Here is a 71,628-nt window from a genome sequence, read left to right as displayed (position 1 = left end):
CAGTGTGATGGGCAGATGGTGATCCATAAGGTTACGACTGTGGGAGAGGTCAGATAACCACTGCTTTATAGGTCAACTCACTAATATATTAATGAAACAGTACCACAGTCATTCAGAGTAACTTCCATGCTCTCTTTGCAAGAGTTAGTCCAGTATTTACAAAATCCTTACTTACTGTTGCGCATTCACTGCATGTTGTCATTTGTGTGTGTGTGTGTGTGTGTGTGTGTGTGTGTGTGTGTGTGTGTGTGTGTGTGTGTGTGTGTGTGTGTGTGTGTGTGTGTGTGTGTGTGCTTGTGTCAAAATTGGGGACTTCTATCAGCTCACACACCAGTCAATTTAGGACACCTCTCCCTTTGGGGACCAAAACCACCGTCCCCAATTAGATTTACCTCTAACAACGTTCAGCATGCTCTAAAACGTATTTTAATCCAAAAATCTCACCAGTCCCCAAAAGTGACATTTTTTAGATTTTTTGTGTATGTGTATGACATTGCCCCCCAAAATTTTCGCAATCTGCGTATAACTCTATGTTTCCCCTAGTGGAAGTGTGTGAAATTGCAAGAATTTCCACTGTCCCCAAAAGTGACATTTCTTGGATTTTTTTGTGTGTGTATTACCTCTCCCTAACCCTTATATTATTATAGTGTAAGATTTCTTTTAATTAAGTATGTAAAATACTGCCTAAAAAGCATAAAAAGTCACAAGCATATGGCATAAAACTTAATTCTCACCAAAGTCTCTTTAAGAGCTGATCAAAAACTGTGTAAGACAATGGTCATTACATATGGATCATGACAGAAAAAAATGATATCCTGGATACAAGCGGGAAAGATTAGCTCCTGTAGCATGGTTGACTGGGCCTTAGAGATATGTGCAGAGCTTGACTCAAGTCAAATTCAAAGTCAGCTTTATTCTGAAAACCCACATGTACAGATGATACACAGGGATTTTAAATAGTAATGCTCCCACGGTCTCCAGTGTACAGTGAACAACTTAAAGATAAAAACAAAACAAAAGTCCTATGTACAACATAATACAATGAACACTAGTGTCATACAATCAGAGTGCTTTCGGGAAAGAGTTCGTGTGCAAGTGGGGGTGGGGCAGTCAGTCAAAGGGCGATGTTTAGAGTTTTGTATGTCTGTCGGGTGGGGGGGATCAGAGGAAAGAGATGAATGCAGGTCTGGAGTTCGTGTGTGTGAGAGTGAAGAGGGACAGAGCAGGGACAGCCTAAAGGTAGGGGAGGTGAGGTAAGACTTCTATGTCACCATAGGCCTTGATCGCAGCCATGGAGGTGTGTGCAAGCAGCAGCATGTAGAGCAGCTTTAAAAGTATGAAGAGTGATTAAAACTTTTTTAGTTTCTTATACCTATATCTTAAGTGTCTGCTGACAAGTTTCAGAATTTTCTGTTTGAATGTAAGAAAGTTATTTAGTAATAACTGCTAATACTGGTTTGCTAGATGTGCCCTTGATTTGGAATAAAAAGACTTGAGCTAATTAACCCGAAAAAGCTAGCCACATATAAGTTACACATTCAGAGCTGTCTTGGATTAAACATCAAGGGATGTTTGAATGAACCAAACTTTCAATATTTTAAGGGATTTCATTTTTTTATGCTTTTATGATTCTAAAATAATAAAATATGTTTATTAGCATCCTCAAGTTTTTCATGTGCAAGCTAACAATGAGGATTATCTTTTTAATTAAGAGAGGCTAATGAAACGGAAAAAATAAATAAGCTTTATGAAGGGGAATATTATGTTATTTGTTTAATTTATTTATTATTCTGAAACAAAGAAACATAAATAAGCTGCAGGATTGTGAATGTCCCCATTTAGGTTGAAGTGGAGTGTATTCCCCAAAAGTCATAAGCATATGGCATACTAATGACTATAGTTGGATATGTTGCGGGATTTTTTTTTCTAAAAATAGTATCATGTCCCTTTTTCAGTATAAATCTACCCATGAAGTCTGTAAACAATTTATCAATGATCCCCACACTCAAGTAAGGGTCTTCTGTTGTGTGACGGCTGTATGCGGACAGGAATAGGACCCAAAGGTGCAGACTCCAGAGACAAACTTAAACCGAAACAGCTTTAATGCTGAACTCAAACATAACATAACTGGAAAAACTCAAAATAAAATAACACCAGTGGACTGACAAAACACACAGCAAAATAAACGGTAGATCGCGACACAGACACAGAGAAACACAGAGCTAAAATACACAGAAGGAGCAATCAGGGAATGGGTAACAGGAGGGAAACACAGCTGGGGCAAATCAGGCCTAACGAGACAAGGGGAAGCAAAACCAGATACATTAACATCAGACATGGACTTTCAAAGTAAAACAGGAAACCCATAACACAGACTGAACAAAGGACACAGACTCACATGCAGGCACTACAACAGAGGGAACAGAGACGTGGGACCAGGGCAGACACAGACACTGATTGGATGTGGGGATACAGCAGACGGGGGAGACAGCAACTATGGAACACAGACAGAAAACCAGAACACTAAAACTCTAACCAAACCCCACCCAGAGAACCTAAACTAAGAATCCTTCATTATGTCTAAGATTTGAAAATATGGAACAAATACCAATCAGAATGAGGACTAAGATAAAGCAATCCATCCCCCAAATCATTACACATACCTCAACATATGCATATGTTTAATAATCAGAGTTCATTGTATTTACCAGTTCCCTAAGGAAAGTTTCTCATTGAATGTCCCCATCTAGGTTAAAGCAGAGTGTATTTGTGTTAGAAACGTCCTCAAAAGTCATAAGCATATGGCATACTAATGACTATAGTTGGATACACTTTTGTATTGTATTTTTAAAAATAGTGTCATGTCCCTTTTTCAGTATAACTCCATACATGAAGTTCGAGAACAATTTATCAATGATCACCACACTCAAGTAAGGGTTATGTTGTAAAATCCTTCATTATGTCTAAGATTTGAAAATATGGAACAAATACCAATCAGAATGAGGACTAAGATACAGCAATCCATCCCCCAAATCATTACACATATCTTAATATATGCAGATGTTTAATAATCAGAGTTCATTGTATTTACCAGTTCCCTAAGGTAAGTTTCCCATTGAATGTCCCCATTTAGGTTAAAGAGGAGTGTATTTGTGTTAGAAACGTCCCCAAAAGTCATAAGCATATGGCATTCTAATGACTATAGTTGGATATAGTTTTGTATTTTTATTTTTATTTTAAAAATGGTATCATGTCCCTTTTTCTGTATAAACCTACCCATGAAGTCAGAGAACAATTTATCAATGATTCCCACACTCAAGTAAGGGTCTTCTGGTGTGTGACGGCTGTGTGCGGACAGGAATAGGACCCAAAGGTGCAGACCCCAGAGACAAACTTAAACCGAAACAGCTTTAATGCTGAACTCAAACATAACATAACTGGAAAAACTCAAAATAAAATAACACCGGTGGACTGACAAAACACACAGCAAAATAAACGGTAGATCGTGACACAGACACAGAGAAACACAGAGCTAAAATACACAGAAGGAGCAATCAGGGAATGGGTAACAGGAGGGAAACACAGCTGGGGCAAATCAGGCCTAACGAGACAAGGGGAAGCAAAACCAGACACATTAACATCAGACATGGACTTTCAAAGTAAAACAGGAAACCCATAACACAGACTGAACAAAAGACACAGACTCACATGCAGGCACTATAACAGAGTAGGGATGGCACGATACCACTTTTTTATTACCGATATCATAAATTTGGATATCTGCCGATACTGATATAAATCCGATATATCTATTTTTTAAACTGTTTTTGTATAAGTTCAAAGTCAAATTTAAAAAGAACACTAAAGCTATTCTCTTATACTTGCATGCAAGAAAAAGACTGCACCCAAAATATTGCTCAGTTCAACAATGCATATCTCTTTATTTAAACTTTAGCACTGTTTAGCTGTCACCACTATCAAAATATCCATCCTGAAAGTGCGCAACATAATGCAGAACTTTAAATGTCGAAGTATTTAAAGTAACATTCATCAAAATAAAAGTGCAACATTATGCAGAACTTTAAATCTCAAAGTATAAAGTAACATTAATCAAAATAAAAGTGCAACATTATGCAGAATTTTAAATCTTGAAGTATTTAAAGTAAAATTCAAGTAAATAAAAGAGCAACTTTATGCAAATTTCAAAACCCCTTTGGTACTGAAAAAAGTTGCAATTTTAGCAGAGCAAACAACATTCTTGTAATAATACAGTTGTAACTTTTTTTTTCACTTTAACATGAGAGGTAGGTTCTTCTTCAGAAAGATCAACATTTCAACCTTCTCAGCTGTCAGCCTGCTTCTCCTTTCATTAATGATAATGGAGGCTGTACTGAAGAGTCTCTCACTCTCAATACTTGTGGTAGGTGCACAGAGAAATTTAGCTGCTGTAGAAACCAGAGTGGGAAATCTAAGTTTGTTGACTTGCCAGTACAGCAGTGGATTATCTGAGCGTTGAATGGTTGGCTCACTAAGGTAAGTTTGCACTTCAATGCGTGCACTTGTCGTGGCTAACTGAGGAACAGGATCTTGAGTGTTTTTCTTCAGGATTTCATCAAAAACACTTTCAAGTCTGCTTTGGCTGGAAGATTCCACCCGTGGAGTCTTCTTTGCTGGCTCCAAGACTGCTGATGTCCCCTCTGCTGGCTCTGAGGAGTTTAATGTAGTTCTCAAAAACTCCATCTTCCTCATCTCTGCCAACAAAGCATCTTTAGCTTGTTTTGAGGTTTCTACACTCAGACAATACATGTTATAATGTGCAATGGTGGTGTCCTGACTGAATGACAAGTCTATCACAACTAATTTAGAATGTCCTCACCATTTTCTGACACACTCTCTCTAATGCACTATCACTTACACACACACAGACACACACAAAACAAGTTGATCTGTTAAAATAACATGAGTGAAGCCTTACATACCTGTCTTTATATCTTGGATCCAGCAGTGTTGCAACTGTGTATAGTGGCTCGGATTCCACGTCTCTGAAGCGTCTGTTAACCGCTTTGAGAAGAGTGCCTTTCATTTTCTTTATTCCATCGTCGGCCTCATTTTCTCGGGAGAGCAGGCGCTTAAGGACGCAGACAATAGGGATGACATCAGATGCAGATGAGGATGATGCGCTTACCTCCTTTGTTAACTCCTCAAAGGGAGCTAGAGCTGTCAGGACCTTTTCCAGTAACCCCCACTGCTGTGCACTAAGTGTGGCAGGCAGATCATACTCTGCAGAATATGCACACAAGGCTCGCTTCTGTTCTGTGAGGATCTTGATCATATAATATGTGCTATTCCATCTTGTTCGCACATCTTGTATCAGACGTTTGGGTGACATGTTCAGCTCCATTTGAATGTCCTCCAAACGCGAATATGCCTGTGGTGAGTGTTTGAAGTGACCCACTATTTTTCTGCCCACTGTCACAGCATCACATACACCACATTGTGCAAGCAGTCCCTCATTCACCACAAGTTGCAAAGTGTGCGCGAAGCATCCCAAACTTGCAACACCTAGCCGGCTCATTGCCTTTTTTATATTGTTGGCATTGTCTCGCAAAACAACGTGGACTTTATTCTTCGGAATTTTCCACGCATTTAACATTTCCTCCATAGCTGCAGCGATGGACTCTCCTGTGTGTGAACCACGAAACTCTTTGGCCTGCAACACTGCTTTTTGCATTGTAAAACTCGAGTCTATCCAGTGTACAGTCAGGCTTAGCAGGGACAACGGACAAACGTCCGAGCTCCAAATATCAGTCGTCATGCTTAACGTAGGAATTATTTCCAAACTTTCGGAGATGAACTTGCGCACCTGTTTGTACTTGCCTGGGATAGCTTCCTCCGAGATGAAATGCCGGTTTGGCAGCATGTAGCGAGGCTCTAAATGCTCAATTAAGCGTCGAAAACCATCATTTTCCACAACGGAAAGGGGCTGGTCATCAAGCACAACAAATTCAACCATTTTCTCCGTTATCAGCTTCGCTCTATTGCTTTCCGGAGGGAATTTCTCACGTCTCTGAATATTTTCCAAAAGCGTTTGTTGATATGGTACACTTTTCTGCTTAGCTTTGGAGGCCAGGCTAAATTCCGCATACTCCTTTGCGTGGTGTTTCTGTAAGTGTTTAATCATGTTTGTGGTGTTAAAAATCCCCACACTGCTACCACCTCGCGAAACACTTGCATCGCATAAGTTGCATTCGGCAGTCTTGCTTTTTTCGTCTTTTAGTTTGAAATAAGTCCACACTGCTGACATGATGGCTCTGACCTCTCCCACACGATAACCGCTCGATCACGTGACGCATATTGCTCTGACGTGCTAAGGTCATGACCTGGGTTATACCATGTTAGCGAGTTTTTGAGGTGCTTTTGTAACATTCACTGGATCGGATTAAAAATTTTAAATTTCTCTCCGATATCCGATCCAGTAATTTGCGTCAATATCGGACCGATACTGAATATCGGATCGGTCCATCTCTACAACAGAGGGAACAGAGACGTGGGACCAGGGCAGACACAGACACTGATTGGATGTGGGGATACAGCAGACAGGGGAGACAGCAACTATGGAACACAGACAGAAAACCAGAACACTAAAACTCTAACCAAACCCCACCCAGAGAACCTAAACTAAGAATCCTTCATTATGTCTAAGATTTGAAAATATGGAACAAATACCAATCAGAATGAGGACTAAGATAAAGCAATCCATCCCCCAAATCATTACACATACCTCAACATATGCATATGTTTAATAATCAGAGTTCATTGTATTTACCAGTTCCCTAAGGAAAGTTTCTCATTGAATGTCCCCATTTAGGTTAAAGAGGAGTGTATTTGTGTTAGAAACGTCCTCAAAAGTCATAAGCACATGGCATACTAATGACTATAGTTGGATATGCTTTGATTTAAAAAAAAAAAATGGTATCATGTCCCTATTTTCTGTATAAATCTACCCATGAAGTCGGAGAACAATTTATCAATGATTCCCACACTCAAGTAAGGGTTATGTTGTAAAATCCTTCATTATGTCTAAGATTTGAAAATATGGAACAAATACCAATCAGAATGAGGACTAAGATACAGCAATCCATCCCCCAAATCATTACACATATCTTAATATATGCAGATGTTTAATAATCAGAGTTCATTGTGTTAACCAGTTCCCTAAGGAAAGTTTCCCATTGAATGTCCCCATTTAGGTTAAAGCGGAGTGTATTTGTGTTAAAAACGTCCCCAAAAAGTCATAAGTATATGGCATACTAATGACTATAGTTGGATATGTTTTGGAATTTTTTTCTAAAAATAGTATCATGTTCTTTTTCAGTATAAATCTATCCATGAAGTCTGTAAACAATTTATCAATGATCCCCACACTCAAGTAAGGGTTATGTTAAAAAAAAAAAAACCTTCACTATGTCTAAGATTTAAAAATAAGGAACAAATACCAATCAGAATGAGGACTAAGATAAAGAAATCCATCCGAAAAGCATTTACACATACCTTAACATATGCAGATGTTTAATAATCAGAGTTTATTGTATTAACCAGTTCCCTAAGGAAAGTTTCCCATTGAATGTCCCCATTTAGGTTAAAGCAGGGTGTTTTTGTGTTAGAAATGTCCCCAAAAGTCATAAGAGTCAGGTGTACCAATAACTATTGTTGCATATGTTTTTGCAATTTTTAAATGGAGGTATATTTGAAAGGCCAGCCGATTATATCTCTCGGCTGGCCTGGGAACGCCTTGGTGTTCCCCCGGATAAGCTGGAGGAGGTGGTTGGGGAGAGGGAGGTCTGGGCTTCTTTGCTTAGGCTGCTGCCCCCGCGACCTGGCCTCGGATAAAGCGGATGAAGATGGATGGATGGATGGGTATATTTCTGTATTTAGTATTAATCTACCCTTGAGATCAGTGACAAAACCGTTTATGGTCACTGATTGTTAATGACGATCAGTTAATGATCACTGTACTCTGGTACTATATCAATTCAATTTCATTTATGTATATCCCTTTTGATTGTCCTCATTCAGGTTAACGCAGTGCATTTTTGTTAGAAATGTCCCCGGAAGTCATAAGAGTCATCTTCTTTGGCAGTTTTTAATTGTCTCTTGTCTATTTGTTATTCATGTTAAATCTACTCGTAACATCAGTGAAAACTAAAATTAAGATATCCATTCTAAAATCGTACAGCTTGTCTTATCACTCACAGATATGAGCTAAAGGATATTTTGATTGGTTCTAATGTAGGTTAAAGCAGTGTGTTTATTAATAATTAAATTAAATCTTTTATGATAGGTTTGGATAGTTTCTGAAAATCAAATGAACCCTTGGTAATTGTGTACAAATTACCTGTGTAAACAATTCATAGTTGAAATTAGAAATTTCTTTTAGTTTAAATAGAATATAAAAACTATTTTAACTGTCTAATGTTTGCCTATTTAACTTATGTTTATCTACTCAAGACTAACCAAGCTGAAGCAGCATCATGAGAAATGCCTGAAACGTGAAAAAAAATTGATCTCCAAAATCCAGATTCCTCAAGCAATGAGATTGAGTCTCTTCTGTCAGGTATGGAGGCAACAAAACCACAATAGAATAAGAAAAAGGATCAAGATGAAGACAGGGGACCAGGGACTTCTTCCCAGTGAACATATTTGGAAGCAAAGTTCTTGCCTTACAATTTGCTGGTAACAAACACTCAATACTACAGATGATTTTTTTTTATCCAAGTTTCTCTGCATTAATGATGTGCATATAAACTCCCAAAACAACACAGTAGTAACAAATGCAGTCAAAAATTTAAATTGTTCTGTGGCCGAGACGTTGGACATAGTTTTGATTTCTTCAAGATAAATAGAGACCTTAATTGGAGCACTGTAACAAAAAATAATTTCCCCCAGGGATCAATAAAGTATCCTGATTCTGATTCTAATTAATTATGGTTTAGATTATTGTTAGATTGGGTAGTTAACCTTACATTGTACTTTGAAGGAACTGCCTTTAAGGGAAGTAATATCCCCAAAACTGACATAAAATAACTTGTGTATGTGTGTATTGCTGAAGACCCAAAAGGGAAGTAAGGTCCCCAAAAGTGGCATAAAATAGTTTGTTTATCTGTGTATCGCTGAAGACCCAAAAGGGGACATTAAACATTCCCAGTCCCCAATGGGAAGGTAAAAATACTGTCTGGACAAATGTTGCTTAAAATGAAAATCTCAAGTGATTTTTTATTTGTGTGGTCTTGGAGGAGTAAAACTGAGTTGCCAGCTTGCTTCTTTTTTTTTTTTTTTTTTTTTTAAGTGACATCAGAAACAGCAGCATGTGACATCACGTGATGGCGGAGCTTCAGTTCATCCTTTGTCATCTTTTTTTTTTTTTTTTTTTAAATAGGACAGGGGGAAAGAATGAAAGAAAGGGGGGGAGAGAAAGAAAGAAAACCAAAGGGGAGAAGAGACGGTGAGAAGGGGGGGAAGAGAGAGAAAAAAAAAAAAAAACAACAAAAAAAACCCCCTCCTGGGTCACCTGTATGGAGAAAAAACAAACAAACAAACAAACAGAGGAGACAGCAAACAACAAAGAGCAACATAATAATAGAAAAAAAAGCACCATCACAATAAACTAGCTAGTCATAGATATCAATAGATACTAAATAATAGACGATATTGTTCAGCACGCAAGATAGACAGCGCACAGTGTGCTTTGAGGTAGCAGCCAAGAAAGCTTTAGTCCGCGTCTGTGAATACCCATGTGTACACCTGTGTGCACACCTGTGTGGATCAGCATGCTTGCATTCCAAAGGTTTCTCCATGTAATGATCTGTTAGGGAGTGTGGGGAGCCACAGCCCTGTCCTTTATGGTATCAAGCGGGTATGGAGGAGATCAAAACTCCAGACATCCAGAGGCCCCCAGAACACAAGAGACCAAGGAAGACCCACAGAGGGGCAGCTGCGCCACTGTCCCAGTAAGAGCTAAGGAGAGTCCCAGATGAGGGCTCATTCAGCAGCCGCGGAGCAGAAGCCAGGGGGAGTTGCAGTGATGCGCCCGTGGGCTCCGCCGGCAGCCAGCTGTGCCTGAGTGACCGAGCCCCAGGCCGAGAGGCCGGGGGCACCCCACCCCCGAAATGGCCCGAGCGAGCCCCAATAAGCGGCCGCCAAGGAGTGAGCCGGTGTGTACCCGGACGCCCACCCCCAGATACAAAGAACCACCAACGCACCGACACCTGAGGGAGTCCGCCACCGGCAGGGGAAGTGGTGGTGGGTGGAGATAGGCCTCCAAACCTTGGAAGGCCCGAGATGTCCCCAGAGAGGTGGCGTCTGATACCCAACCTGACATATAGATACAAACATATAGGCACACACAGACACAAACATCCATTCCCACCCTCATGCTCTCATGTGCACTTCACACTCAACCGACGTGGAGACAAATATAAAGAGACGCTGTATACGCGATCACACTCCCCAAGCGTACTCTACAAACCGGGTCTAGGTACCCCTGCCCCTGGAGGGGGGAACTGCACCCAGACCCAGGTGGTGTTACCCTTTTCCCTGCGGTGGGGAGAGGCAGACCGCCCCAACTCCGCAGCAGCAGGGAGGCCCCACACCCCAGACCGCAGCCGGACGGCCAACTCCTCCTAGCCCCCCTGCTCCAGCTTGCTTCTAAACCATACAGAAAGTGGTGTCCCCAAAGGGTGGGAGTTAAGATATGCGACCCCAAACGGGACTTAAGCGAGTGTGTGTGTGTGTGTGTGTACAGGAGGTGACAGAAGAGAGCATGTCCTATCCCATGTCTGTCCTGAGAGGGCTGGTAACTGAGGGCTCCAGCTTGCTGCTGATGCGCCTGATCGCTCTGAGGAGGAAGATGCCAGAAAACATGACGTTTGTCTCCTTAGACCCAGGATTACACATAATTAACACCTCTTTTGTAAGTCTTTATGCCTGTGTAAGACATCCTGGTCCATCAGTAACTTGTTTGAGTACTGAGCTCTGATTGTGGTCTCTTTTGTGCTCAGAGAGAGCTGGGTCAGAGGCAGCTAGAGGTCGGGGGTGAGCTCCTGGATGTATTTGGGGTAGAGAGGATTATTCAGTCCATGGAGGGCAGCCCCAGTACCTGGCAGTGCTACTTCCTGGATGATGGGTAAGCTTAATATATGTACCTCTCCATCATCCCACACATGTTGGACTGTACTGCCTCCCTCTGTGCACCAGACAGACTGCAGCTGCCCACTGTTGAGTTTCATGTTTATATTACCTACTGCTGATAGGTCACTAATGTAGACTAAACAACAAATCATTTTAATCACACAATAGCACTACTTATTGAATGCTTCCCTTAATCACAAGGGATCCATTAGTTAGGTGTTTAAAAGGAGAGGACTGTTATCAGCATGGGCAACCAGTATGAATGAACCATCAGTGATTCCCCAGTTAACTTGTAGAAAAAGGTAGTTTAAATTACACAAAAGATTGCCACACATGGACTAGCAATCTCTTAAAAAGACCAAACAAGGTTAGATTTCAAGTCACTGACTTAAAGCTAAATAAGTAAATTAAGCTAACTCACCTTAGCTGTTCCCAGTCCAGAAGCAAACAGAGTGAGGTTGAAGGGAGTGCAGTCATTATATACTCTGTGCCAGGTAAGTTCAGGTATGGAACAAAGGAGCCCACCAGTGATAAGAAAACTCCGACAGTAAGTGAGGTTAAAGAGGTGTGGATGAAACAGGGAAAGGGGTAAATAAAAGAAGAATTTCTACTATTTCCCACATGTTTGATTTGGCATCCTTCCTGGTACAACCCTGCTTGTGATTTATGTCACCTCCTGGTCTTAAACTAGAGATCTTTCACATGTTAGCCAAAACTATTAACCACTGCTAATGGAGCCATTGATGCTTCTTCTTTGTGGGTCCAAACTATAACATTAGCTATAGTAGAATAGTTAATTGCTTTGTGTCCTTGACATCTTAGGAACTATTCAGTTTCTAAAAATGATCATTTTGAAGGGAAAGGTTCCCATAAAGTGTAGATATACCTATGGAATAGGACACATCTGATTTTTGTATGCGAAAGAATATTGGTGATACATGAGGACTTTCTGGTTTAACTCAAGCGGTTTCTGAATAACAAGTAAGTGCTATTATTGCTGTTATGTGTTACACTAGTGCTTTCAATTTGACTCGTTACATTCTCTGATCAGGCATCTGGTGACCAGAGTTCAGGTGGGGTCACCAGTCACCATGAGACTTCTAGAGTTGCCATCAAAGGCAGAAAAAGGTTACACACATCCCCCACACACATATTCACACATAAGCGGTATGATTCCAATGAAAGATTCAGTGATATTTGTGTATTTGTAATTTTACAGTAGATTTCAAGAAGATCCCCCTTGTGTGGGAGGAAGACATGCAGATGCGTTCTAAGTTTCTGGACAGAAAGGTAGCCGGTCATGTGCAACAGGAGATTAATACTAGACTTCCATTACTCTACTGACCATCTGAGCAGAAAATGAATGTGTGTTTATGTCTTGTTTTGGCAGGAAGAGCTTAAGGCCGACCACTCCTCATACTTGAGACAGCATCCAGAGATTCGAGCACTAATATCTGACTTCCTGCAGTTGCTGTTGTTGAGGAAACCAGACGACGTCTTTCTGTTTGCCAGAGAGTACTTCACCCCTTTTGCCTCCAATCATCCTGCAGACGCAGACCAGGAAGCCCAGTCCCTCTAGTCACATTATCACATGCATAGCTGGACTGGCCATCGGGCATACGGTGGGCCGCTGGCGATTTTTTGTTTTTATGGGCCGATGGATTTTTTTTTTTTTTAGGAAGGGTATATATAATGAAAGGTGTTGGATCGGCCAATTAATAATAATAATGGATTGGATTTATATAGCGCTTTTCAAGGCACCCAAAGCGCTTTACAATGCCACTATTCATTCACTCTCACATTCACACACTGGTGGAGGCAGCTACAGTTGTAGCCACAGCTGCCCTGGGACAGACTGACAGAAGCGAGGCTGCCATATCGCGCCATCGGCCCCTCTGGCCAACACCAGTAGGCAGTAGGGTAAAGTGTCTTGCCCACGGACACAACGATCAGGACAGAGAGCCCGGGGATCGAACCGGCGACCTTCCGGTTACAGATACGCTTCCCAACCCCCTGAGCCACGGTCGTGGTCATGATCGACTCTGGGCTGGACCAATTACAGCCGAGGAGGCTGGATGCACCCTCCCCCTTGTTTAGCAATCACGTGATTTTCGCGCATTGCATGCCGGGAACTCGTGGCAAAACAATCCAAGTACCGCATCAAATGCAAGCGTTTGCAGCACCGCAAAACGTTCATTCTCCGGTTCCAATACCTTCTTGTTTTTTCTTTGCCGCACAAAAAAGGAATGTACAAAACAAAAGGAGAACAATGCCGGTCCGTACAAAGACAGACTCGACGAAAAGACAAAGAAAAATACGAGGAAAAAATCAAACCAGTGAAAGGGTCAGACCCTTACGAGCACACAGAGGGACAAAAGACGTCAGCGTGCTGCCCAACTTTCACCACGCTCAGATTTATAATTATACGGTTCTTGGAGTGAGTGCATACACTCATGAAGTCTAGTAACTTCAGGTCACTGCAACAAGCCCAGGTACAGTTTACCGACGGATGGGTGCAGGACCTTGAAATGCACCGTGTAGAACGAAAGACCATCGTATGAACAAAGGTAAGTTTACCAGTCTCACAAATCGTCGTCATAAATACACATTCGTTAACCGTTTATTAATATAACCTTTGAGCTCAATGGTAATTAATTAGTAGTGGAAATAATTTCTGGTAGCATTACAGAAATGTAGCAATGACAATAATAATGTATGTTGTAATCGCACTGGACAATTAGTGATACAAAACAACTGTTTTATCCTGTGAATAAAAGTATATGTTTTTGTCAATGTACCATGGCAATAACAGAAGCAAAACACAATATTGTGTCAGGACAATTCACTATTTATGCGTGTTTGAATGGAGTCATTACTTCGTCATTGCGAGAAACACATGAAAGGCAGTCCTGCTCGTGCATTAATCACCAGATGTGGTATAAAAAGAGATGAAAGAGGCAAACACATGTGCCATAGTTAGGGGTTTAAGTGGGCCTTTTTATTTATTTATCATCAGCAAGGAACAAGTAACTTTTAATGTCATAAACTTTATGGACAGGATCATACTTCTACTTTTTAACGACACCACCCTCTACTGGTGCAGTTTGATATATAACATTACAGGAGGCAACAATTACTTGTGGCTGGAACGACTTCGGGTGTCCATAAGTTATGTTTGCGTTACTTCAGCATCTAGCTAGCCCTACCGACGACCAGCGAGCATAAAGGGAGTGAGGTTTTTTTGGAGTGTCAGGTAATTTCAAATGCAACATTTCTATCAGCTCAACAAACATCAGCAAACACACGAACTGTTTGTGTGCAGTTTCTTTTCAGTGTTGCTAGCTAAAGGCCCAGCTGAGAAGAAGGAGAGAACAGTTTTCAAATGAAACAAGTACTTTCTAGGTTACGTGTTATGGAGGGACTAAGTGGGGGTAGGTTTTGATTATTGATTTTCCAAATAAAATCGATTCTAGATTGAGTAACACGATATCGATTCAGTGTAAAAAATAATTACACTGTTAGATCCCAAGTACCCTGTGATTACGTGTAATTTCATTTATACGTGTTGTGCCAAAAGTGACTTGAGTTATTTAGTTGATGACGTTTTCGTCTAACCCAGGGGTCTCAAACTAACCACCCGTATATTGACGTGAAAAAAATATGATGGAGTTTGGCCCTTGAAGTTACTTTTTTGTGTTAGAGAGGATTTGTTTGTTGTTGAGTGCAATGTTAAAACAAGTTGTGTTGCCAGCTCATTTAAGTTTGAGACCCCTGCTCTGACCCATTTACAACTGGACTAGTTATGGGAAATGAAACTGGTTATAAATACCAAGGCTGTAAACATGTTTATTCCTACTGTAGTGTTCGACATTTTAACTTTCTGTCTGTGAGGACTGAGTTACATTTGCAATTACCAGCCAAAATGGCAAAACAATGTTTTGTTCAAAAACAAAAATAAACAAATATCTTCAATGAAATCCTCTGATCACACTTTTCTGCTGTCACACAGAGTCACCTTCTGCTCATCCACTTGAATAAGTGCCTTTCGTTCCAGCCTGTTAAGGTCATTTAGGAAACAAGCCTGTATTAACTGGTGATAGTTACAGCTTGACTCATGCAGGTGCCTGCTAATGATCTACTTCGTGGTGGTGCTTTATAGGATGGGGACAAATGTGGCAGATGGGGACATGCAGCCTGAGGAAATATATCCCCTTTTACATTTGGGTAGGACGGAGAAAACCAGGGTGACTTCTGAGAGGTTATTAGTTATTCTCTCAAATATTATCTTTGAAAAAGAAAAAAACAACAAAAACAAACAAAAGAATCCTCATAAACTTGATTGTAGGACAGAGTAGTTATACACTACAGGTCCAGCCTGCTTCCTCTTTGATAGGTACTGATGGTGCACAAAACAGTTATATAAGCAAAATATATTTGTTATCAGTAGTATTATTATTTTGTCTGTCACTTAACATTTTAGACAGAGAAGATCTGAATTATTTGGTTAACGGACTGTCATACATTTCATACAGCTACATTTTGAATAGAAATTACAACTATGTCTGAGTTTGCAGTATTATGGCATCAACATTTATGTCTAAACAAATTTTTCCCAACAAGTCGTTGTAATACACATTTTAGGCTACAGGGCACACATGAAATTATCATTCAGGCACATTCACATTTCTTGCTAAATTATTGCTTTGTTTCCAGCCATTATTAATTACTGCAGCAAGTACAGTAGCTTACAGAAGTAGTATTTGCTTTGAGGAGTTGCATATTCTTTTGCAGAACATAATGCAATGAAGCAGGGCCGCTGAATCATCTGTGCGCACACTCTCAAGGACACCAAAAGAGGTAACATGCAATAACTATTACATTTAAAATGAAGACTTTGTAAGATAATAAAACCTGTGTGCTGCTGTTAGTTGCAGTTGTGATATTTAAACTGTGTAATTGTCTGTAATGCAGACTCAGCATGTCTGCCAAAGACATTGTGAGGAGAAATAAAACAGCCATCCAAACGATTCTGTCTGGAGACTACAGGATGATCCTCAACAAAGTTTATGAGAAGGAGCTGATCACTTAACGGGAGTACAACATTCTTAAAAGTATCGGCGGAAAAGATGTGGAGGGACACATTGTTGAGCTCGTGGATAAGATCATGAGTAAAGGAGACGATACCTGCGGAGCTTTTCTGAACTTCCTGCAAACTGATGAAGACATTAAAACTACTTCCCCTCAGCTGAAGGACTTAAAAAATGACATCCTGTTTTTACATGGTAATTAAACACACACAGAAAAGTTGTGTCTGAGATCATATTCTGGTTGGATGTGTAACTCTGTTTCTCTCTATGTTCTGTCACAAGACGGCTCCAGTCAAATGGAGGTGAGGTCCTACTTCTGGAAATACAGAGCAGCTCAAATAAGTTACATTTGTGTCACAGAGATAGTGTGCTGTTTAATCAATTTCCTTCACATAATATTGCAAGATGTATGACATAGGGTCATCTCAAAGACTGTTGCTACATTCATATAGCCTATGGTACTCAGTGTTTGTATCTATCAGTCCATCCAGGCCTGTGATACAAAGCTTGTCCTCAACTCTAGAAGATGAGCTGGACTCTACCGAGGTGGCAGCACTTTGCTTCCTGTGTCGTGATGTTGTTAGTAGAAGTCATCTGAAAGTGGTCAGTGCTGCATGTTCTATACTGTTATCCTTCCACTTGTTTTACTGACATGTTTATGGATGCGTCACTTGTAGGACTGACAGTATGATAGATAGCTTAGATATGTTCATATTCACTGATAGACTTTCTAATGACCCCCCCCCCCCCACCCCACAGATCACTAATATCAAAGACCTGTTCTCAAGCTTAAAGGAAAAAGGTCTCCTGCAGAACAATTGTTTCCTTTCTCAGCTTCTCTCAACTATTGATTGAGTAGACCTCGTCAGGTCCCTGGGCATAGATAGCAAACGATCAAAGGACACAGATGGGAGTCCTGTTCTGTCACAGTACAGGTGAACGCAGTCCCACATTGACTTTAATATGACAGCATGCATATAGTAATAATTAGTACTCAAATGCTATCAGTTTGAATTACAAAATTTTTGTGTCTGTTTGGCTTTCTCTCCACATTTTTATTTTTTCTTCTTTTTTCCCCCACTGTTAGGGTGATGCTGTACAAAATATGTGATGCTATGAATAACGACAATATCGCAATCATGAAGTTTCTACTGAGATCAAAGCTGCTCAAAAGCACACTGGATCAATGCAAAGTGAGATAACATTTGCACACATCTCCAGCTATTTTAAAATCAACTCACCATATCTACATCTACAGGATGTAGTCATTAAGAAACAACTGTATCTGGGCTTCAGATTTTAAATCCTATGGTGATTTTCTTTTTAACAAAACATTTATTTCTCAATAAATGAACATCAGTACATCACAAGAAGAAAATAAATTGTCACAGGGCTGAAATATAATTGACCATATATAACAAAACACACTCTTTTCTTAAAGCACCACTGAGAAGAAAAATCAGTTAAATTATTTGTCAATGGATACAATGGAAATTCAGCTTTAACCTCCTAAGACCCGAACTCTTTCATGGCATGAATTTTTACTTTCTCTTTGCTATTTGGGCTGATTGGGAGCAGATGAATGTAAAAACAAAGAATTTACAGATTTTTATTTTTATTCCTGATTTTTGTTTCTGAGAAAAGTGAGATCCACATATTGGGACATTTTAAATTTAAAAGAACAGTGGCAGTATAATGTCCTCGTGTGGATATCAGGCCCTTGTAGAGCTTGTAGACATCTATATTTAACCAGCTAAATGAAAGTTGTATCAACCCTTTTCCCTGCAATATTATTAATCTTATTTTTTCTTCTTTTATATATAGAAAGTTTTGCTTGACCCACCACAAAATTTAACAGCTTCCATCTTACCAGCCTCTTTTTTTGTATAGCTGGCACAAAACAGAAATGCCAATGAAGACAAAGCCTCTCCACATTTTTCAAAGACATGTGTTAACATAATGAACAGTGGTTCATTTCTATGTTTCTCTTGATCATAGACTGGATGTAAAAAATAAACAAAAGATATATAAAGCTAACTTCTGGATCTGAAATGTGAAAGCATTTAAGAAGTGCTTTAAACTTGCAAGTATTCTAAGTGCATCCATCCCTAAATCTAAATTACAAACTGAAGGTCACAGAGAATTTCAGTCTATGATCTGTGCACCCAGCTGACTTGTTCATCACAGAGCTGAAGATTTGTGTCTTTAAACTGGCATTTGAGTAGCATTTTGCTGTGAAGCAGTTGATAGATTTATAGTGTAGCTGCAGAGTGTAAGGAAGAGGACTCCCTTACTGCATGTATTTATATTAGATTATCTGTATAGCACTTTAGAACACACCTTTCACTTTATTAAAAGCACCTTATCAAGCACTTTATTTAGCATTGCACTTTAAGCATGGATTTGCACACAAGTTTAAATATTTATTGACTATTTATTGGGAATTTTAAAATCAGTTGGTGGCCTTGTTTCAGATCCTGCACAGCTGCTCCTCATCAAGGAATGTGGTGGTTGTCTGTCAGGAGAGAAGAATGGTGATTGAGATTGTGATTAAGGTTTACCAGTAAGGAAAACTAATGCAAGTGTGTGTGAAATCTAGGGATAAAAGTGGTGCAAATAAGTGTAAGATAATGATTACTCACCTTTCTTGCCTGTGTCCTCTTCAAGGTGTTTGGGCAAATGTTTCCCCGAGGGTCCAGACACCATTTAAAGGTTCCGGGAGAGACCATAGGTCTCTGTTCCTCTCTCTCCCTCTTTGTGCTGACAATCATCAAATATACAGTTGAAACCAGATATTTACAAACTCTTCAGATAAAAACACTTTTTTAATTGTAACATCAAATCAGACTAAATGTTTATTTTTTTAGATTGATAAATATAAAAAACGTATTTGTTAACTTTAAGAGTAAAGAGAGAAACTATCTGTATTTCTTAATTGCAAATGGCACCAAATTGTATTCAAAACTGAGCCACACTTATGGAGCTCCATAGTTCTTTTCCTGGTGTTTTGGTTGACATCTCTTGATTTTCCCATGTCAAAGAAACAGGCTCTGTGTTTTGCCTTATATGCATCCACAGGTGTGCCACCAATTTACTCACATGGACTCTACTAACCTGTCAGAAGCTTCTTCAGCTCAGAATGGAATCGTCTGGAGTTTTCCTATTAATTAACAATAAACTTAGTGTATATGTACTCCTAAATTTGATGAAAGTGATTAAAATAGACAGCTCCCTCTTTTTATTCTGACATTTAACTAATTCAAAAGATATTTCAACATTTATTTATCTAAAACAAAAGTTTACTCTAAATTGATGTTTAACAGTAAAAAAAAAGTTTTTATGTTTTCTCCATAAAGTGTATGTAAATATCTGGTTTCAACTGTGAATATACTTTTGTGTATTGAAATTCCTCTTGTTTTGCATAGATATACTGAACAACATCCAAAGCATAATATATAAAATAACATCTACCTGAGTTTTTTCTTTGACAGAAGCTCCTTATGTCCATTGTTGTGTACATCAGTACACAACTGAAACCGATTTAGAGAGTTTGTTTATCCGTGGAGGGAAACAACTGAAAATATGAAATGTAAGCTAAGACTCTCTAAAAAATCAGCATTGCTGTTCGGCTTTTTATTTATCCATTTGTTGATTCACTCGAAGAGCAAGTAACGCAACCAAGTGATCAGTTTGATATCAATCTTTTGTGATACACCGTCATATTTACATTATTAGTTCAGTACGAATGATTTGCTTTGGTACCTGGTCAAACTTAAGCTCTCCTCTGTCTGCAGCAAACTCGCAAGCAGCAGCTTCTCCCCCCTCGCTCACATGGGTGCTGTGCTCAGTCGCCTAGTGCCTGAGCTCGGATCATACCAATATTAGGGGGAATTTACGACGGTGCGCTCTGTGCTTCGTGTGTTGTTTTTGTTTTATACAGTTGTCAGTCAGGCATCTAACTAACAAATTACACTCCAAAAGACCCCATGCTTCTGAAAAAATGACCCGGGCTTAAGCCCAGTAAGCCACCCCCCCGCTCCGCTGATGGTTGACTCAAATCTCCCGAACACTATGTCGATTTGAGAACACAAGACCGAAACAGCGAGACCGAGACCAAGGCAAAAGTCCGTCGATACCAAGACAAAAGTCCATCGAGACCAAGACCGAGACCAAGACAAAAGTCCGTCGAGACCAAGACCGAGACCAAGACAAAAGTCCGTCGAGACCAAGACCGAGACCAAGACCACGTAAAAGTGGTCTCGAGACCGGTCTCGAGACATCCAACTCTAAGTCGGTGACAGCTGAACATATTAAAGCTGCCAGTTGTCATTAGAGACAGATTATTTTTGTGCTGTGAAGAAGCTCGACAAGTTAATTGTTGTAAGGAGAGCTGTATGGCAAATAAATACTTTGTTCCACTACTTCTGCCTTGGTCCATCTCACTGTGTTTCCAGCTGCTAAGGGCCGCCCTGTTACAAGAGCCTCTGTGAACTAAAACCATCTTTGCTGTTAATTCCAGACAGCGCTGGATGTGTTTGCTCAGATGGAAAAGAAAGATTTAATATCAGACAAAAATGTCAGTGTGTTGCATGAAATACTCCAAGAGATTGATCCTGAGCTGGCAATGATTGTAGAGAACTACATTCAAGGTAAGAGAGACATTTTTCACTTTACCACAGAAAAACATTTAGATGTAAACAGTGTGTTTCTGTGAACATCATCAAATGATTGTACTCGTTACAGGAGTCCCCCAACAGCAGCAGATGTTACCTCCTCATGTCAGTATTGACAACTGTATCTGTCTGTGTGTTTCTGAACATTTAATTCTGTGTGTCAGTTTGCTGATCACTGTGATGTTTATTCCCACAGAGGTTTTTTGACACAAATGAATCCCATCTTCCTCTGTCTGTAACTGAAACTCAGTGCAGTTGTAAGTATCTCTGTTCAGAAAAAATTGTAGTTATTTTTTAGGAATTCCTACAGTCACTCTGGTTTTTATTATTTTGTCATAATACTGAACATGTAAATATGTTGTTCTTTTGTCTCTAAGGCAGAGGAGAGATTATTTACACTGATGCACGATCACAGCCCATCTCTCTTCCTGATCAGGTAGTTCATTCATTTTGTTGCTATGATGCCAGGTCTCTCTTGGAAATGAGATTTTTAATCTCAATGAGATTTTTTACCTGGATAAATAAAGGATTAATAATAAATTCAGACTTTTATGCTTTCATTCATTCTTTTGTCGGAACACTAACATTTATATTAATGTAAAAACATAATACTTCACATTTTCTTTGTTTGTGTCCTGTAGTCAGAATACTACACTTTGACTCATACGTCTCATGGTTTATGTGTGATCATCAATAATGAGACCTTCACTACTGAAACATGTCTACATGCTCGAAGGGGAACTCAGAAGGATGCAGGTAGAGTTCTTACCTTCAAACCATATCATGACTCGATTTATGTAGGACTGTTTTAACTAGAAGCACTGAGACCTGCAACAATTGCTGCACATACAGATCAGATATTCTTTGGTTTTGTAATCTACTGCTATACCTTCATTTGTTTCTTTTCTATGTGGCACAGATGCTCTGAACACAGTGTTCACAAGCTTAGGCTTTAAAGTGCTGATACACAACAACCTGACTGCAGCACAAATACGAAATGAATTAAGAATGTACAGCAAGAAGAATTTTGTGAATGATAATGCCTTGGTAAGTAGATTCATACATCTTTGGAATTGTATCCTCAACCACCATTCTATATTCTTAATTTATTTTATATCCCTGGATTTGCATCTCCCAGTGATCCCAGAGGCTATGTTGCCAAGAACTTTTTGTAACCTGGTAAGGTTTTGCATGGCAAATTGGCCCTGGGTGAGGGACCAGACAGAGCAATTCAAAAACCCCTATGAGCAGAATATCCAGGGCACAGTTTCCCAGCATAGGGTTACCAGGATCTACCCAGGAGCCGGGCCTGGGGAGGGTGCCCAAGAGTGAGTGTCTGGTGGGCAGGCCTTAGTCTATGTGGGCTGGTTGGGACAGCCCGAAAAGGGACATGGGCCCACCCTCCTGTAGGCCCAACACCCACAGGAGGTGCCATAGGGGTCAGGTGCATTGTGTGCTGGTTGGCAGCCAGGGGCGGAAACCCTGGTGGACAGACCCTTGGCTACCGAGACTAGCGAATAGGATATGGAATATATTGCGTGAAGTCGAGATGTACCCGCTAGATCGGGCTCTGGAACCAGTCTCCTGGAGAGGGGCTGGACTCTGTCTCAGTCTGGTGTTGGTGTAAACCGATCACCACCTGGTGGTGATTCTGACCAGGTGGTGGGAGAGGAGGCTGGATAGACCTGGCAAGCCTAAACATATAGTGAGGGTGCACTGGGAACACCTGGCAGAGGCCACGGTCCGGCTGAGCTTTGACCCATCCCGAGGGAGACTGGGGACATTAAGTCCGAATGGACCACCTCCATTGCTGAAGCTGCTGCACTGACCTGTGGCTTAAAGATGGTTAGGGCCTTTGGTGGTGGTAACACCTGAACCAGATGGTGGACACTAGAGGTTAAGAGAACCATCTTAACCTCTGCTTAAAGCTGTAGCGCCCAGATTACTTACAGCTACTTCGGTGCAACTGATATAAGATGCGGTAAGCTGAAGCTGTCTTCTTTCTTTAAAACAGAAGCAGCACAAACAAGAATTTTAGCAGCACAAACCAGCACAAACGTAGCACAGTTGATTGACACCCATTTTGTTTGATTTAATTAATGTGGGGGGGCTGGTTGACCTCTGACCTCTAGAAATTTTTATTAATATCTTAAAAATAATAGCAGCACAAACGAAAATTTTTGCAGCACAAACGTAGCACAAACGTTTGATACCACTTTTGTTGGATTTGAAGAAGGTGGGGGGGGCCAACTTCACTCACATCTGAAAATGTAGTGTTTTGTTTGTTTGTTTTTATTTCAAATATTGCATAATTAGACAAAACTGCAAACGTGAACCCAATTTTTTTCACAGTCTTAACTGAAGCCTTTTATTGAACTACCAAATAAACAAATTGGTACCCTCTTTTGGCCAGACATGTGGCAGCACTTCTGCTGTCATTTTGCTCGTATTTAACAAAATAAAAATGCAGACACATTAGTTTTTGACTGCTAGTGAAAATTGTTTTATTTATTTTTGTACTCTCTTATACCTCGGCCAGGTCCGTGGCTCCGAACCATAGTAAAGGGACCTCTGGCTAATATGTCGGGTTCCGTGTCGGGCTCATAGCCGGGAACTAGCTTTACTGTCTGGGTCAAATTTGCTAGCGAGAGACAGAGAGAGGCATTGAAGGGCTGCTCCAATGGAAATTATTGTTTTGGAGGCGGCAAACCCAGTGTGCAGTCGAGTCATGACCCCTTACAACTGGACTCGTCAGGCACTCTGCACTGGCTGCAGCGGTTATTATTATATTTACATGCTTCCATCTCCCGTTTCTGGTGGGTAGCAACTCGTACCTTTTGACTTTCCTTTTTCTCCCTTCCTCGTGCTCACAAACACACATAACACCAGGGGCAGTCCCACACATTCTCCCTGCAACACGAACTACACTGGCCATTAGGCTACATTCTTTAGGGCTATGCCTGTAACACTCTGCTCATATTGCCTTCATATTAAATCATTCTTTGGATATTAATTTAAAAAAAATATTTCTTCACGTCATTATGCGGGCCGCAAGTAGAGGTGACATGGGCCGCGAGATTGAGACCCAGGCATTAGAGCCTCTTATTGCACGTTTTATTTGGGTTTCCACCGGTATGGATTACCAAAAAGTAAAGAGGGGATAGCCTACAATATGAAACAGGAAAAGACCACCGTGTTATCCATCTGTTTTTACAAAGTAACTGTATTCTGATTATTACCTTTTTAAATGGTAACTTTATCGGAAAACAGTTACACTTATTTTGTATTTTAAATACGTAATGCCGGTACATGTATTCAGTACTCCCCAACACTGACTGCCATGAACAAATTTTTCACCAAAAATTTAAACCTAATTTTTCATGATTTATTTGGTTAACAGATTACTCGATTAATCAATGAAATAATCGATAGATTAGTTGATTACAAAAATAATTGATAGCTGCATCCCTAACTCATTGCATACGTCAGGGTTGGGTCCAGGGCAACTGTCAGTTTTGAATTAGTTAATTTAGTATCATTTACCAACATTCGTACTACCTTTATACTGACCAGAGGTTGATAAGCAGCCCTGATAGTTCATATAACATCTGCCTATATACTGCACAATGTCCTTCTTCTTCACTTAATCCTTGCTTTTGGCTTCATTCACTTCCCCTTCTTCATTTCTAAACTTAACTTTCAGAGTACCATTTAAATCTACCTAGCTACATTCTCCCCTGACACCACCTTGCAGTATCCTCTCTCTTTACGATTCTGCACAAGATGTAGTTTACCTTTGTGAACCTTTCTCTACTCTTATAATTCTCCTTATATTCTACCTTCTTCTTAAAGTATGTGGTCACCACAGCTATTTTTATCCTTTTCACAAAATTGCATTTTTTTGTTCTTAACACCACATCTATCCAATATGCCTCTGATTTAAGGTGGTATGTGTGCTTTCGCATGGAACAAAGGGGTGTGTCTTTGGCACCGATGGGGAAAAGGTGTTCCTGAAAGATCTGATGCTCCCTTTTACAAGTGGAAGAGTCCCAACCTTGTCAGGGAAGCCCAAACTCTTCTTCATTGAAGCAAGTCAGGGTGAAGGATTACAGAAAGGATACCGTCCCTGCAGCTTGGGGCCTCAAGAGGATGGGAGGGAGACACAATTCTTCTTGGAAGGAAATGCAGACCCGGGGAGACAGATTGAGACAATGCCTTCAGAAGCAGACTTTCTGATAGGCATGGCCACCGTGGAGGATTTCGTGACGTTTCAAAACAGAGTCACAGGATGTATCTACACCCAGGAGCTGTGCAAGCAGCTGACAAGATCAGCAGAAAGGTGAGAGAAATAGTTTAATAGGATAAAATGCTACTTTGGAAGAAAACTGTAATATATGACACATTTCACAATTTATTTGTTGACATACAGAAAACATTTTAAGTAAGCCTAATTTTATTTATACTTTACTTAGGCACAACTGTCATGTAAAGTGACACAATCTGACATCTTTATAGCACACTGTTATAAACTGTTTTTATAGTTTTTGCAATGATAAAAGATATTTAGAAAGCTATACTTATGTGCATATCTGTAGGTCTGCTTTTGGTGATGTAAGATGTGCTTATGTAAAACATCAGAAAGCTCAATGTTTCAAGTATTCCAAAAATTCAAGTTGTTATTTTTAGTGTGTTTCTGATGTTTTCCTTGCAGTCAGGAGATGGATGATATCCTCACTGTCCTGACACGTGTTAACAGGGAGGTCAGCAAAGGAGCGTATTCAACCCACAAACAAATGCCAGAGCCCAGATACACTCTCACCAAGAAGCTCGTCCTCAAACCTGTCACCCGCCTGTGACCAAAAATAATTCCCAGATTCACATAAACTTGATGAGCCTGATTTACAGCGTGTATGTATGAATGAATTTCTATTTTAATCTCATCTCAAAAATCAAAGAAAATATCATAGTATATAAAATTTGGTTATGAAATTTAGCTTCTGAAATTGTTAACATGCCATTTCTCTTTTCTTCTGCCACATAATTATACGCTGCTGAATTGTGATTAAGTGGTGGTCATTTGTTTTACAAATCGTTCTTCCACATTTAAAAACTGATTAATAATGCCATTTAATGTGTACATGTCATTGAATTGGGCACTGAAGTGATTAATAAAATGTATATTATTGTGTTTTTATTGGTGTTTACATATAGGCAGAAGTGCCTGTGTCCTATATGTAAAGTTGGCGAGAGATCATATTTTTGGTGCTGCTGGTCTAATAAAATCAGCAATAACTTTTCAGACTTCTTCACCTTCTATATGTTCTGGTTTCAGACTTTCAAGCATCCAACCCATAACTTGTTATGACTAATTACAGATATATGTTAAGTACAATTTCAAAAGAAATTACATAAGAGTAGTAGAAATATGGTGACAATTATTATAAACAAATGACTTTCTTTTGGGACATGAGTTCAATAAATAAATAAAAAGGAAAGTTTCACTGTCATATGTATCGTTTTTAACTCTTTATTTGTAGAAACGTGATATTTTGTTAGGTCCTGTGTATGATACACAACAAATGAACTTCTATACTTAATGGCTCAAAACAAAAAGAAATATAATTATAGACAATTACAGGGCTCTAGAGTGCGACCAATTTGGTCGCAAATGCGACCAAATTTCTCCATGGTGCGACTAATAAAAAATACTTGGTCGCACCGGTGCGACCAAGTAAAAAAAATACTTGGTCGCACCGGTGCAACCAAGTATTTTCTCGGAAAAAAAAGTTTCAGCAACCCTGAAAGTCTCCGTGTGTTCAACAACAGGCACACATTATGCCCATGTCGTGTTCTAAACCAATCAGAGATACTCAGAGGCGGGGACCTCTGTGATTGGCCGTGGTCCAGATATTCCTGCAGACCTACTTGTGTTTACGTTTGAAAGTGCGGGCAGATAGAGAAGGGTGAGTAGCCCAGGTCAGAAGTGTATGAAGTTGGTATTGAGAAAATATGAAAAGAACAATTGATAACTTTTTCGTTAAGTTAAGGCCTGATCAGTCCAAAATTCTGAGCCAGCGCTCTGACACGGAGCCATCAACCTCTCCGTTTTTGTCAAACACTGGTCCGGAGACGGCATCAGAAAATGAGCCACATACGATCGACTCCCAGCCGGAGTCCACTGAAAGTAAAAGTGAGAAAATGTATAGATTTCGAATCGAGTGGCTTGACCAGTTTCCCTGGCTAAGATACAGCCAAGCTGACAATATGATGCACTGCATTTATTGTCGCGAGTGTGGAAAGACCATGGCCGGCAACACAGCATTTGTCACTGGTGCTAATACGTTTCGAATTGAAACGCTGAAAAAGCATACAGCATCGAGAAGACACATTATATGCCGCGATAAATGCTCTGCCAAAATGTCCCCGCTCCCCACTGCCTTTCAGCGGCAGGCAGGAGTAAACAGGTCATCGGAGGAGGCCGAGATGATCATTAAGTTTAACATCGCCTACAATATTGCAAAAGAAGAAGTTCCGTTTACTAAGTTCAAGTCAGAAATAACTCTTCACAGGAAAAATGGCTTGGACATAAACCCCACATACAGCAATGATGTTGCGTGCGCCCAGTTTATAGGCGTAATCGCTGACACACTGAAAAAAAAGACGTCAGTGGAAATTGCGAACAGTACATACATGGCCTTCCTGATCGATGGAGACACAGACATCGCCACAAAAGAATGTGTCATTGTGTACGCTCGTATCTTGCAAAAAGGAAGACCAGCGAATATACTGATTGGACACATTGAGGTCCAGCATGCCCATGCCCAAGGTAAGCCATGTCATGTCACGTAGCCTATGTATATGATTAATAATATTATGTCGTGTTACTGAATTAACCATATCTAGCATGTTCTTATCATTGAAAATTAAACATAGCAATAATACATGAATATAGAAACTCAAACTGAAAAAGACTGCATTGTAAACTCTTGATCTGATAAGTAAATGGTATTTTTTTTTAAATTTGTTTAGGAATTTATGCTGCCTCAAAGAAAGCATTTGCTGCTCTTGGGGACCAGTGCAGTAACTGGTTGGATAAAATCATTGCTATGGGGGCTGATGGAGCTGCTGTTAATTTGGGCAGCAAAGGGGGTGTCAAGTTAATCATTTTGAAAGGTTGTTAGTTAATCATTTACAAATCAAAAAAAACGTGAACATGTAAAACTGCGGTGTTAAGTAATGCAGTTTAAAAATTTGGGTACGCCTAACTTTTGTGCTTGTACGCCTAAATTTTGTGCTGGTGCGCCTAAAAATAAAATTTAGGCGCACCAGTGCAACCATGGCAAAAAGTTAGTCTAGAGCCCTGAATTATAAAAAAAATATATTTTTCTTTAAAGGAATGACTGCTGTTGTTTTTCTTTATAGTTGCTTATAAGCTGTAAACATGTTTATTCTTATGGAATAGAATAGAATAGAATAGAATTCTATGGACAGTTAGATGTAGCAGTCTGGATGTTGTAGGGCTGTCTTGGTTGACACCGCTCTGCAATGTTGCGTGAGGATCAGGGGCAGTACCCCTGGACTGACAGACCGGGGTGGTGGTCCCCATCTTTAAGAAGGGGGACTGGAGGGTGTGTTCCAACTACAGGGGGATCACACTCCTCAGCCTCCCTGGGAAAGTCTATGCCAGGGTGCTGGAGAGGACAGTTTGTCTGTTAGTCGAACCTCGGATACAGGAGGAACAATGCGGTTTTCGTCCTGGCCGTGGAACACTGGACCAGCTCCTTACCCTCTCGAGGATACTCGATGGCGCATGGGAATTTGCCCAACCAGTCTACATGTGTTTTGTGGACTTGGAGAAGGCATTTGACCATGTCCCTCGGGGGGTCCTGTGGGGGGTGCTCCGGGAGTGTGGGGTGTCTGGCCCATTGCTATGGGCCATTCAGTCCTTATACGATTGTTGCAAGAGCTTGGTCTGCATAGCCGGCAATAAGTCGGACTTGTTCCTGGTGTGTGTTTGGATCCGCCAGGTCTGCACTTTGTCAACGATTCTGTTCTTAATTTTTATGATGAACAGAATCGGTCCATTAGAATGGACAGAATTTCTAGGCGTAGCCAAGTGGCGGAAGGCTTTCTCTTTGGTGGTCTCAGGATCTCATCTCTGCTTTTCGCAGATGATGTGGTCCTGTTGGCTTCGTCAGTTGATGGCGTCCAGCTTGCCTTGGAACGGTTCGCCGCCGAGTGTGAAGCGATGGGAATGAGAATCAGCACCTCCAAATCTGAGGCCATGGTCCGCAGCCGGAAAAGGGAGGAGTGCCCACTATCAGAAGCTTCTTCAGCTCAGAATGGAATCGTCTGGAGTTTTCCTATTAATTAACAATAAACTTGGTGTATATGTACTCCTAAATTTGATGAAAGTGATTAAAATAGACAGCTCCCTCTTTTTATTCTGACATTTAACTAATTCAAAAGATACTTCAACATTTATTTATCTAAAACAAAAGTTTACTCTAAATTGATGTTTAACAGTAAAAAAAAGTTTTTATGTTTTCTCCATAAAGTGTATGTAAATATCTGGTTTCAACTGTGAATATACTGCTGTGTATTGAAATTCCTCTTGTTTTGCATAGATATACTGAACAACATCCAAAGCATAATATATAAAATAACATCTACCTGAGTTTTTTCTTTGAAAGAAGCTCCATATGTCCATTGTTGTGTACATCAGTACACAATTGAAACCGATTTAGAGAGTTTGTTTATCCGTGGAGGGAAACAACTGAAAATATGAAATGTAAGCTAAGACTCTCTAAAAAATCAGCATTGCTGTTCGGCTTTTTATTTATCCATTTGTTGATCAAAAAAAAGTCAAAAAAGTAACAAATCTTTGGGGGTACTTTGATTCATTTTGGGGGTGCTTCAGCACCACCAAAAATGGGCTAAAATCGCCCCTGGTTTAACCCTTTAAAGCCAGACGGAGCGGGAACGCTCCGTTTTGAGTAACTATTTTTAAATCCCGGTAGCACTGCAACCACGTAAGCTAGCGCAATAATTTTTTTGCATATGAAACCAGAGGAATTGTACTTACATCTTATGCCATCAGCTTGTCCTAGGTCACAGTTTCCTTCCACATATAGCTTTGCAAAAACTGCATAAAAAGCACTTGCAGGAACCAAATCATAATATTCCAGAAACACGCTTTGCCGATCCGATCAGCTGTTCGTAACACTTCCTACGTCCATCAGCGTTAACTATCGCATGTTCGTCCTGACCTGCCTTTTGCGGGAATGTAGTTTTTTACCATCAGGGCCTCATGAGCCTATACTGGTGTTTTTAAAAGTTATGTTTTACTTTATGACTTTCTGTGTCATTTCTGGGATGCTTAGGACTCATATTGCACTGCTGGAAATAGTTTATTTTGATGCATACGCTGTTTTTTTTGCAAATTTGCATTATAATATTTATTTTTGTTTTATTTTTATGTTTTATTTAGTATATAAAAATTGGTGTATTTCAAAAATAAAAATATGAAGACACTTAAAACAAATTTCCTGTGGTGGGAAACTATTTTGTGCAACTTTTTTGTATTTACAGTTTTGAGGGATAAGCCTCTTAAATTTCTCTAACTACAAATATATGTTAAAAAAACAAAAACGATTTTCAATTTTTTTGTAGTTTATTGCACTTTTTTGCAATTTATGTAATTACTATGCACTTAATGCATACATATTATTAAAATTTGGGCTATAATGGTTGTACTGATGTATATCAACTTGAAATGCTCCCAAAAATTGCACTACAGCATGTAAAAATATAATATAAGCTCTGGCGGACTTGGTTCTATGGTAGGTCTTAAAGGGTTAATCATTATTTACAATTCAAAGATCGTGTATGGGCACGCACATTTTGCATCGTCATGTGGTGCAGTGATGCCTGCGTGCTGCAGCACAGCTTTTTCTCAGTGCTACATGGCTGTAAACCTGTTATTCCTGCTGTCGAGAAGTACAGGGCACTTTTGTACAGCATGTAGTCGTTATCATAGGATCTGAGAGTCACTTCCGAGTTTGTTCTGAGAACGCAGGATAGTTTCGTGTTGGATGTTATTTCAAAGAAGGAACGAGGTTTCATTTTCAAGGACAGAAGTTCCAACTGACCGTAAGAGAATTACGTTTTATGTAATATAATGTGCAGCTATTATTACAATAGTAAGCTGTAGTAAACCACTTCCTTCTCATAGACAGTAGTGTTTAGGATCACCTCTGACTCTTTCCTTTGCGCAGATTCAGCATGTCGGCCCAAAATGCAATAAGGAGCAATAAAACAGCCATTCATGAGATTCTGTCCGGAGACCACGGGCTAATTCTCAACAAAGTTTATGAGAATAAGAATAATACAGAAAACAGAGATTGGAGACAGGAAACTGTTCTTGAAGTACAGAGAGAGAGAGAGAGAGAGAGAGCTAGCTGTGCATGAAGTGTGATTTTAATAGTCGTGGAAGCAAAACAGCAAAATTCATGACAACATTGATCAAATGTGAAGCGCAGTTTGCTGCTTCTTTTGCTGCTGGCTCGGTGAATTTTGGTCGGAGAGACAAAACCTGCAGCTCAGGATCAGCGCAAAAAGACATAAACACAGCGCGGACCGGACGCATCAGGATCGCTGAGCTCCGACAGCGTGTCCGTCTACGGGCCGTCGGGTGAGAAAGCCGAGAAAGACAAAGTTGATTCTGATACGTCGGTCCGTTCTGTGTTTACGTCTTTGTGTGGAGTCCGTGTACCTGCTCTCATTTGCTGTTTGGTTGTTGTTGAAATGGTTTTGTGAGCTTTAATCTGAGAATCTGGCGTTTCTGGCAAAACACAGTTCTATTTAAAAGTCGATTCAGGATTTAATGAATTGATATCGCTTTATTCAAGCTACTCACCTCCCACTTCCACCTGCACTTTCAACTGGACCACGGCCAATCAGAGAGGTCCCGCCCCTTACTATCTCTGATTGGTTTGGTCCACGATAGGGGCATAATGTGTGTCTGTTGTTGACCACAGGGAAGGTTGCAGATTTATTTATTTATTTTTTGCTACCCGAACAGTTGGTCGCACAGGTGCAACCAAATATTTTTTTTTAGTCGCACCACTGAAAAATTTGGTCGCACTCTAGAGCCCTGAAAGGGCAATGAACCTCAGAGCAGTAACTGCCGAGACCAGCTGATCACAGCCTGTATACTAAAATCTACTACAACTCTCAATAGAAATTATTGTGAGTTTGGATTCTTTTCCCCACACTGAGCCACTACTAATTTTAGGGTTCACCACGTGCTGAATCCCTCTTTAACCCCTGACTGTACACATTTTCCAGGTTAGAGGCAAAGTCACACTCTACAAGTAGCAACACAAAATAGAGAGTACTTCAACTTCTACTGGAGTATTTTTTTTAACTCTAGTATCTGTACTTTACTTAAGTAGAGAATGTATGTACGCTAGGTAGGTCTTAACAGGAATAATTTCAACCCAAACATGGCTGGCAAGCTTGGTAAGTCATCGTGTTAAAGTCGTGTTTTCCAGTGTAACAACAGTGATTTTTGAGTTTAATCAGATTTTGTGCAGTTTCTACAGATAAATCCTTTTATAAAAAACAGCCATTTAGTCACAGGGAGGCACAAGGACCCCATATCTTCTTGGCAGTCATAACACTTGGCAGAAACACTGAAGAGGAAAAGCAAATGGTGCAATGGATTTATTAAATCATTAGTGATGCTGCAGACAAATAAAGCATGGTTCTCTGTACCCCACTAGGGCCAACCTGAAGGAACCTCAATTGAAAAATTCTTAGAAGAAAGTCTAGGCCTGGTGGAAGCCATTTACAGGTGTAATGGTCAGTACCACATCTTCAAAAATAAGCTGAAGGAGGTCAGTTCATTCATATAGCTAAGCCTGTAAATGTTACACACATCTCCACGTGTGTAACATTTACAGACTACAGAGTAGTTATACACTACAGTTCCAGCCTTTTTCCTCTTTGACAGGTGCTAAAGGTGCACAAAACAGTTATATAGACAAAATGTGTTTTTTGTCATTAGTATTATTATTTTGTCTGTCACTTAACATTTTAGACAGAAGATCTGAATTATTTGGTTAACAGATTATCATACATTTCATACAACTAAATTTGAATAGAAATTACAACCATGTCTGATTTTGCAGTATTATGGCATCAATGTTTATGTACTGAACAAGTTGTTCCCAACAGGTTGTTGTAATGTACAATTTAAGCAAGTGTTTCAAAGGGCACACGTGAAATTATCATTAAAGAATATTCACATTCATTGCAAAATGATTGCCTTGCTTTTCAGCCATTATTAGTTATTTCAGTGAACACAGTAGCTTACAGAAGAATTTATTATTTGCTTTGAGTGAGGAATTGTATATTCATTTGCAGAACATAATGCAGTGAAGCAGGGCCACTGAATCATCTGTGTACACTCTCGAGGACACCGAAAGAGGCAACATGCAATAATTATTACATTTGAAATGAAGACTTTCTTAAGAAAATAAAACCTGTATTGTGCTGCTGTTGCAAACTTAAACTGTGTAAGCGTTCTGGAATGCAGACTCAGCATGTCTGCCAAAGACATTGTGAGGAGAAATAAAACAGCCATCCAAACGATTCTGTCCGGAGACTACAGGCTGATCCTCAACAAAGTTTATGAGAAGGAGCTGATCACTGATGAGGACTACAACAACCTTAAAAGTATCAACAGGGAAGATGTGGAGGGACACATTGTTGAGCTTGTGGATAAGATCATGAATAAAGGAGACGATACCTGCAGAGCTTTTCTGAACCTCCTGCAAACTAATGAAAAAATGCAAACTACTTTCCCTCAGCTGAAGAACACTCCGTTTCTACCTAAGCCTGACCAAGCTTCTTTACTTCAGCATGGTAATTACACACACAGAAATGTTGTGTCTGAGATCATATTCTGGTTGGATGTGTAACTGTGTTTCTCTCTGATTCCCTCACAAGACGGCTCCAGTCAAATGGAGGTGAGGCTTTCATTCATTCTTTTGTCGGAACACTAACATTTATATTAATGTAAAAACATAATAATTCACATTTGCTTTGTTTGTGTCCTGTAGTCAGAATACTACACTTTGACTCATACGTCTCATGGTTTATGTGTGATCATCAATAATGAGACCTTCACTACTGAAACATGTCTACATGCTCGAAGGGGAACTCAGAAGGATGCAGGTAGAGTTCTTACCTTCAAACCATATCATGACCTGATTTATGTAGGACTGTTTTAACTAGAAGCACTGAGACCTGCAACAATTACTGCACATACAGATCAGATATTCTTTGGTTTTGTAATCTACTGCTATACCTTCATTTGTTTCTTTTCTATGTGGCACAGATGCTCTGAACACAGTGTTCACAAGCTTAGGCTTTAAAGTGCTGATACACAACAACCTGACTGCAGCACAAATACGAAATGAATTAAGAATGTACAGCAAGAAGAATTTTGTGAATGATAATGCCTTGGTAAGTAGATTCATACATCTTTGGAATTGTATCCTCAACCACCATTCTATATTCTTAATTTATTTTATATCCCTGGATTTGCATGTCCCAGTGATCCCAGAGGCTATGTTGTCTAGGACTTTTTGTACCCTGGTAGGGTCTTGCATGACGAATGGGCCCTGGATGAGGGACCAGACAGAGTGATTCAAAAACCCCAATGAGCAGAATATCCAGGTTACAGTTGCCCAGCATAGGGTTACCAGGATCTGCCCTTGAGCCAGGCCCGTGGAGGGTGCCCAGGAGTGAGCGTCTGGTGGGCAGGCCATAATCTATGTGGGCTGGCTGGGACAGCCTGGAAAAGGGACATGGGCCCACCCTCCTGCAGGTCCAACACCTGCAGGAGGTGTTATAGGGGTCAGGTGCATTGTGTGCTGGGCTGCGGCCAGGGGCGGAGACCCTGCTGGACAGACCCCTGGCTACCAAGACTAGCGATTAGGATATGGAATATATTACGTGAAGTTGAAATGTACCCGCTAGATCTGGCTCTGGACTCTGTCTCAGTCTGGTGTTGCTGTAAGCCAATCACTACCTGGTGGTTTTCAGTTTTTGTCCCGGTTGCGGAACACTGGACGAGCTTGCTCAATCAGTCTACATGTGTTTTGTGGACAAGGAGAAGACATTTGCATGGAAACTGCTGCTTGCCTTGTACCGGTCCTCAGTGGAGAGCATGCTCTCCCACTGTCTAGGTGTTTGGTGTGCAGGGGCCACTGCTAAGAAAAGGAAGGCTGCACAGAGGGTAATCAAGACTCCCACCCCCAAAACATCATTGGCTGCCCTCTGCCACCCCTGGAGGTTATACAGGCCAGATCCTCCTGTCTCAGGAAAACCAGGGCCATCACAGATGACCCACTGCACCACCTGTTTGGCCCACTGCCCTCTGGTTGGCGCCTCAGGTCAATCAGCTCGCACACCTCTAGACTTTTTAAAGTCTGCTTACCCTTATGTTATTGTGATTATCTGTAAACATATAATCTGAGTTTAAAGTCTGCTTGAAAAAAATAGAAAAACATTTCTGACAGATCAGGAAATATCACAAAACACACAGGATGTGTTTGTGTAGTTTGTTTAGGGGTAGGGGTAGCATTAAGTAAATAGTGGACTTGTAAGATCTGGGGTCCGTTCTTCGTACCTCGCTTACTACATCCAAGATCAAATGACACATCCAAGATCAAATCATCGCGCTAACTTTGAGCTCGCTATTCCGGTTCTCCGAACACACCTGTTGTTGACGATTAGTATAGCTGGATGAAGTAATGTGAGATCACTGGGTGGCTTAACAGGGGCTACGCATCGATAGTAGAAACATTGATCGGCAACCCTTTGATTGGTCGGCGAAAATGTCGAAGGAGCGCGCTCGGTATTCTTCGGCAGCAGAGCAAGAACTCTTGATTGAGGGATTTCAGGAGTTTCAGAGTTTAATTAAAACGCAAGGGAACACTGCAAAGGCTGCAAAAGCAAGGCGAGAGGGCTGGCAGAAAGTTGCTGACAAATTAAACTCGTAAGTAATTTAATAATAATAATAATAATAATAATAATAATTATTATTATTATAATAATAATAATAATAATAATAATAATAATAATAATAATAATAATAATGGATTGGATTTATATAGCGCTTTTCAAGGCCCAAAGCGCTTTACAATACCACTATTCATTCACTCTCACATTCACACACTGGTGGAGGCAGCTAAGGTTGTAGCCACAGCTGCCCTGCGGCAGACTGACAGAAGCGAGGCTGCCATATCGCGCCATCGGCCCCTCTGGCCAACACCAGTAGGCAGTAGGGTAGATTTATTATATTATATTACATTATATCCTCTTTCACATTAGAGCCACGACAGGGCCCACTAGAACATGGGAACAAGTAAAAGTGAAATATAAGAATATTCTACAGAATGGTAATATTGATCACTTATATTGCTTTTAGTCTCTTGCAAAGAGACCCTGAAATAATCTGTTTGTTTGTTTATAACAGCAACCAAGAAAAGGGCAGAGCAAAAAAAGACAGGTGGTGGTCCTGCACCCCCTCGTCAACAAGTTGGTTAAGTAAATAATACCCTCACGGGAATATCGATATCTCTCAATGAGCACACTGTCGCGCTGAGCTAAAGGATCCTGTCTATCCCGCAATATACGCTGAATTCTGAGAACTCTCCTTATCAATCTTGCACCTTCCGCAATGGGCTGCTCGCGTATACGGACAGGACATGGCTGCGACAGGCTTCCCAAATCCACCTTCGCTTTTATAGCCGTGGTCTCTCATCAAGATTACACGAAGTAATTTACAATTACAACTCTAAAATATGAATTACATCTGAAATAATCAAATACATGAAATAGAATGATTAATAGTACATTTCCATTTTTTTTAGGAAATGACCTGTATGTATCTGTATGAAATCAATAAAAGGATCAAGTACTGCATTAACTTTAGTTACATTGATAATATTTATTTATGGTAAAACAGTGGTAAAATATCGCTGTTGCTTTCGTATAAATGAAGCGGACATACCTGAGTGGCCGCGATCTAATCCTGTTTACATGAAGTAAACCTGCTCCCGAGCAGGTTTACGCTTACGGATCTGTTGCTATGGCAGCAAGTCCCGGATGAGCTTCGGAGAACCGAACGATCCAAGATCACGCGAAATCGTCAACAATCAAATCCAGCTAACTTACTTAGCGGGGTACGAAGAACGGACCCCTGGTATAGAGGTGAAGGAAGGATAGAACTTGCTCCAAAGTAATAACCAGTAGATTTGGGGGTGTGGGACAGGCTGTGATCACATGACCTGGGCTTTGGAGAGTTTACCAACTGTATTTAACAGTAAACAGGGAGATGTTACTTGAGATGTGAGGGCTGATTTCATCTCCACTTTCCAAAAGGTTTAAGATCACCAAATTCCATCATGAGTTTAATCTAAATCTGATGACTACTGCCATGGACCTAACACAGCTGTGTTCACCCACATTTGTGACTGAAACAGGCCTGCAATACAAAATTATTTAGAAGCGGGTGAATAAAAAGTCTGACAACATTTATTATCCAACAAACCCCCCAATTTTAAACAGAAACATTGATAACACCATAGCAGCAGTTTTGATGACCTTGGCAAAGTTTAACATGTAGCCAGAGTTTGTACACACACCGCAAAGAGCAAAAAGACTGAGCCGTTACTGAGACGGTGAACTCAGGTAGAGTGAAAGAAAACGTGCTTTTCATGTCCAAAACAGCAGCACTGTTCCTGTACTCACCATTAAAACTTTTACTGGGAAAAAGTTTGTTGATCAAAGCACCTGATCAACACAGGGAGGAATTTTCTAGAGAACAGTAACATCTGCCTGTTTATTGTTAAATATAGTTGGTAAGCTCTCCAAAGCCCAGGTCATTTTCTAGACAAAATTTCTAAATGAAAATCAAATCAATCAAAATTTATTTATATAGCACATTTTAAAGACCGAAGTACACCAAAGTGCTTTCCAGTAAAATCATGATACAGATAAAAAAAAAATATCACAATATAAAATATAAATTACAGATATAAATAAAATATTAAATAATTACATAATCTAAATGCAAAGCCAGATGTAAATTACCCTAATTAGCCTTGAATGCCAGGTTAAACAAATACGTTTTTAGACGTGATTTAAAAGACTGAATGGAATCTGATGCGTGAATATGAAGAGGAAGAGTATTCCATAACCTGGGTGCGGCAACGGCAAAAGCACGGTCTCCTCTGGTCTTCAGCCGAGACCTAGGTTGCACTAAGAGCAGTTGGCCCGAGGATCTTAGTGCTCTCTGAGGGCTATACAGACAGAGGAGATCAGCTAGAGAGAAAACCAGAGAAATTTTCCAAGGGTGGCACTGAAATGAAATGGGGTGGGAAAATCAAAGCCATTCTTTTCACATATGCAGGTGTTACATTCTGTAATATGCATTATATAAATGGTTAGAACATTTCACACAGTTTTTCATTTGAAATAATCAAATTTTTACATGTTTAAATTTACACAAAATGTCAGGAATCTGCACTGTCATCAGTGTTGGGAAGGTTACTTTTAAAATATGTTCAACTACAGATTACAGAATACATGCCCCAAAATGTAATTTTTTTATAACGTATTCCGTTAAGTTACTCAATGAGAGTAATGTATTCTGAATACTTTGGATTACTTAATATACTGTCGTGCTTTTTAAAACTACATGAATGTACTATTGCTGTGTGATTTATTACTATTACTGAAGGCTACTCGCCATACCAATACCAATTAGATTTTTAAATCTTAATATAAAATGAGTAACAGTAGGGTGGACATTAGGGACCTTTTGCAGTGATCTCCTATAGAAAACTATTTCTGTATCAGTACATGATTATTTGCAGCTAGCAGGTTGTTAATGTAGCCTTCATTAATAGTAATAAGTCATAGCAATACTACATCAAATATACTGAATTGGCACATAACCCAGGTAGCTACCACAACTTAAACAAGGTTGTTGCAGTAGGCTAACGTTAGTTTTTTTTAAAAAAGATTTACCGTAATTGTCGGGCTATAAGCCGCTACTTTTTCCACAAGCTTTGAACCCTGCGGCTTTTAGTCAGGTGCGGCTTTTCTATGGATTATCCCTGATTTTTGTCATATCGTAAGACGATTTGTTTTGTTTGTTCCGCTGTTGTACGGCACTACGTTGCCTGGCGGAAGGGCATGTGATCAGACACACAGTATCGGGGTTCAAGAGTGGTATGTTGGTCACATGTCCATCCGCCAGGCAACATAGTGCCGTACAAGTAGCGCGAAAAACAAACTTCAAAGTAGCGCTACGCGTTCAGCGGGAGTCGTGGATGGTGTGCGGCAATAAACTTGCGAAAAGCAAGTTATGCTCAACTCCACCGGTGGAATCTGACAGCGTGGAAAAGTGTGAAAACATACATCCATCCACCTGAGCCTAAAAGGTAGTCTGAATCTATTTTTCTGGTGTGCTGTAGGTTATTGTTATGTACTACATTTGTTACTCGTTTATGAAGCACAGCACATGTTTTGTACTTGTAATTACCGCTACTTGTACATATACCTAAAAAGTTGTGCAAATATGTACCCATAACTTGTTTTTCAAAATATTAATAAAAGGGGTGTGTCTCCAAACAGCCATCTCTTTCCTGACAATTCGCTTTGTGCATATTCTCTTACATATGATAAGTCAACATTGAAACACCTGCGGCTTTTAGTCAGGTGCGGCTAATGTATGTACAAAACAGGATTTTCCCCTGATTTTAGCTTGTGCGGCTAATATTCAGGTGCGCTTTGTAGTCCGGAAAATACGGTACTAAAAGCAGAATATTACTTTAGGTCTGCACTCGCAGGCCTCGCTGGCTCAGAGACTCATCCCCATGAACAAAGCAAGACAATCAGAGCTCAATCGGTTTTTACTTGTGCAAGGGAAGTCGGTCCGGTCAGGATTCAGAGCTGCCAGCTCCTCACCTGATCCCAGACAACTCCAAATTCCAGCCTCCCCTTGCAGCCTTTTTGTTCAGTGAACACAATTACACAGTCCCCCGTTGTAAAAGTTAAGGCACTGTGTGTGTGTGTGTGTGTGTGTGTGTGTATATGCACGTGCGAGCATGTGAGTGATTGTTTATGTGTGTGTGTGTCTGTATACGTGACTTCCTGGTTCTTGGTCGTTTAACCACATCCCTTGCTTAACTCCTCTAAATGGTTCACCATATACAAGCATAGGTGAGCCCATAAATGGCAAGAAGTAAACTTTCCTTATCAAATGAGGAAACCAGACTCTTACATGCAATGTGCCTGCAGTTAAACACTATAGTTAATAGCATCCCCCGCCATCCTAGATGTAGGGGAGGGACAGAAAAATATCTGAACATGCAGTTCAGGACAAGGTTTACAGTTTTAAGCACAACAATGACAACTTTTATCAAACTCACTCCAACAATTACTCTGTTGCGACATTTTGCCCCAGACCTGACCCTGTTCCTCCTGAACTTCCTCCTTTCATGGCCTTTTATGTATTATTTTAGGTGTTTCTTCCATTTCTTTCGTTCTGTTTTGAATTGATCTCTTGAGTGTTCTGTTTACCCACCTGTGAGAATTGGGTTGTTTTCTTCCCTGTGTCTGCACCATGCTTGTCCACTACGTAATTGTATTTTATCGACACCATCCTACTTGTACTCCTCATACTTCTTTCTACGAGGAGAATATTTCAATGGTCCATATTTGTTCTGGCCTTTGGCCTTCCTGCACCAGCATTGGTGTCTTTCATGGGCCCTTTCTGCTTCTGTTGTCTTCATCTGCTAGTCGTTACTCAGAAATCAGCATCTTTCTGCATTAACTACTATTTGAGTAAATCCTTTTTTTCCTGAATATTGTTTATTAAAAGTAATTTTAATGTTTTATTACAAATGTTTTGAGATTATAAGATAAATTTTTGCAAGAACTGATGTAAATTAATGATGCAGGATCTCACACATTATAAATAGAACTGAAAATATTCAATTTATTAATCAAACATAATCAAAGATTTGCAGCTTGAGGACATGCAAATGTGAACACATTTTAATATATCCTGTTGCAGCAGATGTGAAAACAGCGAAAGCATCACGTAAGAACTGCTTTGTGGTGCAGTGTCTGTACTTCTGAAAAAGTGTTGCTGTTTCTTGTAAATGGGGATGGGGGGGGGGGGGGGGGTCATGCTTTGCACATTGGATAAATTTGAATTTGGTACACAAGTCAAAAGGTTACTCTGGAAGCAAAGAAATCTATACTAATCTGTGCATCAGTGCTTGCTATTAAGAAAAAATGCTGCCGTTTCTTGTAAATGATTTTGGGAGGAGAAAGCAAAGTCTGAAGATTGAACGCAGTGACTCCCTGTACCTAGAGGAGGGCTGTGGTCCTCAGTACCATACTGTAGTAAATATGTCAGAGTGATATTTTAGGATTGTCATTTGTACTTAGAAACATATTATAATTTATGCTTAGAGATATATAATCGTTTATACAGTGGCTTGCAAAAAATTCGGCCCCCTTGAACTTTTTCACATTTTGTCACATTACCGCTGTTCACAAACACTGTCCATCTAATCTGACTGGGCTGGAGCGGTTTTGCAAAGAAGAATGGGCAAGAATTTCAGTCTCTAGATGTGCAAAGCTGGTAGAGACAGACCCTAAAAGACTGGCAGCTGTAATTGCAGCAAAAGGTGGTTCTACAAAGTATTGACTCAGGGGGCTGAATAATTACGCACACCCCACTTTTCAGTTATTTATTTGTAAAAAATGTTTGGAATCATGTATGATTTTCGTTCCACTTCTCACGTGTACACCACTGTGTGTTGGTCTTTCATGTGGAATTCCAATAAAATTGATCCATGTTTGTGGCTGTAATGTGACAAAATGTGGAAAAGTTCAAGGGGGCTGAATACTTTTGCAAACCACTGTATGTTGATAAAATGTCTCATCCTTATTTAGGCCTGCTAAGGGTCTGGGTGCACTCTACACATTCTTAAGTTCATGGGAAGGTCATATCTTGTCTTGTGATCTATGGTATGGCAGAACACGCACTCTGTATCTTGTCAGGTATAAGAGCCTTTTGTTTAGGAGAACTACTCCCAGGAGGCCCCTGGTGCCAACTATCTGGAGAGTCGTTCACATGTCATATTTTGTGTGTGTGTGTGTGTGTGTGTGTGTGTGTGTGTGTGTGTGTGTGTGTGTGTGTGTGTGTGTGTGTGTGTGTCTCTCCTTCCTGGTTACAACCATTTAACCACATCCCCAGTTATCAAAAGGTAACCTCCCTTCACCCATATACAGTGCTGGGAAGGTTACTTTTAAAATGTATTCCACTACAGATTACAGATTACATGCCCCAAAGTGTATTTTGTAACATATTCCATTACATTACTCAATGAGAGTAACATATTTTGAATACTTTGGATTACTTAATATATTATCATGCTTTTTACAACTGCATGAATGTACTATTGCTGTGTGATTTATTACTTTTATTGAAGGTTATTCGCCACACCAATACCAACTAGATTTTTAAATCTTAATATAAAATGAGTAACAGTAGGGTGGACATTAGGTAAGCCTGCACTTTTTGCAGTGATCTTTTATAGAAAACTATTCCGCACGTATATAAAACAGGTCAGAGGCTCCAAACCGTAAAGGCATAAAACCATAAAGGGACCTCTGGCTAATCCGGCTCGCCGAAAACTAGCTTTACTTTGTTGTCTGGGTCAACTTTGCTAGTGAGAGACAGAGAGAGGCGTTGAAAGGCTGCTCAAAAGGAGCTTATTGTTTTGGAGGAAAACATGAACACAGTGTACAGTCGAGTCTTAATAGCTTATTTACAACTGGGCTACACTGCCCATGAGGCTACATTCTTTAGGACGATGCCTGTAACACTCCGCCTATTGCTTTTTGAACAATAACTTTTAAAAATATTTCTTCACATCATTATGTGGGCGACTGGGCGACCGTGGCTCAGGGGGTCGGGAATCGCATCTGTGACTGGAAGGTCGCCGGTTTGATCCCTGGGCTCTCTGTCCTGGTCGTTGTGTCCCTAGGCAAGACACTTTACCCTACTTGCCTACTGGTGTTGGCCAGAGGGGCCGATGGCGCGATATGGCAGCCTCGCTTCTGTCAGTCTGCCCCAGGGCAGCTGTGGCTACAACTGTAGCTTGCCTCCACCAGTGTATGAATGTGAGAGTGAATGAATACTGGTATTGTAAAGCGCTTTGGGTGCCTTGAAAAGCGCTATATAAATCCAATCCATTATTATTATTATTATTATTATTATTATTATTATTATTATTATTATTATTATTATTATTATTATTATTATTATTATTATTATTATTATGTGGTAGAGGTGACATGGGCGGCGAGATTGAGACGCAGGCATTAGAGCCTCTTAATGGGTGTTTTGTTTGGGTTTCCACCGGCGTAGAGAGGGCACAGACTAACATGAAACAGGAAAAGACCGGCGTGTAATCCATTTATTTCAACAAAGTAACTGTATTTGGAATACCACCTTTTTAAATGCTAACTGTAACGGAATATAGTTACTCATATTTTGTATTTTAAATACATAATGGCACGTGTATTCTGTTACTCCCCAACACTGCCTGTATGTGTCTTAACTCCTCTAAATGGTTCACCATATACAAGCATAGGTGAGCCCATAAATGGTAGGAAGTAAACTTTCCTTATCAAATAAGGAAACCAGACTCTTACATGCAATGTGCCTGCAGTTAAACACTATAGTTAATAGCATCCCCCACCATCCTAGATGTAGGGGAGGAACAGAAAAATATCTGAACATGCAGTTCAGGACAAGGTTTACAGTTTTAAGCACAACAATGACAACTTTTATCAAACTCACTCCAACAATTACTCTGTTGCGACATTTTGCCCCAGACCTGACCCTGTTCCTCCTGAACTTCCTCCTTTCATGGCCTTTTATGTATTATTTTAGGTGTTTCTTCCATTTCTTTCATTCTGTTTTGCTTATCTACTACGTAATTGTATTTTATCGGCACCATTCTACTTGTACTCCTCATACTTCTTTCTATGAAGAATGAGGAGAATATTTCAATGGTCCATCTTTGTTTTGGCTCTTGGTCTTCCTGCACCAGCACTGGTGTCTTTCAGGGCCCCTTTCTGCTTTTGTTGTCTTCATCTGCTAGTCAAATCTATAATTTGAATTTGAGTCTTAAATGTAGAAAACAAAAGGGTTTGGGGTTGGTTTTTTTACATTCTTGTTGGACAAGACAGTGGATATGATGACCAATGAGACCATCAACAGTCAGAAATCTTTCTCAGTGTTCTGCAAAATTCTACTGTTACTCACTGACTTGAGATAAAATCTACTCAGCTGCTTTGAGAATAGCTTCTAACTGGTTCCTCCGATAACAGGATGGCTAGCTGGTTAAAGTGATCATGCAACCCAGAAACCTTTCTGCTTCTGCTTTGATTCAGCAGGGACAGGTAGAGTTTTTCACATCCTGATCAAATTACTGCTTGTGGCAGTAATTTGATCAGGATATGATGCAGTAGATAAATAACAATGAGAAGCTAAGATACTACTATTCAACCTGTAATTTTTATATTTTGTGTTTTCCAGAATTATATTAATAAAATTCTAAAGTTAACCAGCAACACTGAGAACAACACTCAGTTGAATTATGACCTTGACTCACAAATTTATTTTAAAGGAGAAAACTAGGTTACAAGGTTAGGGTTCCTGGGTCGTTGACCCAGTGGTTTCTGTTTTGTACCCTGTATTTGTGTTCTCTTCTTAGTTTATTTTTGTGAAGATTTTGGTTTCTGTTTTGCATTTCTATTTTTTCTCCAGTTCTTGCTGTTTGATTATGTAGTTCTCAGGTTTTGGTTTCCTTATTCCCTCCATTCTATGTCCAGTCAGTGTCTGCCCTGTTCCCACGTTTCTGTTGCCGTGCCTGTGTCATGTTTCGGCTGTGTGGCAGGCAGGAGAGGACCCAAACGCAAACTCACGGAGACAAAATGTAAACTCAAAACACAGCTTTAATGCTGGCATAAAGCGAGACACAAAAAACAGTACTAAACTGGGAAGACTAAAGTACAAGGAGCCACAGGGAAAAAATCACACAGCTATGAGGGAGACTACCACACTGACAAAGAGAAACACAGAGCTTAAATACACAGAGGGATAACGAGGGAATGAGACAAAGAAGGGGAGCACAGCTGGGAGTAATCAGGCTGGACGAAACAGGGACACAAAACTAGAAACACTCACATGAGGCATGGACCTACAAAGTAAAACAGGAAACACACTGACTGAATTCTAAACATGCAACTTAACAGCAACAGGGGAGACAGAACATAGGAACCTGAAACATGGTACAAAACATCACAGTAGACATAACATGGAACACAGGGAAGCCATATGACAAGGCCAAAGAACTAAACCTATGATAACCATAACTGAAATCTAGGGAAACAGGAAGCAGTACAACAAAAGACTCAAAACATAATCCATAATATAAAAACACGAGATCTCTTCAAAATAAAACGGGAAACATGAGAGGCAGACATGACAACATAAGACAACAGACATGAAACACACGAAGGGCAAGGGAGACTTCACAGGGGTAGAAAACACAAGGGGGAGCTAATAAGCAAATGAACATAGGAGACATGAGCTTAAACATACTATAAACATCAAAATGAACTAAAACTCAAAACACTGGGCCATAAGACCCAGGACCGTGACAGCCTGCTTGTGAGTCTGTGTCTATAAGTTCAGTCTGTTTTACTTTGATAGTCTTGTGTTAATGTGTCTGGTTTTGCTTCCTTTGTGTCGTTAGGCCTGATTTGCCCCAGCTGTGTTTCCCTCCTGTTTTCCATTCTGTGATTGCTCCCTCTGCGTATTGAAGTTCTGTGTCCTGTCGTGATCTACACCTGTCCATATGCCCGCCCGCGCTTAGGGTCCTCCATATCACCACTCCTGCCTGCACACAGCCTTCACAGACAAATGCTTACAGTTCTAGAGGTCATGGCACAAAGTTCACAAATCTAAGTTTATTGTCAGGTTGCGAGTCACACATGTGAAGAAAAAGGCAACGCAAACAACTGAGTCAAGGGGAAGGTAAAAGTTGGAGCAAAGATGGATTCGTTCACCAAGAAAGTGAAGAAAAGTAAATCTCACAAACAAAAAAACAACATCATTGGCAACAAGAGAAGTTACAAAGATACATACATACAGATATCTCTAACTAAAATAATGACTGAATACTGAATGTCCCAAAAGCCCACAGTAAGACTCTACTTCAACTAATAAATGACTAAGATAACATAAAAAGGAAATTCAATATGTCCACTGGATCTGCTGTTTGAAAACAGGTAGCAAAAAAAAAGACGATAAAGCTTCAAAACTTCAGAAAGAAGATTGAAAAATTTTTACGGGAACCTTACATATAATTCCCAAAATATTACATTTTTTGAACTTGTTGCTATCTGTAACATCATGCTAGGAAGTCTAGACAGGCAGGGAACGCTAAGAAAAAGTTTAAAACAATGATACAGAGCGGCAGTCATGCATTTCTATATAAAAAGATCCTGACTGTCATTCAATGCATGAGTGAAAATTTAAATTCGAAGCCAAAATTTTAACACCGTCCCAAGTGTTTTAATTCCTGCAACCAGCAAAGGTAATGGATTAAACTTCTCAGCTTCATCTCTGGCTTCATTTTCATATCTCGACTGAATCTTGCATCTTTCTTCCTCCACTTCTCTCTCACACTTCTCCTTTAACTTCTTCATGTCCCATTCTCTCTCCTCTCTCTCCTTCCTCTCCTCCTCTCTCTCCTTCCTCTCCCTCTTCCTCTCCTCCTCTCTCTCCTCCTCTCTCTCCTCTCTCTCCCTCTTCCTCTCCTCCTCTCTCTCCTTCCTCTCCCTCTCTCTCTCAGCCTGGAGTTGTTTGTTGTATTTCTGCATCTCTCTCTCATATCTTTCCCGTATTTCTCTGTCGATTTTCTCCTTTTCTTTCTGTATTTCTTCTTCTTTCTCTCTCAGGATGCGTTGTTTGTCCTCTTCAATCGCCCTCTCAGCCTCTTGGAACATCTCGTTGGTATAGTGGCTTCCTCCGTTCTTCTGGACTATCTCTCTGATCTTCTGGATCAGCTCAGTGACCTGAGAGCGCTCCTTCAGTTTATTATTGAAGACGTGGTACTGACCATTACATCTGGTCACGAGTTCCTGAAGGTCTGAGCTTCTTTCTAAGAACTCTTCAATAGTGGTGCCTTCAAGTTGGTCTCCATGGGTAAAGAGAACCATGCTGTATTTGTCTGCTGCGTGGCCAAAGATCTTTTGAATCTTTTGCACCGTCTGTTTTTCCTCTTCAGTGAATCTGCCCAGTCTGACGACCACCAAGAAGATATGGGGTCCTGGAGAAGCATAGGAGATGCACTGGCATATATTTTTCTGAGTTTCCTCTTCATCAACCCTGGTATCAAACAGGCCTGGGGTGTCAATGACAGCAACGCGATGTCCATCCACTGTAGCTTTTCCTTTGGAAGATTCTACAGTCATAGATATGGGACTGAACTTGGATTTAAAGCACTCACGGCCCAGAATAGTGTTTCCAGTAGCACTCTTCCCAATTCCAGTCTTCCCCACCATCACAATCCTCATCTCATCATTTGTGTAGAAATCTGTGTAGAAAGATCAGAAAGAATGCATGGCAGGAAATATATTGTACTTATTATACATATACCTGATCATGCACCGGGTTTGAGGTTTGTATTTTAGGTTACAAATGTTCTGGTAGATGGTCAAAAGTTAATTCAACATCTACAGAGATGGGTCACAAGTCTCTATTCTGCTGTTGATCCTGTGAAATCATAGTCATCCTCAGTAATGACCCTGACACTCTGCTATCAGGAAGTGCAATTAATCCTTTTTTTCTTTTCTGGTCGATATAATCACGAATGGCTTGTAAATATCACACTTATGAACCATGTAACTAGAATGTTACAGTGGATAACATATTTAATAGCAGGAATCTTAATGGACATTCAAAAGTTATGACCTCTCTTCCACATCTCAGAGCTAAATTCACAAACTGCTGTCTCAGAGACTTTAAGTTTAATTTTAAATAAGGAGCACGTTGACATGGTTAGAAAGAAGCACTATGGACAATAATAATGACCAAAGGAGAACAGTGAGTCTTTGTCTTCCTATTGCCCATTATTATTGCTTGTTATTATTATTAGCTAATGAAAATGTAGGCAGTGCAAAAGTAGTTTTGTAGTTTTTATTTTTTGTTCATTTTTGTATAATGGGGTAGGTCTTGATAAACATTAAGCTTCTACCTACTCTCTTTCAGACTTAAAACATTTATTTAAACCATCACAGGTCTGTGTCTAATATTAACCTCAATGATCTTGTTTTTATTTTTATAATCTATCGACCTACCTGCCAACCAACCATGATTTTAAATCAGCCATGATCACTGTTGTAACACTAGAAAACATGACTAACATGATGACTTACCGAACTTGCCAGCCATGCTTGGGTTGTAATTGCTTCTGTCGATGTTCAGTCTAAACAGTGTTGTGTAGCCAACAGAAGTGGAGCAAGAAGTGAAAGGCAAAGACTGTGCTGCAGCTTCTTCAACAGGCAGCATGAGCCAAACCACACCTACAAATGACTCTACTGAACACAGAGTGAAAATGAAATTATAGTTTGGCCCCGTTATTTCCGTTACAAGCTGATTGTTCTAAAACCGGACATGGACTCAAATGTGTTCAGAAATCAGCATCTGTCTGCATTAACTACTATGTGAATAAGTCTTTTTTTTGTTCCTGAATATTGTTTATTAAAAGTTATTTGTCAATGGAAAATTGTACTTAGTAGTCAGTATAAGCTTTTAATGATATAAGTTTGCATATGACCTTTTGATGACTTAGACCAGCGGTCTCCAACCTTTTTTGCGCCACAGACCGGTTTATGCCCGACAATATTTTCACGGACCGGCCTTTAAGGTGTCGCGGATAAATATAACAAAATAAAACTAGTACCGGTACCGAAAAAAAGAATTTCTTCATAACACACGTGAAAAGACCCAGGAAAACAGAGTTAACGATAAAAACGATAACAAAATAACGCTGAAAACCGATAAAAGCCCTGAAAACTATACATTTCACAACTGATTCTCAACTCTCGCGGCCCGGTACCAAACGACTCACAGTCCGTGAGTCGGTACCGGTCCGAGGCCCAGGGGTTGGGGACCGCTGACTTAGACTGTTGTCCACTACAAGACTTGTTTCTGTTTTATAAATCTTTCTCACAGCGATAATAGCTGAACAAGCTATTACTGTTTCACTCCTGCCAGGAAGAGGAGAGCTGGACACTTTTATCTGCGCTCCCTAACAAGAAGCGGGGCCGCGTCCTTCTGAATCCCACAACACACACACATAAACCTGAACCACTCTTATCTTCACTCCCTTCTTGTATCCCACAACACACACATGCACATACATACGCACTAACATTCCTCTGTCTATGAACAGATGTATTCATTATTGTATTACTTTTCTCGTGTATAAATAAAGACAAGTGCAAGAACAGAGCGCACATCACAGGGATCCCACTCTGGTGTGAGCGTTCTGTGATCACCATTGCAAGTAAAAACTTCAGCGTGTGTGTCTCCACTCTCTGACTCTCAGCTGAAGAAGTGTCTTTTAGAATAAATCTCTTGACATTTATTTTGGTCCTTCGTAGCCGGGGCAGAAACATCAGAACTGTTATCTGTGACTCTGTTCTAGGATCCAGCACTGATTTCTGATGATTTCTGCTACCTGCAATACTCCAATCTTCTCAGTAAAGAAAGCTAATACTGGAAAGTATCGTTTGGTACATGATCTGCGAGCAATAAATTAAATTACTGAAATGATACCACCAGTAGTAGCAAATCCTCACACTATACTGAATCAAGTCACACCAAAAGAACAATGGTTCTCAGTGATAGATTTATCAAATGCCTTTTTCTCAGTGCCTTTACATCCTGACTCACACCATCTGTTTGGCTTCACATTTGAGGGACAGAGATACACCTATACTAGGTTACCTCAGGGGTTTCAAAACAGCCCCACTCTCTATGCTGAAGCTTTAAAGAAATCAATGATGTCCTGCCTCCTGCCAGCAGGAGGGCAGTTTCTACTTTACGTAGATGACATTTTAGTGACTGGCCACACAGAGGAAGAGTGTAAACAAAATACTATGGCGGTGTTACATCACTTAGCAGAAAAAGGCCACAAAATGTCTCTGAATAAACTCCAATTATGGAGACCTGAAGTAACATACTTAGGCCACACCCTCTCAGGTGCAGGGAAAAAACTACTAAACAAAAAAGAAGAGGCCATGTTTGTGGCTGCACCACAGCCACAAACTAAGCAACAGATGATGAGTTTTCTCGGGTTATGTAACTTCTGCAGGGCGTGGATTCCAGAATATGCGGCACAGGTACAACCACTGTAAAAACCTAATCTATGGAAAAGATCTTGCTTTAAAAGATAAAATACAGTGGACACCAGAAGCCGAAGGAGCATTTACTAAACTAAAACTCATGCTCCAAACTAACGTTGTGCTTGCATTGCCAGATTATGACAAACCATTCTACTTAAATGTAGACGGAACACATGAAAGCAGTATTGACGCAATCATTTGGAGAAAAACACAGGCCACTAGCTTTCTATTCAAGCAAACTCGATACAGTGGCCTCAGGAATGCCCACGTGTGTACAAGCATGTGCAGCAGCTGCAGAGGCAGTGCAAAAATCTGCTGACATAGTTTTTGGACACACTCTGACTGTTAGAGTACCACATGCAGTAACTTCTATACTGCTACAAGCACATTTGCCTTTCTTAACACACGCGAGACAACTCTCCTATGTTGGCATACTGCTTTCACAGTCCCACATCAACATAGTGAGATGTGGACCTTTAAATCCTAGCACATTGTACTGGCCACGGATGGCACTGCTTAATGTCAGGTCGCTGGTAAATAAGACCTTTGTTTTAAATGACTTCGTCTCTACTAGCGGCCTTGATGTTTTATTCCTTACAGAAACCTGGATTCGCCCTGGTGAGCTCATTCCTTTCTCTGAACTTCTTCCTTTGGACTGTGCCTTTTTTAGTTCACCGAGGCTTTCTGGTAGGGGAGGTGGTTTAGCCTCGGTTTTTAAAAACGTATATAATGTTCGGCAACTTTCCTCGCCTAACTTTGCTAGTTTTGAAGTTCAGTTATTGGAGATGACTGCTTCCACGACCACTTTGTGTGTGTTGGCCCAAATATAACAAGTGTTTTATCTCGGACTTTGCCGACTTCTTGGGTTCTGTTCTTTTTAAATATGATTCTGTTCTTATTCTTGCTAAAGACTTTCTTGCTTTAATGGACTCTTTTAACCTCCTTCAGTGGGTAAATGAACCAACCCACATTAAAGGCCATATTTTGGACTTGGTCTTTACGTATGGCCTATCTGTATTAAGGATATAAATGACGCTGGGATTTCAGATCATTTTCCTATTTCCTTTGATATTGGCTTATCTGCTGCTGAACCGCAGTCTGAAGCTCTTTCTTGTCCACTACGCGTACTCAGCTCTGAAGCTGTGTCAAAGTTTTCTGTTTTTTTTAGATTTGGCGTTTATGATTCCTGACTGCTGCTCAGTTCGCTGATCTGATGGTTATGCTGATATTTTGTTATCATTATTTTCATCTACCCCTGATTTGGCTGTACCTGACGACTGTTCTTTCTGCTCGATTGATGGTTGTGCTAATATCTGTGGTGTATTCATAATTGTCTCTGGTACATTTGTTGTATGGGCAGTATGTGTTCACTGTTTGATTGTGTAATTACGTGTTACGCACTGGCAATGCATGCCGGTAGATGGTAATACAGGAAGTAAAAGAGATGGTCTTACCGCACACAGTGGTCCCGCGTACTTATTCAGATTCAGAGTAAGAATCACACAATATCCTGTTATCTTTTTGTTCTTCTATTCTTGATTCTGTTGCTCCCATCAAAATGAAGTGCTCTAGAACCTACTCTCTTTGCTGGCTAAATGATACTATGCGTGCATTACGACGTGTTTGTCGCCGTGATGAGAGGAAGTGGTAAAAAGATAAGCTTCAGGTTTCTTATGACAAGTTACGGACTAGCCGCTCACAGTTTCAAACTGCTGCTAGAATGGCTAAGGCATCTTTTCTTTCCAAAGTCATTCTGGCTAATGGTCACAACCTCCATATGCTATTTAAAAATTTTAATTCTGTTGTTAATCCCTGTCCTAATATGCCTTTACTGTATTCACAAGCTCTTTGTGAGCGCTTTCAAATTCTTTTTTTAGATAAGGTTTCATCCCTTAAGCGTTCCTCTTCGTCTGCCTCTTATCCCGTCTTTTCTTCTGAGTGTAAGTCAACTTTTCATCAATTTGAGCCCGTGTTACTTCCGACTCTGAAGCAGCTGGTTAATCAACTGAAAAACACCAATGCTGTGTTTGATATTCTCCCATCACGCATTGTTAAGGGCTGCTTTGATGTAATTGGACCGAGCATTCTGTTCTTAATGAATTTTTCTCTACTCTCTGGATCTGTCCCACTGGCCTTTAAGCATGCTGTAATCCAGCCTATTCTAAAAAAAAGAATCTTGATTGTTATGATCTTTTGAACTATAGACCATTCTCTAAGTTTCCGTTTCTGCCTGGAGCGACTAGTTCTTTCGCAGCTTCAGGTGTATTTAGACGCGAACAACATTGCAGAGAAATTTCAGTCTGCCTTTAAGCCACGGCACAGCACTGAAATGGCTTTGCTTAGAGTTCTTAATGACCTTCTTGTAAGCACTGACTCTGGACGCTCTGTGGTCCTGGTTTTATTGGACCTTTCCTCTGCTTTTGATATGGTCGATCATAACATTCTTCTACTAAGACTTGAGCATACTGTGGGTATAAGAGGCACTGCCCTCAACTGGTTTAAATCTTATCTTGCTGACAGGTCTTTCTTGGTTAATTTGGGCAACTTCTCATCTTCCTCGGTACCTGTACGCTGTGGTATGCCTCAAGGATCTGTATTAGGACCTATTCTCTTCTCACTATATCTGCTCCCTCTTGGAGCAATTTTTGAGAAGTATAAAATTGCCTTTCATTGCTATGCTGATGATATACAGATTTATTTTGAGATTACTGATGATCTTGCTATGTCTTTTCACTATTTTCGTGAATGCATGCGTGAGGTTAAAGATTGGTTCAAGAGTAATTCTCTTGTCCTGAACGAAAAGAAAACAGAGATCGTGGTGTTCGATAGTAACATCCCCCGCGACCAATTGTGTGCTGCTCTGATGCCTTTTTGCTAGCTCCCCTTCTGATTATGCCAGTAGTTTGGGCATATTACTGGATAGCTCGTTTAAATTTGACAAGCAAGTGTCTGCTGTTGTGAGGTCTATGTCATGGTCCTGGGTCGGTGACCCAGCGCTTTTAGTTATCATTTTCTAGGTTATTATGATAATGATTATTATTATTGTTTGAGTTCTATGTGTTATATTCGGTCTGCCTTTGAGTCTGTGTCTCTGTCTGTCTATGGTGTCACCCCATCTGTTTGTGAAGCTGTCTGTTTAGATCTGTGTCTTGTTTGGTTCCCCGTGTCTGAGTTTCCTGTTTTATTGTGAAGGTCTCTGTCTGATGTGAGTGTGTTCAGTTTACATTTCCCCTGTCCCGTCAGCTCTGATTTCTCCCAGCTGTGTTGCCCTCCTGTCCCTCATCCCCTGATTACTGGTGTGTGTATTTAAGCCCTGTGTGTTCTCCTGCCTGTTGCCGGTTCGTCTGTGTTACTTCGTGTCAGTCTGTGGTCCACGGTGTCCTGTCCCTCGTCTGTGTCTCTCTGCCTCTCACCCCATTCTGGTATAAAAAGTCGACACACACATGTAATGGCCGTATTTAACCAAAGAGAGGTGCAGCCTGCACTGATGAGATGTTGAGGTACCATTAACATCAGTTAGTTAGTCCTGCTGCACACTGAGACATGCACACAACCCTGTCTCCAGAACTGTAAAGACAAGGACACAGCAAACATGCAGTCACATTGTCTGCTAAACCAGCCTAGCTAAATAGATTTTAAGCAATATTTAGTGTGGACAGGCTAACTCAATGTAAGACAGTGTTCGTTGATTAAGTTATACACAGTTTACATAGAGTTACCATAAACAACCTCTTCTTCTTGTGTTGTGTTTCATAGTAGTAAAGGTATTTTTTTCCGTAGGTGGCCAAGATGTTGATAAAAGTAAAACACAGAGAGACAAAGAAATATGCAAAATTGGAAGAAGTCAGCTTCACAGATTTTGTGAGAGCAGGTAAGTTATGGTTTGTACTAAGTCATTAAAGAAGAAATGATAATGTTGTTATTAACTAAGTGATGATTTTACTTCAGTGCAGCAGAAGTTTCTCATACCAGAAAATGCAGCACTGAAAGTCACGGATGAGCAGGGTATAGAGGTGGATGAGGATATCTTTCCTGAACTTGCAGCAGTCAAAGAGGTGTGTTTTGTCATCTATACAGCTGAAGGTAAGTAAATATATGCTCTGATAGATTTTGAAGGATTTGATTTGTACAGTTACTCTTAAATAAACATTTTTAATTTGTCTAATATCCTGTGGTAACAATCACAAAATGCTGTTTTCATGGCTCAACAGTAAGTTGGATTTATCACATGCATTTCAGACATCCTGGAAACACAATCATCCAAGAAGCTGCGTGACTGCTCAGACCTAACACACTATGTGACACTCACACCTTGTGGTATGTAAATTGTATATTACCATAATAAAATACAAAATAACCATCTGTTCTCCTGGGAGAAAGTATAATTTAATCAAACCGTGCAATTTACTGGCCCTGTGTGCATAAATGGTATCTTTGTTGTGTTGTGTTTTTGATTGTATATACCTTGTATTCTAATATTTTTATTTGTCACCCTCAGATTTGACTGTCCTGAAGCAACATGTGGAAGAGCCCTCCTCTCCAAGTCTAACAGATACATTGTCTGTCTCAACCACTGTCGCGCTGACCTAGTAGGTGTGGCTGTTATTCCTCTTTTCCTCCTCCTGCCCTCTACCTGTTCGGTGCTGCTGCTTACCCATGGCCGCTGATTAGACCTTGGGTGCAATCAACAACTAAGCACGGCCTGGTGTGCGCCGCCCTGCCAGGTGAGCCACATTAGAGCAATCAAGGGTGGGCGTGCCGAGTAAACCTTTAAATGCATGCAGCAGTCATTTGACCCGGGTGCAACATACTGAGAGGACGGCAAACAAAGCACCTTTCCACTGTGAGGAAGACTTTGAACAAGACAGGCTATCGGTAAGCTCTTAAGTTCACATTTTGCTTTTGCAGATGTATCTGGGACTATGGAAGCTCAGTTGTGCAAATGTTTTACGCTTAGGGAAATAGTTGCTGCATTTAAGTTTAATTATATTGACAAAAAATGAATGTTTAAGTTTGAATAAATTGTTTGTGCAGTTAGTGTTCCCACATATTTATGTTAATTAATATTAAAAAATAGTTACCCCAAATCCTTGGGTGGATTGTAAAACTAGTGAATAAATGTTTGGTTTTGATTTAAAGAAAATAATTCTTTGTAAAGAAAATCCTTAGTTAAAGTCTATTAAAATGTTTGTGAACGCTAAAATGTATACTTTAAAATACAATTGTTTATAAAAAAGTGTTAAATGCAAAGAAGACACATTGTGTATATTTATTTAAGAACCACAGTTAAATTAACACAGTTAATTACATGGTAAATGGCTTTACTGAAGTGTATTTTGTTATTTCATCTGTCTTCTGTGTAATTTATCTGAATGGTTAATGAAATGTTCTTTATTTTTGTGTTGAAAGGTTTTTTACCTGCTGCTACCTACCAGCTATCAAACTAGTTGGTCTAAATAAAGTTGAGTGAAATTCAAAGTCTGGTCTTTTTCAAGTGTGGACACCTCACAGTCAGAGGAACACTTGACAGTAAAAAACCGGCCTGGCCAGTAGAGAAACCGGCCTTGACCAGTGAAGACTCCACAAAAGCTCACCACAAAGACGGAGAAGACTCCACCTGGGGGCCTGGAGGAAATTGCACACCGTTTGCCTGTCCAATCAATAACCGAGAAAACAGCATGGCTGAGTCCAAGTCACTCGAAGAGCTGAAAATAGAGCGAACCACTGCAAAGAGACTGTTTTCCAGACTCACCAACCATATAATAAGGACCCACATGGATATGTCTGTAGAGGAGCTGCAGGATTCCTTCAAGAGACTCACAGTAGAGGGCTCCAAAGTGATTGACGCGAACGAGGAGCTTGAGGCCGCCTACATCACGCAGTGTGAAGCAGAGGGCACACCGGAGCTGATGGGCCAACAGAGAGCAGACGTCGAAAAAACGGAGAAAGAATGTGAGCAGAAGTTGAAGGAGGTGAAGCACCTGATCAGAGAGACACTGTGGACATCATATGGTGAAAAAGAACTGACCCTTGCTCTAAAATCAGCAGAAATGGCGTGTGAGAACGTCACATCCACTCAGCCTGATACACCGCTGGAGGCATATGATTTTATGCTCCACCATCTAGAAGAACTGGTGAAGAAAGCTAAGCAGGCACATCAGACATGGAACCGCTGGGCTCCACCTGCTGAGAGGCGAGATTGTGATCGTCGACTGATGGAGCTCCAAACCTGCCTTCCAAAGCTGGTGTCAGGGAAGGCCGCTGTTATCAAAGCAGAGAGAATTAAAAGAGATGCCGACCAAGCAGTTGTCACAGTCCGCAACGCAGCCTCGGTCGCAGCCATAAAATTGAAAGCCACAGCTTTACCAAAGTTCACCGGCAGCCAGCGTGAGTTCTACAGATGGCGGAAGGAATGGGAGGCTCTGCAAAAGCAAGGTGAACCAACCGGGTCCGTGGAAGTGAAGAAATTCCAACTTCTTGATAGCCTCGATGATAAAGTGGCCAAAGATCTGCGCCTGTCCACATACACCTCAGCCGATGAGATCTTCAGAGTCCTCGAGAACCGCTATGGAAATCAAGCCACCATCGCCATTGAAATCATTGAGGAGCTTCAAGCTATCCCTCCTGTCCGTAGCAACCAGCCTAGAAGAATTATAGAGCTTATCCACGCAGTTGAAAAGGCCCTCTATGATTTGAGTGAGCTGGATGAAGCAAATGCCATAAAGAACCTCTTAGTAATAAAGTCTATTGAAAGCAAGCTGCCTGAGTCCCTAAAGAAAGACTGGCTTACCCACGCTGCTGATCCAAAGAATGCTGTGACTCATCAGAACCGGTTTGACAAGCTGCTCGCATACCTCCAATCTCAAGAGTCCATCTACGAGCAGTTAGACCAGCTGAGAGACATCGACCCTGCCAAGGAGAGAATAAAGTTCCCAGTAAAGTACGCCCGTACCAAGTCAGTTAAATCTAGTACTGATCCAGCAGGCTGCATCATCTGTGGGGACCCGAAGCACAAGAGAAAGCTCTACATCTGCAGGCGGTTCAGAACCAATGCAAAGTTACAGGAGAAAAAAGATGCAGTGCGGCAACTTGGAGCCTGCAAGAGATGCCTCGAGATCCACGATGAACCCTGCAGAAAGACTACTTACCTGTGTGGAAAACCAGAGTGCAAAGACCAGCATCATTACCTTCTTTGTCCCTTGCCACGACCCTTATCACAAAGGCCCAAGTCTGGTCCGGCGAGAGCTGAGGGGAGGAGGTATACAGAGGTTCAAGAAGAGTTCATCTCTAAACTATCGCCAGAGCTAGCGCAGGAGTGTCGGAAAGCTTTCTGCAACGTCTCATCACGAGCCTTCAACTCCATGGAAGCAGAGAGAGGTCTACTGGAGGAGACTGGTCTAAAAGAGTACCCTGTGATCCTGATGCTCCTTGACGTCATCGCCAATGATGGGCAGAGAATTGGGACACTAATTGATCTAGCATCTGACACAAACTACATAACCCATAAAGCCGCAAGTAAGCTCAACCTTCGCAGTGAAGACGTCATGCTTGTCATCCAGGGTATCGGAGGTATGAAGGTGTCTGTGGCAACCAAGCGCTACCTTCTCAAGATCCGTGTCAACACCTCAAAAGGAACTTTAAAGCCTCACCAGTTAGTCTGCTATGGTCTTGACAAGATTGCTGAAGTGGAAAGACATGTTCCACCTCAGAAGCTACAAAAGATCTTCCCTGACATCCCTCTCCAAGACCTCATCAGACCCAGAGAGATCCAGCTTCTAATCAGCCATAAAGAAGGCCAGCTGGTGCCCCAAAAGATCCGTTCCATCGGTGACCTGGTTCTCTGGGACGGTCCACTTGGCAAAACAATCGGGGGCACGCATCCAGACCTCTTTGAGGAAGTCACTTTGATGGCCCACACCTCCAAAACTCACTTCGCAAGATCAATGAGAGCTGCTGCACTCAAGTACCAAGAGTTCACTAAAGACCTAGCTTCCTGTCAGCACCCTGATCACCCTGAGACTCTATCCACCACAGCTACCAGCAGCAGAGACTTTCTGAAGTGGTGGAGGTGGGAAAGCATCGGAGCCGCTTGCCAGCCGAGATGTGGAGGGTGTCGTTGTGGGAGCTGCCAGCCAGGGGGTAAAGAAATGACGCTTGCAGAAGAGAGGGAGATGGAGATCGTGAGGAATGGCCTGACTTACTCAACTGGAGATGCCCACAACAGTGAACCGCATTGGCATGCTAAATACCCATGGGTAGAAGATCCAGCAACCTTGCCAAATAACAGGAAAGCAGTAGAAGCAACATTCATCAGAACCGAGATGAAGCTATTGTGACCAGGAGATATTTTATTTTGTATTCTTATGATCACAGTTATAATCAGAAGTATCAATCATTAATCATTTACCATTGTTGAACCAGTTGACAGAATAATCTTTGAACCATATCTAGGTTAACATTAATCTACACAGATTATCAGTACTCTAATCAGTCTATTGTTGTTCTGTACTATTCATGTTATTTGCTTAAAGCTGTTTCACAGTTCTGTAATCACTCAGAAGCCTGTGGGGCCTGCTGGACCCTGCCTTGGTTCTATGTTCAGTTCTGCACGTACACAGGCCTTGAAAGTACATGCACGCTCTTATACAACACATGAATGTGTACACACACCCTTAGTAAGAATAGGAGGGTTGTCTGAGGACAGTTTTCTGACAGATATACTTTCACAAAAGGCACGAATGTAATACACACTTGTTTTCTCTAACAACTAGCAGTTGATGTCCATATTAGGTAAACTCTCTGAACAGGCCCAAAACTGTTATCATTTCCAGTAAGGTCTGACTGTGTTACGTCATCATGGGATCATGGGTTATATAAGGATGGGGAGCGGTCCACTCTTTGGAGATCTGTGGCTGTACGCTTGTCTTCCCATGCTTCTGTCTTAGAAGTGTGCAATAAAATCACTATGTTTGTCACCTACACGGACTCGGCTGTTTTTCCTTCTTACCCAAACCGAACCAGACGTAACACTATCTAAAGAACCTGAATGGAAGAAGGCCTATGCTGCACAAGTTCATGAGATGGTAAACCGCAGAGCTGCAGTGAAGCTGTCCAAAGAAGTCCTGCAGAGTTGGACTGGGCCAGTATGGTATATAAGCCACCTCATCGCGCCAAATCCACACTCTGTCTCTACCCCAGTGAGGTTGGTGTGGAACAGCAGCCAGAAGTACAGAGGCCTCAGCCTGAATGACATCCTCATCAAAGGTCCTGATGTCCTGAACCCGATAAGAGCTGTCCTGCTGAGGTTCCGAGCTGGTGTCTACGCCGCCCTTGGTGACGTCCGCAAGATGTACAACTCCGTCTGGCTGGAAGATCGAGAAGTCCACTTGCACAGATTCTTGTGGCGTGACACAGAAGATGCAGACATAGAAGACTATGCCATAACAAGAGTCAACATTGGAGACAAACCTGCTGGTTGCATAGCCCAAGTCGCCATGAGAGAAACTGCAAACCTACCTTCATTCAGTCACTTCACAGAGGAGAAACGTGTGCTGGAAGAAGATGCTTATGTCGATGACATCCTGACATCACACAATGACCTCGACCATTTGAGACGCCTAACAGCCAACATCGAGCACATCCTGAGAGCTGGAGGATTCTACATGAAGCCTTGGGTCTACTCCAGTCAAAGTGGGAGGGAGGAGTCAAAGACAGAGTTGCCTCGATCAGAGCCAAAGACTATGATCCTGCCAAACCAGCTGACGGAAGATGACAACAAAGCCCTTGGCCTTGGCTACACCATCAATGATGACAAGCTTCATGTCATGGTCGCAGTGAACTTCTCAAAGAAAAGGAGGAAAATGCGCCTTGGTCAAGACCTGCTCAGAGAAGAAGTCAGAGCGCAAACACCTGATCCACTCACCAGGCGAGAACTGCTAAGCCAAGTCTCCGGTGCAATCCAGCATGAGAGCTACGGTTTCCAGACCTTCTTCGCAAACCGCGTTGGTGAAATCCAGAGTAGCACTGATGTCCAAGATTGGTGGTGGATTCCTGGGTCAGCAAACATTGCAGACATTCTCACCAGAGGGGCCAGTCCGAATGCCCTAACCGAGGACTCCGAGTGGCAGTCGGGTCCAAAGTTTCTCCAACTTCCTGAAGATGAGTGGCTGAAGAAATCCGCCGGAAAAGTCGCTGCCCAAGCTCGAGAAACGGTCACAAAGCTACAGAAAAAGACTTTTGTTGCGGTCCTTACCAGAATGCACATCAAGGCGGCTCAGGACTCAGCACACGTAGAGTCGAGAAGACCACGAGGAGTAGCAACCCAACAGCTAATCGACGAAAGGCGATTCAGCAACCTGAGAAGGCTGATTGGGACCGTGGCGTGGGTCTGGAGGGTTGCCAAAAAGTTCATGAGATCAAAGACCAGAGACCAAGAAAAGTGGGAGGTAGTACCATCTTCGGGTGTCCTCACAGTCTGCGAGAGACAAGATGCTTTTCGAGACCTTTGCCTAGCAGCACAAGAGGGCGTCAACTTCCCAAGCACCACAACAGACAGACTAGTCGTTTACAGAGACCAAACAAGTGGAGTTCTAGTTTGTGGTGGCAGAATCCAAACCTTCAAAAAAGACCGCAAAGCCGTTCCCCTTCTACCATTCCAAGCCTGGCTATCCACCCTCCTTGCCAGAGAAGCACACAGCGAGGGACATGGCGGAGTGGCAGAGACCTTACTGCGGATGAGAATGAAGGCTTGGGTTGTCAGAGGAAGAATTATTGCCCAAAAGGTCGTTGACCAGTGCATCATCTGCAAGAAGGCAAAGGCAAAAACCTGTAAGCAAGTAATGGGAGACTTACCTGAAGAGGTCAAATCCTGCTGCACCATTCGAATTCACATCTGTCGACCTGTTTGGACCCTATCATGTGAGGGATGATGTCAAGAGAAGAGTGACCATGAAAGTTTGGGGAGTTGTGTTTTGCTGTATGGCAAGCCGAGCCATTCATGTCGAACTAGCGAGCACACTATCAACAGAGAGCTTCCTGCTTGCCTACCAGAGGTTCACTTCTGTCCGAGGCCATCCCCGGAAAATCTGGTCAGATCCTGGCACAAACTTTGTCGGCGCCAAACCTGTCTTGGAAGAAATGTATGCTTACCTGAGACGACAAAACAAGGAGTCGCTTGAAGAATACTCTGCCAAAAATGAGACCATCTGGGCATGGAAGATTCTTCCCGCTGACTCACCTCACCGAAATGGGGCCGCCGAAGCTGCTGTCAGAGTTATCAAGAGAGCCCTCCATACTCTCGGCAATACAGAGGCTCTTACCTTTAGTGAGTTTCTGACAGCACTCCAGCTAGCCGCCAACCTTGCAAATGAGAGACCCATTGATGCCAGAATTCAGAGCCGAGAAGATCGCATTGACTACATCACGCCGAATAATCTGTTGCTTGGTCGAGCCACACAAAGTGGGGACTTCAAAACTGTCGACTTCACAAATTATCCTTTCAAAAGGCTGAAGGAAATACAAACCATAGTCAACAACTTCTGGAGGTCCTGGAGCCAACTCGCTGGACCAAACCTGTTCATCCGCAGTAAATGGCATACTGCAGAGAGAAACATTGCTGTTGGAGACATAGTTTGGCTCTGCGACCAAAATGCCCTTAGAGGGCAGTTCAGACTCGCAAAAGTCATCAGCGTGAATCCTGATTCTAAAGGGATCGTTCGAGATGTGCATGTGAGGGTCACTCCAAGTTCCAGCATTGCGATCAAGAGTCCAAAACCTGCTACCACAAGTCCTGAGCTGGGCACCACCTTACATCGGGACATCCGGCGTCTTGTGGTCCTTTTACCGGTGGAAGATCAAGCGAGGGACCAGCCCACCTGAGTGCGATCTTTCCAGACAGTGCTGAGCAAAGATCGAGTGGGAGGTGTCGCGCTGACCTAGTAGGTGTGGCTGTTATTCCTCTTTTCCTCCTCCTGCCCTCTACCTGTTCGGTGCTGCTGCTTACCCATGGCCGCTGATTAGACCTTGGGTGCAATCAACAACTAAGCACGGCCTGGTGTGCGCCGCCCTGCCAGGTGAGCCACATTAGAGCAATCAAGGGTGGGCGTGCCGAGTAAACCTTTAAATGCATGCAGCAGTCATTTGACCCGGGTGCAACATACTGAGAGGACGGCAAACAAAGCACCTTTCCACTGTGAGGAAGACTTTGAACAAGACAGGCTATCGGTAAGCTCTTAAGTTCACATTTTGCTTTTGCAGATGTATCTGGGACTATGGAAGCTCAGTTGTGCAAATGTTTTACGCTTAGGGAAATAGTTGCTGCATTTAAGTTTAATTATATTGACAAAAAATGAATGTTTAAGTTTGAATAAATTGTTTGTGCAGTTAGTGTTCCCACATATTTATGTTAATTAATATTAAAAAATAGTTACCCCAAATCCTTGGGTGGATTGTAAAACTAGTGAATAAATGTTTGGTTTTGATTTAAAGAAAATAATTCTTTGTAAAGAAAATCCTTAGTTAAAGTCTATTAAAATGTTTGTGAACGCTAAAATGTATACTTTAAAATACAATTGTTTATAAAAAAGTGTTAAATGCAAAGAAGACACATTGTGTATATTTATTTAAGAACCACAGTTAAATTAACACAGTTAATTACATGGTAAATGGCTTTACTGAAGTGTATTTTGTTATTTCATCTGTCTTCTGTGTAATTTATCTGAATGGTTAATGAAATGTTCTTTATTTTTGTGTTGAAAGGTTTTTTACCTGCTGCTACCTACCAGCTATCAAACTAGTTGGTCTAAATAAAGTTGAGTGAAATTCAAAGTCTGGTCTTTTTCAAGTGTGGACACCTCACAGTCAGAGGAACACTTGACAACCACCAGCAGTCAGAGCAGTGACACAAGTGATGCCGGACTTCAAATGGTTCAGCCTCTATTGGACAGCATACATGAAAGAAATGTAGATACAGTACTTAATTGACTTATACTTGACTCTTTAGTTGCCATTACTTGAAAAAGCTTAAACACGAAGATAAAACAGATTAGAGAAAAATAATTTAATATAGTATTTCATGTAGTTTGCTCTGCAACTGTAGTGTGTAATAAGACTTGCTCTCTCTCTCTCGCTCTCTCTCTGTTTTTGTTATGCATGTTAACCATGAAACGTGTTTCCATGATCAGTGTCCTGCTTTTCAGGTAAATGAAACCATTTTTAAGAAGATACTGGTCCTAGAAAGGGAGAAAGTAAGACATTTCAAACGTTTTGATGCCCAAATGGCATATGGGTGTGATTCACAATTTTATGTTCTGTGAGAGAGTTGCATTACTTAATTTGTTGGCTTGATGGAGACTTTACAGAGTCTTCCTCACGTTAACACTGCATTACAAGAAGTGCTTATTCTGTAGTCATTTTTTTCCTTTAATTCTGTTTTTTTTTTCTTTTCGCCCAATGTTAGGCCTTTCTGACCTCAACTGTTTAGCTGCTAATAATGGTGGATATTATGGTATTACAGTACTGTTACACAGAATGTATGTTAATCCATGCAGCATTCATATTTGAATATGTTATTTTTGATAAATAAAATCCATACATTCATAATAATCACTATTGTGTTTTTGTAGTAATTTGCACCAAAAACCTAAAACTTTTTTCAATTGATGAGTAACACTACAAAAGAGTTAATATCAAACTTAACTCTAGTTATGAGTTAAATTTTACTCTATATGGTAGTAGAAATTTCACTCCGTGAGAGTTTAGTTTTAACTCCTATAAAGAGTTGAAAAATCAACTCCCGGAAAAGAGTTACTCTAACTCTGCACTAGAGTTCATTCGATGGTCACGCATGTACACTCAAATGTAGTTAATCTGAACTCCCTGAGAGTTTATTCCAAAGACCAGAATTTGCTGTGTGATAAATAACAGTGAGACATTCCAAATACATGCAGTCACACATGTGCTTCAAATACAGTCACGAACTAACAAGTCATCATCCAATTTCACCTGTGATCTTGTGTCACCATTGCTCTCTGAGCTCTGTGTTGGTTCTTCTGTCACCTGACAAATAGGACATACATGACAATAAGAATAAAATGTGGAGCTGCTTCAGCGTTTCTGTCAATTTGTGCAGATCTTGACTCATCAGTAATGTTTGTAGGGTGAGTGCATTTTTAAATAAAAATTGTGCAAACTGCACTACAAGGTGGAACATTTGCAAAATCATGACAACCTCATGATATTTTGTCTCAAAAATTAACCCTATGAATATGTCAGTGCCACTAGGATGAAATTATTGTGTCACCAACATTTTAACTAAAATGATCCATGTAGCAAACAAAAACTGTTATATCACCTTTGGGCTTTTGGAGCCTTGACCTGACTTTTAAAAAATAATTGGAAAAAAAAGCACTATGCTGCTAAAAAAAAGTAGATATTTGCAAAATTCTGCCTAAATATGTATTTTAGCAGGTTAATGTGTGTGGCGGGGCGTCGTCTGCAGCGCCGCTGCAGGGGAGGCGGACGCACCTGAGCGGGACCCGCAATTATGCCTCGCTGCCTTAATGTCTGTGCTCTCTCTGCTGTTGTGTTGTCGGGCTGTAAGCCGGCTGTATGCGTACAGCAACCGTGTGTGAAAAGCGGTCAATAAAGAGATGCTGAAAAGCATGTTCATGCAAACATCGTCGGGTCTGCCGTGATATATTTACAAGGGGACTTCTGGTCCCGAATCTCTGCGCACAGCGTCTGCAAATCGGGGCTGTACGAAGTCACTTTCATCTTTACGCAGGACTGTAAGCTGTCATCTGTGAAGTGTGAGTGGTGTTTGTTTTTAACATAGTTCACAGTGGAGAATGGCTGCTGACATAATGTGGATCCGAAGATCCCTAATTGGCCTATCTGTGGTTGAAAGTCTCGATAAATGCACGGCGTTTGGTGGATATACTGTGAGTTTTGAGGGATGAAAAAATAATAAGATATAATTTTATATTTCAAAATCACAATAATCTTCCAATTTAGAACTACAAGTTGAAAAAAGAAGTAAACACAAATAAAATACACTTCAGCTAAATACTTCTAATTTATTTTCCCAAACCACTCGGAGCCGCAAAATAAAGACTAAAGAGCCGCATGCGACTCCGGAGCCACGGGTTGCCAACCCCTGGTATAGTCTCACACTGCCAGCTACTGTTCTTTTATATTTTTTACTGCAAGGTCTTATTGTGTTCCACACAGGTTAAAAATGTGTATTAGTAACATTAAATAAAGAAACAGACACTTATGTTTGATTATCAGTGACTTCTGTTTTCCCCATTGAACTAATGCTCTTGTTTATTTGTTTTCTGCATATTAATATTAATTACAACACATTTGACAGATTTTATTGTAATCCTTCTATCATTGATTTAGTTTTCACTTTGTCAATAAGGTATTCCTTACATGGATTTTGTTGCTGAGTTATGTTTACATGCTGAGCTGAACTTGAAGTAAAGATATAATTGATAGAGGATTTTTATTATTATGTTTCCAATTTTATTGATCTGTTGAAACCAACCAAACTTGAGGACAAAATGATCAGTAATAATTTAATAAATAATCTTGGACTGACTATGAAGAAATTTGTCTTTTTGTTTTAGAGGGACAAAGGTGAAGAAGTGGTGTTTTACTACTGTACTTTATGACACTTTACTCATTTTTGTTGTTTCCAACTGATGGCGCTCTGCTCTGTGTTTCACTTCAACTGTTCACATGCCAAATTTTCACTGCATTTCGAGCTTCAAACTATATAAATACAGTTCGTTTGTATGTAACTTTAAGTTTACATATACAAATAGAAATAGAAAAAGAAATGGAAATGGAAATTGTTTATTGTCATCAATTTTTAGATCCAATGACATTGAGTGAAAAGGAGTTGCATTGAAAGTATGCCCACCTGTAACGAAGTATACGTACTGGAAGCGATTGTGGCATTTTTCTAGTTATTTAAGGCCATTTTGGCCATTCTAAGAGGCTGAGAGGTAGCACTGGCTGCTGCCAGCGTTTTCAGTTTGTGGTTGTTATATTCAGGTCTGGTCCTTTACATTAATTTTGTAATCGTTTCTAAAATTGCTGCAGTGTCATATCACTTGCACAACCATCATTTTTATGGGTTTGTTGTCATTGGTGTTGTTATACACATTTTTATTTTAAAGGTGCAGTCTGTCATAGATTAGTGTGTAATTACGAATTAGAATAAATCCTTTAAAAATACATAGGAGCAGGAAACCACCATGTCAGCCTGCATTGTTGAATACAGTGGACACCAGTGTTCCAACTACAAGTGTTTTATGTATGTAGCCAAAGACCTGCTCACCTTGTTGACATAAAACAATGAGTAATTTAAAATGAATTAATTTATGAATATATAGAGAGATATCGGCTGACTGTTTTTTACCCACAAAATCTGCCATTAACCTATGGGCATTCCTCTGTATCACTCCATAATGGCTGTACTGCCACCAGTTAAGTACTGTTTAAAGAAATAATTTAATTCATTTATTATAGAAAAAATATCAGTCGTTAGTATTTTTGGCCAGTTGTAATAAATAAGTGTTATGACAATATGTGAAAGTACTACCAATTAGAACGTCTATCTCAGCTGTCATAGAGCGAATAGCAGGATACATCCTGGACTGATTGCCGCTCTATAGCTCTCCCTCACACACATATACACTAACAAATACACTGTCAAAAATAAAATGGTTTGTGAGCATGGAAGTGTCTTTGTCCACCCTACATCTACTGTTGAAGATGGAATATGACAAAGGGAGAGAAGAAGATGGCCTTTTTTGTGGCTCAAGAAAAAGTGAGAATCTGTATTATATGATTTAGGCATATAATATCTATGAAACAAAACATTGTGAATTTGAGAGTGAAATTTTTGTAATAGGCTGAAAAGCATTTTGTTGTTCTAAGTGAAAAGCAGAATATTACTTTAGGTCTGCACTCGCAGGCCTCGCTGGCTCAGAGACTCATCCCCATGAACAAAGCAAGACAATCAGAGCTCAATCGGTTTTTACTTGTGCAAGGGAAGTCGGTCCGGTCAGGATCCAGAGCTGCCAGCTCCTCACTTGATCCCAGACAACTCCAAATTCCAGCCTCCCCTTGCAGCCTTTTTGTTCAGTGAACACAATTACACAGTCCCCCGTTGTAAAAGCTAAGGCACTGTGTGTTTGTGTGTATATGCACGTGCGAGCATGTGAGTGATTGTTTATGTGTGTGTGTGTGTGTGTGTGTGTGTGTGTGTGTGTGTGTGTGTGTGTGTCTGTATACGTGACTTCCTGTTTCCTGGTCGTTTAACCACATCCCTAGTTATCAAAAGGTCATCTCCCCCCACCCGTATATGTCTTAACTCCTCTAAATGGTTCACCATATACAAGCATAGGTGAGCCCATAAATGGCAGGAAGTAAACTTTCCTTATCAAATAAGGAAACCAGACTCTTACATGCAATGTGCCTGCAGTTAAACACTATAGTTAATAGCATCCCCCACCATCCTAGATGTAGGGGAGGAACAGAAAAATATCTGAACATGCAGTTCAGGACAAGGTTTACAGTTTTAAGCACAACAATGACAACTTTTATCAAACTCACTCCAACAATTACTCTGTTGCGACATTTTGCCCCAGACCTGACCCTGTTCCTCCTGAACTTCCTCCTTTCATGGCCTTTTATGTATTATTTTAGGTGTTTCTTCCATTTCTTTCATTCTGTTTTGAATTGATCTCTTGAGTGTTCTGTTTACCCACCTGTGAGAATTGGGTTGTTTTCTTCCCTGTGTCCGCACCATGCTTGTCCACTACGTAATTGTATTTTATCGACACCATCCTACTTGTACTCCTCATACTTCTTTCTACGAGGAGAATATTTCAATGGTCCATATTTGTTCTGGCCTTTGGCCTTCCTGCACCAGCATTGGTGTCTTTCATGGCCCCTTTCTGCTTTTGTTGTCTTCACCTGCTAGTTGTTACTCAGAAATCAGAATCTTTCTGCATTAACTACTACTAACTACTTGAGTAAATCCCCTGGCACCGTTGCCCACCTCTCAATTTTAAATACATGTAGACATTGAGGGCTAACAGGAGGGACTATGCGCTTACCTGCTGCTCTCTGGCAGGTAGCTCCATGCCCTCCTGGGTTTTAATTGCACCTTAGAACACACATGCGTCAACACCACTATGAGCGGGTGGAGGGAGGTTTGGAGTCTTCTCTCACCCCCGTTCTCTGCGGCCTGCTGGAGCGGGGGGGCTAGGAGGAGTTGGCCGTCCGGCTGCGGTCTGGGGCCTCCCTGCTGCGGCGGAGTCGGGGCGGTCTGCCTCTCCCCACCGCAGGGAAAAGGGTAACACCACCTGGGTCTGGGTGCAGTTCCCCCCTCCAGGGGCAGGGGTACCTAGACCCGGTTTGTAGAGTACGCTTGGGGAGTGTGATCGCGTATACAGCGTCTCTTTATATTTGTCTCCACGTCGGTTGAGTGTGAAGTGCACATGAGAGCATGAGGGTGGGAATGGATGTTTGTGTCTGTGTGTGCCTGTATGTCTGTGTCTATATGTCAGGTTGGGTATCAGACGCCACCTCTCTGGGGACATCTCGGGCCTTCCAAGGTTTGGAGGCCTATCTCCACCCACCACCACTTCCCCTGCCGGTGGCGGACTCCCTCAGGTGTCGGTGCGTTGGTGGTTCTTTGTATCTGGGGGTGGGCGTCCGGGTACACACCGGCTCACTCCTTGGCGGCCGCTTATTGGGGCTCGCTCGGTCCATTTCGGAGGTGTGGTGCCCCCTGCCTCTCGGCCTGGGGCTCGGTCACTCAGGCACAGCTGGCTGCCGGCGGAGCCCACGGGCGCATCGCTGCAACTCCCCCTGGCTTCTGCTCCGCGGCTGCTGAATGAGCCCTCATCTGGGACTCTCCTTAGCTCTTACTGGGACAGTGGCGCAGCTGCCCCTCTGTGGGTCTTCCTTGGTCTCTTGTGTTCTGGGGGCCTCTGGATGTCTGGAGTTTTGATCTCCTCCATACCCGCTTGATACCATAAAGGACAGGGCTGTGGCTCCCCACACTCCCTAACAGATCATTACATGGAGAAACCTTTGGAATGCAAGCATGCTGATCCACACAGGTGTGCACACATGGGTATTCACAGACGCGGACTAAAGCTTTCTTGGCTGCTGCCTCAAAGCACACTGTGCGCTGTCTATCTTGCGTGCTGAACAATATCGTCTATTATTTAGTAACTATTGATATCTATGACTAGCTAGTTTATTGTGATGGTGCTTTTTTTTTTCTATTATTATGTTGCTCTTTGTTGTTTGCTGTCTCCTCTGTTTGTTTGTTTTTTTTCTCCATACAGGTGACCCAGGAGTTGTTTTTTTTTTTTTCTCTCTCTCTTCCCCCCCTTCTCACCGTCTCTTCTCCCCTTTGGTTTTCTTTCTTTCTCTCCCCCTCTTTCTTTCATTCTTTCTCACTGTCCTATTAAAAAAAAAAAAAAAAGATGACAAAGGATGAACTGAAGCTCCGCCATCACGTGATGTCACATGCTGCTGTTTCTGATGTCACTTAAAAAAAGAAAAAAAAGAAAAAAAGAAATCAGAATCTTTCTGCATTAACTACTATTTGAGTAAATCCTTTTTTTTCCTGAATATTGTTCAATAAAAGTAATTTTAATGTTTTATTACAAATGTTTTGAGATTATAAGATAACATTTTGCAAGAACTGATGTAAATTAATGATGCAGGATCTCACACATTATAAATAGAACTGAAAATATTCAGTTTATTAATCAAACATAATCAAAGAGTTGCAGCTTGAGGACATGCAAATGTGAACACATTTTATTACATCCTGTTGCACTGACATTTTCTATAAGAAGCAGCAGATGTGAAACAGCGAAAGCATCACGTAAGAACTGCTTTGTGGTGCAGTGTCTGTACTTCTAAAAAAGTGTTGCTGTTTCTTGTAAATGGGGATGGGCGAGGGGGGGGGGGGGTCTGTCTTTGCACATCGGATAAATTTGAGTCTGGTGCACAAGTCAAAAAGTGAAACTGGACGCAAAGAAATTTATACTAATCGGTGCATCAGTGCTTGCTAATAAGACAAAATGTGCTGTTTCTTGTAAATGATTTTGGGAGAAGAAAGCAAAGTCTATAGAGTGAATTCAGTGACTTGCTGTACCTGCTGGAGGTGTGTGGTCCTCAGTACCATACTGTAGTAAATAACCAGGACTATGGGCTCAAAATGTGGTCATAAATATTTTGTACTTGTAAATCAGTTTCGTATGTGTAAAAATTTGTGTGTGCGTAAAAAAGATTTGTATGTGTAAAAAAGATTTGCGTGTGGACTTAGCCAAAAAAAACCTCCTGCAAGTTACACATACAAATTTTGACCTTATTTTTCTTCCTTTTATCTGATTGGTCAATGTCATTTCAATCACAAATGTAGCAATCCAATCAGAGAACAGATGGGTTTGGCTGTCGGAGGGGTGCTTTTTTGAACTGCAGGTCCTTGAAGGGTAATACAGTTTGAAGCTGGAGGATCTCTATATAAATATCCGATAGCAGCTAGGTCCCCTAACTTTCAGTAGCTGTTGAATTTATGATTGATGTTTAGGGTCGTTGTCCTTCTTTCTATGAAGTATGAGGAGTATGATCCATGGCTCTCGGTCTTCATGCACCAGCACTGGTGTCTTTCAGGGCCCCTTTCTTCTTTTGTTGTCTTCATCTGCTAGTCGAATCTATAATTCGAATTTGAGTTTTAAATGTATAAAACAACAGGGGTTTTGGGGTTGTTGTTTTTGTACATTCTTGTAGTTTTAAGACTCTGGACAGTGGATATGATGACCAATGAGACCATCAACAATCAAATAAATCTTTCTTAGTGTTCTGCAAAACTCTACTGTTACTCACTGACTTGAGATAAAATCTACTCAGCTGCTTTGAAAAAAGCTTCTAACTGGTTCCTCCCATAACAGGATGGCTAGCTGGTTAAATTGATCCTGCAACCCAGAAACCTTTCTGCTTCTGCTTTGATTCAGCAGGGACAGGTAGGGGAGCCTTTCAGTGTCTCCAGCCTC

At 40.9% G+C, this 71,628-nt stretch overlaps 5 protein-coding genes and 1 pseudogene across 7 annotated transcripts in view; 5 read left to right on the top strand and 1 right to left on the bottom strand.

Annotated features, from left to right (window-relative positions):
* The window catches only part of LOC146554078 (ciliogenesis-associated TTC17-interacting protein-like), a 17,169-nt gene extending 1,125 nt beyond the window's left edge, over positions 1–16,044 (top strand). Inside the window, exons 4-10 of one of the 2 annotated variants that reach the window (XM_085254583.1) lie at positions 1–48; positions 10,802–10,969; positions 11,058–11,182; positions 12,239–12,315; positions 12,410–12,477; positions 12,578–13,754; positions 15,979–16,044. The exon at positions 1–48 is cut by the window's left edge and continues 39 nt beyond it. In XM_085254583.1, coding sequence (XP_085110709.1) covers positions 1–48; positions 10,802–10,969; positions 11,058–11,182; positions 12,239–12,315; positions 12,410–12,477; positions 12,578–12,766 — 675 coding nt within the window. In that variant the 3' untranslated portion in view covers positions 12,767–13,754; positions 15,979–16,044. Of the gene's footprint in view, positions 49–10,801; positions 10,970–11,057; positions 11,183–12,238; positions 12,316–12,406; positions 12,478–12,577; positions 13,755–15,978 lie in introns of both variants that reach the window. The other variant, XM_085254582.1, reaches the window with a different exon arrangement.
* Positions 16,045–16,284: 240 nt separating this feature from the next.
* Positions 16,285–26,404, top strand: LOC146554077 (caspase-8-like; annotated as a pseudogene). The gene is made up of 13 exons (XR_014889508.1): positions 16,285–16,469; positions 16,557–16,576; positions 16,757–16,877; positions 17,034–17,209; positions 17,362–17,467; positions 20,794–20,923; positions 21,018–21,052; positions 21,144–21,204; positions 21,325–21,383; positions 21,589–21,703; positions 21,867–21,994; positions 24,892–25,286; positions 25,659–26,404. The product of XR_014889508.1 is annotated as a caspase-8-like (transcript).
* A 4,564-nt stretch (positions 26,405–30,968) lies between these two features.
* LOC146554073 (uncharacterized) lies at positions 30,969–64,488 on the top strand. Its single transcript, XM_085255191.1, has 11 exons — positions 30,969–31,099; positions 32,734–32,812; positions 33,377–33,877; positions 33,962–33,981; positions 34,075–34,189; positions 34,353–34,480; positions 54,317–54,407; positions 54,485–54,619; positions 54,776–54,853; positions 55,035–55,116; positions 63,424–64,488. Exons 3-11 carry the CDS (start codon positions 33,556–33,558, stop codon positions 63,515–63,517), a joined length of 1,065 nt encoding a protein of 354 aa, XP_085111317.1. The 5' UTR covers positions 30,969–31,099; positions 32,734–32,812; positions 33,377–33,555; the 3' UTR covers positions 63,518–64,488.
* On the bottom strand, positions 44,954–48,634 carry LOC146554076 (GTPase IMAP family member 9-like). Its single transcript, XM_085255186.1, has 2 exons — positions 48,563–48,634; positions 44,954–47,721 (listed from the first exon to the last, which is right to left on the bottom strand). Exons 1-2 carry the CDS (start codon positions 48,576–48,578, stop codon positions 46,658–46,660), a joined length of 1,080 nt encoding a protein of 359 aa, XP_085111312.1. The 5' UTR covers positions 48,579–48,634; the 3' UTR covers positions 44,954–46,657.
* On the top strand, positions 55,279–59,515 carry LOC146554075 (uncharacterized). The gene is made up of 2 exons (XM_085255184.1): positions 55,279–55,411; positions 55,946–59,515. The coding sequence occupies exon 2, from the start codon at positions 56,215–56,217 to the stop codon at positions 58,870–58,872; it is 2,658 nt and encodes an 885-aa protein (XP_085111310.1). The 5' UTR covers positions 55,279–55,411; positions 55,946–56,214; the 3' UTR covers positions 58,873–59,515.
* Positions 59,617–63,438, top strand: LOC146554074 (uncharacterized). Its single transcript, XM_085255185.1, has 2 exons — positions 59,617–62,758; positions 63,293–63,438. Exon 1 carries the CDS (start codon positions 59,617–59,619, stop codon positions 61,462–61,464), a length of 1,848 nt encoding a protein of 615 aa, XP_085111311.1. The 3' UTR covers positions 61,465–62,758; positions 63,293–63,438.
* Positions 64,489–71,628: the final 7,140 nt, after the last annotated feature.

The sequence above is a fragment of the Mchenga conophoros genome, linkage group LG18 (genome assembly GCF_057382185.1).
Source record: "Mchenga conophoros isolate Kocher_MC1m ecotype Shallow Benthic linkage group LG18, M_conophoros_male_GT1.1, whole genome shotgun sequence".
Classification (NCBI taxonomy): domain Eukaryota; kingdom Metazoa; phylum Chordata; class Actinopteri; order Cichliformes; family Cichlidae; genus Mchenga; species Mchenga conophoros.
The sequence above is the reverse complement of the archived record's forward strand: the minus strand, read 5'-3'. Positions and strand labels throughout refer to the sequence as shown.

Coding starts and splice junctions, on each gene's coding strand:
- LOC146554073 (XM_085255191.1), top strand. CDS start 33,556: ATGTCTGCCAAAGACATTGTGAGGAGAAATAAAACAGCCATCCAAACG. Junction 33,982..34,074: donor ACGGCTCCAGTCAAATGGAG/GTGAGGCTTTCA, acceptor TGTGTCCTGTAG/TCAGAATACTACACTTTGAC. Junction 54,408..54,484: donor CACAGATTTTGTGAGAGCAG/GTAAGTTATGGT, acceptor ATTTTACTTCAG/TGCAGCAGAAGTTTCTCATA.
- LOC146554075 (XM_085255184.1), top strand. CDS start 56,215: ATGGCTGAGTCCAAGTCACTCGAAGAGCTGAAAATAGAGCGAACCACT.
- LOC146554074 (XM_085255185.1), top strand. CDS start 59,617: ATGGTAAACCGCAGAGCTGCAGTGAAGCTGTCCAAAGAAGTCCTGCAG.